The 72,089-nt window shown below is 38.3% G+C and overlaps 1 protein-coding gene and 1 long non-coding RNA gene across 2 annotated transcripts in view; one reads left to right on the forward strand and one right to left on the reverse strand.

Annotated features, from left to right (window-relative positions):
• Positions 1-485: 485 nt before the first annotated feature.
• Positions 486-50,849, reverse strand: LOC117822947. The gene is made up of 3 exons (XR_004633284.1): positions 50,645-50,849; positions 27,604-27,689; positions 486-567 (listed from the first exon to the last, which is right to left on the reverse strand). It is a non-coding gene; the product is annotated as an uncharacterized LOC117822947 (long non-coding RNA).
• A 6,286-nt stretch (positions 50,850-57,135) lies between these two features.
• The window catches only part of si:dkey-122a22.2, a 36,688-nt gene continuing 21,734 nt past the window's right edge, over positions 57,136-72,089 (forward strand). The window contains exons 1-7 of the mRNA XM_034698381.1: positions 57,136-57,278; positions 58,827-58,989; positions 59,152-59,223; positions 59,319-59,395; positions 59,944-60,044; positions 62,409-62,525; positions 64,235-64,309. Of these exons, the coding sequence (XP_034554272.1) occupies positions 57,219-57,278; positions 58,827-58,989; positions 59,152-59,223; positions 59,319-59,395; positions 59,944-60,044; positions 62,409-62,525; positions 64,235-64,309 (665 nt within the window). The 5' untranslated portion in view covers positions 57,136-57,218. The remainder of the gene's footprint in view (positions 57,279-58,826; positions 58,990-59,151; positions 59,224-59,318; positions 59,396-59,943; positions 60,045-62,408; positions 62,526-64,234; positions 64,310-72,089) is intronic.

The following is a 72,089-nucleotide window of genomic DNA, read 5'->3' on the forward strand; positions in this document are numbered from 1 at the left end:
ATTTTGGTGCTCTGTGTCACGCATGACAACCTCTGTGGTGGGTGTAGGAAACATTATACTTTGGCTCACTGCAGGTGCTGTTATAAGGAAGCACCAAGCTTACTTTGGGGATTGATGGATGCGTGCTGCCGGACGTTGCAGGGAAATAGTACTCTACAAACGGACTAAATGAAGAGATGGGAAGTATATATACAATTGTGCTCATAAGTTTACATACCCTGGCAGAATTTGTGATCTTTTTTGGCCATTTTTCAGAGCATATGAATGATAACAGAAAAACTATTTTTCACTCATGGTTAGTGGTTGGGTGAAGCCATTTATTTTCATACTGACAACAGAAACTACCCAAATGACCCTGATCAAAAGTTTACATACCCTGGTGATTTTGGCCTGATAACATGCACACAAGTTGACACAAACAGGGTTGAATGGCTATTAAAGGTAACCATCCTCACCTGTGATCTGTTTGCTTGTAATCAGTGTGTGTGTATAAAGGGTCAGTGAGTTTCTGGGCCCCTGACAGACCCCTGCATTTCTCATCCAGTGCTGCACTGATGTTTCTGGATTCTGAGTCGTGGGGAAAGAAAAATAATTGTTAAAGGTAATAGAACTGTATAAAACAGGAATGGGATATAAAAAGATATCAAAGGAATTGAGAATGCCAATCAGCACTGTTCAGACTGCAATTAAGAAGTGGAAAATGAGGGGTTCTGTTGAAACCAAACCACGTTCAGGTAGACCAACAAAAATTTCAGCCAGAACTGCCAGGAAAATTGTTCAGGATGCAAAGAAAAAAACACAAAGAACTTCAGCTGAAATACAGGACTCTCTGAAAAAAGTGGTGTAGCTGTTTCAAGATGCACAGTAAGGAGGCACTTGAAGAAAAATGGGTTGCATGGTCTAGTTGCCAGAAGAAAGCCATTACTACGCAAATGCCACAAAGCATGCTGCTTGTAATATACCAAACAGCACAGAGACAATCCTCAAAACTTCTGGTACAAAGTCATTTGGAGTGATGAGAAAAAAAACACATTTGGCATTGTTTTTTGACGTAAGAATAACAATGTTTTTTTATTGATTATTCAATAATTGACCATTAACATTTCCAAAAATCGATCACGGAAAACACTTAAAATGTACATCCCTAGTGTAAATATTGAAACATTGGTTGATTAATTGATATAATAAGGCTGTGCCTTTGAGAGACACATCAGGGTGGAAAGCTTCTCAGCAGCTATTGGATTGGATATATACATATACATATACATACACATACACATATATACACATTTGCTTATTGCTTTATATAATAATACTGCATAATATAAATGTGTGATTATGAATATTTAAATTATTTCATTATATGTCTTTACCTTTATATTTTTGTTTTTCATTACACACATATACCTATGTCTTGCAGCCTGTTTATATGCCTACATACACACACATCTAGATATATGCATACATACAGCTACATACATGTTTGAAGGGAGAATTCGGCAAAACAATAAATCAGAAAAGTAGATGTTAGTTGTGTGTGTGTGTGTGTGTGTGTGTGTGTGTGTGTGTGTGTGTGTGTGTGTGTGTGTGTGTGTGTGTGTGTGTGTGTGTGTGTGCGCGTGTGTGTTTGTGTGTCCGTGAACCAACTGGCCACTGAAGACGGCTTAACAGATTTATGAATCATAAATGAAAATGTGAACTGAAAGATTATTCTTGGGTGATGCATTTGTTGGGGGAGGGGGAGGCTAAAATGCTGTGTACATATGTATGTTTCTATTTAAAGTTCATATAATTCAGCCTCATGCGTATAAAGCAGCAGTCCCTTAGTGTGACGGTGTGGGTGCTTCATGGAGGCTGGCCTTAAGCATGCTGTCGCGTTACATCATAGCTGTACATGGATTTATTTATGTAAAGCATATTGAGTTGCTTTGATGTATGATGTGTGATATAAATAAACTTGCCTTGTCTAAAGACAACCAACACATGCAGTGCACTTTTAGATTTGTTTTTTGCAGGGATTGAAAAATGCCATGTTTTAAAAAGTATTATGAAAATACTTTGAAAATACTACTATAATATAGCATAACCCGATGTGTTTTTCTATTTCATGAATTAATTAAATATGAATCTAAAATTATTCCTGGCTAAGCCAACTGTTTATATTAGACTGTAAGGAGCATGGCATAACACTTTTCTTCAACTCAAATATTAACCATGCATTTTTTCTATTTTAATAATTACAGGTGGCTGCATATAAAACCAGCAGTCCCTTGTGGTAACATTTTACTGAGCCAAGACCAGGGAAGGCAACGTTCAATATTTGCAGCTAATTAGTAAGCATGAGTGCTGACACTGGAAATAAACTCACCACAAACATGGAGTCACCTGAAGTGTCACCACTTCCTTCAATATGAAGAAAACAGAAGCTGCAGCTTGAGCTGATTCAGTTCAGCCTACTAGAAAACAAATGTTTGATGCTCAAAGCAAATGATAAAACTCCTAGGTCAAAAGTAATTGACACTTTAACTCGAGAAATGATTGCCATAGATGACCAGCCCTTAACAGTTGTTTCTGATGAGGGCTTTCAGCAGCTGTTGGCTGTTTCAGAACCAAGGCATATAAAAGCCTTAAAAGTGAAAAGTTCTACCACACAGACATACTAGACAGAGTGCAAAATCAAAGAACTGATTGTGCAAAGAAAGCTAGCCTCCATGTGTCCTTCACCACAGACTGATGATCTGGAGAAACTGAATCTTTAATGAGTCTAACATGTCATTTTAAAGACAATGACAGGGAAAGGAAACTGGTAGTCTTAAATGTCAAGGGCATGTCTGGCTCCCATACTGGAGATTACATCAGAAAGCTGTTTCTTAACATGATGGGCCATAGGGATATAAACCAAGAAATAGAGCTGACAATGGTGCAAACATGGTTACAGGCAAATGACTGGGAGAGATACCAGACCTCAGCTGCAATGCACACACAAAGCAGCTTGTAGTAAACGGGGGCATCAGCAGTCAGAGAGCAGCTGGGGATATTGTCAGCAAGTTGAAGACATGTGCAAAACACTTCAACCACTCTGTGTTGGCAAAAGAGCACCTGAGGGCGATTTGGGAAGAACTTTGCCTCGCCAAGCATGGGATCATTCAAGCTGTTTCTACCTGCTAGAGCTGTAATCTCTTCATGTTGCAGAGGGTGCTGGAGCAGCATACCCTGAACCCTAAAAATGTACATGACCAACTGTGGAATGACAGGATCTCAACCCAAATTTGATTAAGACACTACGCTATACTGAAGAGGTGACTCTGGAAATGAGCAAGGCTGAGACCACTCTCTCCTGCATCATCCCAAGCATTGAAGTGCTGAGCATGCTGCTTCAGACAGAGGGTGCCATAACCAAAGGGAATCTGAACAGTCTAAGAGACAGTGTTGCACAGCTTGGAGAAAAGATTTTCCAAGATCTAAGACATCAGTGTTTGGTGGTGGCAACACTGCTGGGTCCTCGATACAAGGGCCATGTCTTTGCAGCAGGGGACACATTGAACACAATAAATCAATGGATAAAAGAGGAATGAGCCCTTGCCTCTGAGTTTGAACAACAAGCCAAGCAGAGACCAAGGATTGGATCCTAAACAAACATCTCTCACCAGCTGAACTGTTAACTCCAGGTTTGGCAACTGAAAGACAGACCAGCTTACCACTGGAAATAGTGCTGTGCCATAATTCGATAACGATAATTATCGTGATATAATTTTTCTCCATATGCATATAAAAAATGTTTGATCAAAATTTGATATAAATAAACCTGTAAGTACACACCCAGCCACTTAAAACGGAGGGTGCGCTAATGAGCCTGAAACGCTAGTTGCCACCCAACATTAGACAGAAGAAGAAGACAGCATTGAACAGCCAATCATGTTGCAGGGTGAGAGGTAGGCGGGGCTTAAAGACATCCGGAGCAGAATGTAAACACAGCTGAAACGAGCGACACTGAAGAAAACTGAAAACCTACCAGCTCAAAGCAGAGTCGTTAGTCTGACACTGTGTTGACTCTGCGTTAACTATTAACTTAATACACTTCATTAAATATCCTCTCAGGATGTGGGTAAAGGAAGAACACAGAGACAACTTCTGCTGTGCGTTTCTAACACGTTTAACGACCGTGATGCATTCACTGCACTGTGGGAAACAACATCACTCTGCCCGCAACCCATAGTAATCTTAAAGTGGAGTGCACAACTCAAAACAATGCTCTACCTAACTGACAAAAAGAATACAATTTGATATATATTTGTCGTAAATTTGAATCAAATTATGGAAATAACCTCAATCTGAGAAAAATAAGAATCTACAAACTAAAACTTCACAAAAATCTCATTTTGTACAAAAGACCTGCTTCCTGTTAGCACCGTCAGAAATGATGGATTCAAGAAGCTCATCAGAAACTAAATCTACAAGCTACCATCCGTCTGGTTTCTTCAACTTTCACCCAAGAGCAAAAATCTGACTTTATATTTAAATGAAAAACTGATTTGATATTTATCGTAATAATTTTTATTAATTCAAGCTCAGGAATTTGGTTTTTCATTTTGTTGTTTTATTAAACTGTTATATTTTCTCAAATGCAAAGACCACAGTAATGTGGTATTATGTATATGCTGGCCTTCGTCTACCATAACGATTGATAAACAGTATTACAAATGGTCAGTAAGCCAGCATCAATGCAGATTAACTGTTTGATGGACTACCAACCCAATTCCACTCCACATTCAGATCCTCTGAACAGACATAGACATATGAGAAGTATCAGTGAAAAGTGAACAGGGACATTTTCCAAATTGTTAAATTTTTTATAAAATCTGTGACATTAAAGCTAGGGTTGGTAGTCTCGGAAAACCAGCATGAATTTGAATGTAGCTTTTCCTCATGACTCCGTCTAACCCCTCCCCTCCTCCCTCGGAGCTCCTCCTGATTGCCATCAGGACATAAAGATCATTTAACCAGTATGACAAAAAGTGTATCTAAATCTGATTACCAACCCCAGCTTTAACTTACCAACTAAATTACCTGAAACAAATAAAAGGAAAGGCCCCAACTTTCGAAAAACTTCAACAACTTCAGGCAACATGAGCAGAAATATAGAGCTACACCGGTTACTGCATTGGAATCACTGTGTGCAGTCATATAAATATGGGGTTTGTGAGATCCACACTCCCAGAAAGGCCTGTACCATGCAGACATTGAATACTTAGTTAAACTGATTCAGACAGAATTGATAATGACTCCCTTATACTTAAGTTCTAATGATTCAGACAGAGTTGGTGGATTCTAAGATATGGACCTGTACAAAGAAAGAACCTTTAAGTTCTAATTCTTGGAATACATTGAGGGACATCCTGGAGATTGTGACAGATAGTAAGTGAAAAACATCACCCATTCACTTAAACTTTATCAAGTATTCAATGTCTATATGCAATACTCTTGTGGTTTTCCTAGTCCAACGTCAGCAACCATCAACACCACCAGAAAACAATCGCGACCAACAGTTCTGAAATTTGTCTTTGAATAGCTGTTGAGAACAGTGTTAAAGTGCATTACTGCCACCCACATTAAAGTGCAAATAAAATACCCTTTTACTGCAAGCACTCTGCATATAGGAAATGTGTTGTTGATAAAAACGCAGCATGACTCTTTGCCAGAGGCTTATTTTCATGCATAAATCTGCAACTCACTGAAAATGACTGAGATGTTAGCTGTTTGTGGATCCCAACCTACCAGTTATAACCAAGGCTTCACAACAGCATTAATGACGACTGCTAAAAAAATAAAAAAAGGTATGTTTTACATCACTCCCAAGTCATTGAAAAAAGGGTGACATCACCAGTAAATAGCTACTAATAAAATGTTATCCAATTAAAACACAGAACAGAAGTGTGTTTTGTGATTAAATCAGGTTTTGTTTCTACCAACCTTATGAAGCCACTTGTTTCCCACCAAATGAATATATCTGCTTCTGTTCTTTCTATCTTACCAGAGAAAAAATTATTGATTTTCTTCATGGTAAAAACAGAGCAGACAGAGCAGACACCAATCCTTGAATTTTTGCTGTTATGTTTTGGTTGTTTTCCTTTTATTATTAAATAAAATATTTACTGCTCCCACATTTTTGTGTTACTATTCAATAATTTGTTTTATAATTGTTTTTTATTATGACAGGGCTATTTTGTTATGATATCAAAAAATATGGACAACTGTATCTGACTGAAGAGAACATCCAGTATAAACATGCAAATAAATCCTCTGTTGACCAATAGGAATGCAGAGAGCTTAATCTTCGTCCTCACCCTCCTCTCTCGATCACTCTCTGCACTGCATTTAGAAAAGCCTATGATGAGACTGCAGCAGGCTTTATCAGAGAGGCCAAGGCGAGCAGAGGGGAATGGGCTGGCCAGAGGAGGGAGGAGGAATCATTACATAAATAGTTTTATGTTGTATCAAAATTCATTATTAGACCAGACATTAATCCAGTTAGATTTATATTTAGAAACAGCTTACATCATGATGGCAAACGAGGTTAATACTTCACATAGTACAAGAACAAAAACAAGTGTTTATGTAAGGACAAGCAGCCAAGAATGTACAAGTCATATGTTCAGTCTCTTCTTAGTGGCTTCTATTGGTGACCAAAGGCAGTGCATCAACATAAACAAGGTTATGCCAATTTGCACCTCTGAATCACAGTATCCTTCTCAAGTCAAATAATGATATTATGCCCCACAAAAATGCAGTCAATATGTTATGCAAGACAAAATGCTGAAATTATCATACAACTTTTTTAGACTCCTCGGTTACCTATGGAGCTATTATTGCTGCAAAAGTATTTGTTGAAGTGTATTATGATCCACAAATGTGTACAAAGATTCACATATGCGTACGCAGATTCACAAATGCAAACAAACATCTACAAATACATAAACATATTCACAAATGTGTACATGAATCCTGTACACAGATCTGTAAATGTAAAAGTTACAAATGCATAGTAGTGATGAATCTCACTCTCAAGTGTTTTTTAGCAACGACCTAAAAATACACACAAGTCCTCGCTTACAACTGAGGCATTCCTCTCATAGGCTGTCTGTCTACATGTGACTTTTGTGACAGTTCTGCTGTGTGTGATCCACAACTGTGTAAAAACACACTTCATAAAACCCATTTACAAATACTTTTGCAACAATAACAGCTCCATAAAGACCACATGCAAAACTTGTTTCATAAAAATTTGAAATTCATCCCCTTCCACACCTCCTCACCTCACCCAAACAACACACAAACACACACACAAAACCACACACACACACACGAACAAACATGTTACCGACAACGTGGCCTCATACATCATGAACAGACAATACTGTTTGTGTCCTTGAGAATGGTATTGGCATTTATAGTATTCATATATTGCAAACATTGAAAAAACCTTTTCAGAGATTGTTTTCTGCGCATGTGTTGCTTATTCTGTCAAGAAGTATCATACCTAGATTCCCTCTCTCTCTCACTTCATCGCTGACTATGTTGTGTTCACACGCTTCTTACAGACATGCACACCCTTGCAGTTGAAAACTCACAGGTACATAAAGATGAATCCTCAGTAGCTGCAAAAAACACTGAATAATTTACAGCGTATTAATTAAACACAGACACATTAAATTGGCCTTTTTTCATTCTTTATTTTGTTCAAGGATGTTTTATTAATATCTTAACATAAATAAAATATAGTAGTAGTACAAAAGACTATATTAAGAGAGTGATCCCTATCCCCTCTGCCCTACTCAACAAGGGTAAAAGATGGTATAGTAGAGGGGAGAGAACTTTGCTCCATAAAGATCTTCAAAATCATGTGTTACCCAAATTCCTACATATTTAAAATTGGGAGTTTTTATTGAAGAGAAAATGAACTAAAAATTAAAAATGGTACTTGTAAAAAATCTGTCTATACATTGCTGCTCCTAAATTATGGAATGAACTTCCCCTCCATATTGGACAAGCCTCCTCACTGTCTATTTTTAAAACTCCTTTTAAAACCCATTTTTATTCCCTTGCTTTCAACCCCGCATGAGACTCTGCTCCTGTTTTAGTGTTCTATGGTTTGTTTTTTGTTTCTATTGTTTTATTGTTTTTATTGTTTTATTATCCTGTGTTTTAATTGTTTTATGCCTGTGTCGTTTGTTTATTTATGTACAGCACTCTGTTTCGGCTGTGGTCATTTTTAAAGTGCTTTACAAATAAAGTTGAGAGTTGAGAGTAGAGTTCATGTGGTTCTAAATACTGTATGTGGGTGAAACATCCCATTACAAAGTTTATTTCTAAACGCCATGAATGAGGACTTCTCATTAATTAGTTTCTGTAGTAGGTTCTGTACCATGTGGTCTTACTGTGTTTTGCTTTCATGTTTTTTCATAATAATTAATTTATGATGTATCTTATTTTTGTAAGTACATCTTTATGTCTTGTTAATGTGTATTCTATTACTTAATTAATACATAACAATGTTTAGAGGCTATATTTTTTTTCTTTTTTCAAAGCAGGCCTTCAGTACACCAAACATACAATTAAGGATGTCAATTTTAAGTATTTTCCGTGGTCGATTTTGGAAATGTTAATGATCAATTATCGATTAATCAATAAAAAGACATTGTTATTCTTATGTCAAAAACAATGCCAAATATGTTTTTTCCATCTAAATTATATTTTTTATATAATGTGAAGGCTCAGACTACTAACAGAAAGTACTTCAGACTCACAGTGTCCAGTTTTCTGTCTACTCCTTCTTAGAAAAATGAGCATGTTTACGCGGTCAGGTGTCAGCCGGGAGCCCAACCCGGGAGCTGCCACAGTACTTGCCCCAGTAATGTGTGTCCTGTGTGTCTATATGTGTCTGGTGTGTATATACAGTATGTGTCCGGTGTGTATATATGTAGGATGATGTGCACCATTGTTGTGTGGCTGGGGGGGTATTTATTGTTTATTATGCATGTATGTTTTATGTATTCTTGTACAGACCTTGACAACAAATTTCCTTACTAAAGGAGAAATAAAGATCTATCTATGTTTTATGTATTCTTGTACAGACCTTGACAACAAATTTCCTTACTAAAGGAGAAATAAAGATCTATCTATCTATCTATCTATCTATCTATCTATCTATCTATCTATCTATCTATCTATCTATCTATCTATCTATCATGCTTCAAACTTAAAACACCTCCCTGATAGATGAATGTAATATGAGACCACATGATGTTTGTTCCAAGTGACAGAAAATTGAAAACAAAAATGCGTGTTTCGAGTCATTTCTTAACAATCAATTAAGCGATAATCGATTCATTGTTTACATCCCTACACAATATATTTAGTTCCCTATCTGCACAGCCACAGTCACAGAGTACTATTTATGGATTCAACATCACCAATGTTCCTTGTTGCACACTCAAACTGGGACAATAATTGGCCTGAAGCCACATGGCCATATGCCCAACCCATCTTTGTACAAGCCCTCTTGACTGACATGTATGTGAATGCATATGATTGGATGTTTTTGATTCTCTGTTTTAAACTTACCCTGTTTAAATGTTGTCTGCCGTAGGTTTTATTATCACCTGAAACGTGTTGGTCTGAGAAGAAAGTTGTTCTTATAATACAAGTGTTACGAGAGGAGATGAAATAAAAGCTATGAGTTTAGCTACATTATTGGCTGGCATCATTTCCCTTTCTTTGTAAATTAACTCTACAGCCAGATGTTATGGTTAAGTCTTCTATAAGGCTTCTAGGTCAAGTGTATTAGGTAGACTTATTTATGGATTGGAGAGAAATTACAGCATGTCATCAGCATATACTGACGCTTTATGCTCTAAACCGTTTCTCTAGGGACCCAAATTGTGGCACTCCAAAGAACTTCAATAGGTCCTGATAGTAATATAATTTTGCAATGATGACGCAAGGTTTACCCTCAACTTGTTTTGACAAAAGTCCTAAAATGATATTGATAAATTAGAATGTCTCTGTCTATGTTCAAAATCTCCTTCAATAGCTTAGAAATTGCAGCAGGGGAGCTTGACTTTGGAGTTTCTGGCACACTCTTAGAATGTATGTTAGAGCCCCTCATTCTCTCCTCCAAGTCTGGAAATCTTTCCTGCAGACTGCTTACCTCCTTCTCAAGATTTTCAACTCTGGTTTGCAATAAGGTCACACCGCCTGAACATCATGTTAGTCCATGACCCCTTTCCCTTTAAGAAAACCGTTTTAAAATCTGCACAAAAAGTAGCCGTGTTATCACCTCACTCTTTACAGCTTGTAGTTTAAGTTTAACCACTTCAAACTCTTCAGTGAGTACAGTTTACAATTACTATCTGAACGGTGAGGCAATATTGTTTTCAATGAGCTGAGGATATCGGCTTTCAGGTCCGTCATCTCAGTTTGACTTTCTGCCTGGAGACAGTAATAGCTACCCCTGGTAGGTCAAGTTGCCAGGCTCATGGATTTCCCCCAGGGTTTGTGTTTTTTGTAGATTAACGGCCATTGGCAGAGAGATGAAGAGTTAATAAGTGCAGAATGAAAACAGCAAACCTTAACTCTTAGGATGCCTAACAAAACAGTTTTTCAGCACTGTATGTCACCCGACCTCCCTATTTTATGCTCCATATTCTGCAATACTAAATTATTTTTCATCATAAATGTAAAACAGCACAGCTGAAGTAGTAAAACATATCAATTGTAACAAGAGTGTCACAGTGTCACTGTTATAGCATCCATAATAAATACAAACAACACGTTGAGACACAGCTGGCCTAAATTCATTTTCAACCCGACTCCCCTAAAAGGACGTACTGTTATTCCACTACAACCTAATAAAAAATAATTGCAAATATAATCAAAACTCTGGTGTCATCAGTGTCTACACATGTCTCTGTTCAGATTTATCATTGTTATCGGGACCTGTCAACCCACGTCTTTCCACATACAGTATCTTACTTTTATATTCTATCAGTCTGTGACACTAGCTCTGTTGCCCCACTGCAAAAGAAGAATTTACGCTCCATGGTATTTCTTAAAAGCTGCAAAACAATAAAGGCATACATCAATACACTAAGTGGTAAAAATATATTTCAAGATTGTGTTAAATTAAATGGGATGGCCCTTTGTAATATAGACCAGCTAACTAATCATTATTGATGAAGAAAATATGAATTCTGTAAAGTTTTCTCTCAAGTTTTAGCCAGACTAAGGAGAGTCATATAATCCTGTGGCCCTTAGTAACGATGACATCCTAAACTCCTTCAGTGATTAATCAGAAATAAGGGACCAAATTTGTCAACTCCCCTTGTTAAAGTAGGACTTAAAGGTGACATATCACGCTTTTTTCCTCAATATATATTGGTCTAAAAGGTCCCCAAAACATGTCTTTAAAGTTTATGCTCAAAAAAACACTTTGAAATCAGATTTTGGTCTGCCTGAAAAGCCCTCTTCTTCAGTCCTCCTCAAAACACTCCGTTTTCCCTCTGACAACGCCCCCTCAGGAAGTGGGTGTGGCCTCAGCTCTCCAGCACGTTGATCTAATGTTTACATATTGGCTGAATATACACGGCTGCTCAGAGATCACGTTACTTCAACCCTCTGAATCTGATCCAGAATCTGATCCTGACGGAGAGGCGCCTGTAGCAGGACCTTTCTGAAGGATTGGTCACAGATTCTGTGTTTCTTGATGTTTTATTTATCAGTATGTCGACGTGTGTCTTGGTACACAGCTACGAACATGTAGCTATGTGGCTATGCTAACTAGCACTAGCACTTATCCGTGATAAATAAAAATCATCCACTAGATCTTCAAATCTGCAGACGTGGGGAGTAAAACCAACCTTTGTGTTTATTAAGACAGCCTACACCTAGCATGCCTCCCTCCTAAGCTCCTTGTTAGCACACATTTGTGCAGGGAATGAAAAACGGAGGAGGGGATTCAGTATTATTTTATACAGTCTATGGGCTGAACAAGCTCCGAGCTCTGACTCCGTGACAGACTGGATATTGTTGTTACGGAACAAAAACACTGAAGTCTGAAACGGCTGGTTTCACACAGATTTACAGAAAGGTGGAGATATCAAAACAGAGGCAGAATGGATTTTTTTCATTCTCGGGGGGTTTGTAGACATGCCAGGGACACATATTTCAGGTAGAGAACCATTAAAAAGTCCATTTTGCATGATATGTCACCTTTAAATGTTTATTGATGCTATCATGCCCTGCAATGAGCACATATACAATAGTCACATTACAAATAAAACACAAGATGCAGTTATTTTTTCTTGCCTAATGCAAGCCCATGACTGATCCAAAAGAAAAGTCTGCCTGTTATTATTAGTGCAGCATCAACCTGATGCTGACATGCAGAGTTTGTGTCACCTGCATGTAAACACAGGAGCAGGCAATCATTTGAATATGTGTTTTCCCATCATTAGATGCATACCTTCAGGGCACTTATTTTCATATATCATCATCATCATCATCATCATCATCATCATCATCATCATCATATACTCTATATTAAATGATGATTAATTCAAATTTCTACAAGTACCAGTTGCTGCTGATTATGTGTCACATTCCCTATTGTGTGAAGTTCTGAAGATGGTGATGACAGGCCCTTTATCACCTTCAATGAAAGTTGAAAGTCAAATGCTTCCTGCTCTGCTCCACTCCACATGTGGTATTCAAGAACCACGAACCACAACTGCCTTGTGGTTATATGCAATTATATGCAGCCCATGGCATTATATCATACTTCTATTAGGATTGGTCTCCCGGTTTACATACCTGTAGGTCAGTTTTAATAGAGAAAAACACTCAAACCAGCATTACTGCAAACCCCAGGATACAAAAACTGACAGGACAATCATGATCAACAAGCACCAGCTTCCTCTCTACGCTGCTGGATTTTCAGTGCAACCAAACAATGTCTCTCACTGCTCTAAACCTTCAGCTTAAGGGACTGTGATCACAGACCATATGATTTTGGGGTGGGGGCATTTTTGCAATGACCATGCAAGGACAGAGCATGAGCAACAAACAGAAAGATCAGCTTTATGTCTGCTCGTCTCCTCATAAACATGAAGCACCTGTATTCTGTATAAAAATAGACATGAACCAGGTAGCATGTAGATATCCACCATGTCTCCACATGCTGTGAATAACAACAGGAGATTTGACTTGCAAGTAGTTTATCAGCTACACAGCAATGACAGAGAAGTTTCAGAATATACATCTGTATGTGATCGCTTTAGAGGCATTTGGAGACGCATGATCTGTCCAGGTTTGAACAGCTGTGCTTAGAGCTGTCCACGTGTGATTGGATTAACCAGGACACTTTGCTTATACTAGGTATTCAACCCACAACCGCCTCTTGCTGAGTATGCATTGAGGAGCAGTACAGATGCTATCGTTTCAAATCCCCTCTTGCCTCTTGGATGTCACTCATGCAAGGAATGTTTTGTGAAGAAGAATGGAGCAACAATAGCAGAGAGGCGAAGGGTAAATATTGCCATTGTATAGGTGAGTTTATTTTTCAAATTTCTCAAAATTAGCATATCTGTTATATTCTTTCGCAGGGACGCTTTTAAAATCATAAAGCAGGCATCACCAAATGGTAGACCATAGTCTGGAATGAGATACTGTCTTATTGGCGGTATTATCATGTCGCCTTCACTTGAAAGCATTTTTTCTCAATGGACCTCTTTGGAATTCTAATTGACATCCCTTGATATAAAGTTTATATTGTCCATTTTTTTCATTTTCTACATCTAGCAACACCCGAAGATTATTGTGTTAGAGACATAATCTGAACAACTAGATCAGCATTAAGTTTTATGCACTTCACCGTTAAGAGAAGCGTGGCGCGCATTTACGAACAACACACCGCTGTATCTTGGTAATGCAGAGTTGAAAGCTCTAGTAGCACTGACAGGATCAGTCACAATCTAATGTTAAAAAAGGAAGTGTGGGGTATGGATTTAGCCAAATGGTTAACTTCCACGCCAATATATCAGGCGGCCCTGGTTCGCTTCCAGCCTGCGGCCCCTTTACCACAAGTCATTCCCCCACTCCCTGTCCTGGTTTCCTGTTCTATCCACCATCATATCCTCTCTGAATAAAGGTTTAAAAGCCCCCCAAAAATAAAAAATCATTAAAACAATGTTTTCTATACCATCCAAAAAGCTCACACAAAGTCAGTCCAGGTTCATAAAGTGAATAGTGTTGAGTGAAACAGCATCCCTCCTTGTAATAAGTAGCTGCCGTAGATGTCTTGCTGCTTTGGACGTGCCAGACTCCAGCAGTAAGAGCTACAACTACTACTACTACTTCTACTACTTCTACTACTATCCGTCTCATTGCTATCATCTCTCTCTCTTATTCTCTGCAGAAAATTGGCCTACTTATATGAGCATGTGTCTGTGTTTCCTGTGCCATCATGAATTAACCTGCTGCTACTGATGCTTGTGATAATTAACTGTTCACTAATCCTAAACTCATCTGGAAACAAAGAAAGGCAGAAAAGTCATTACATTTTTTATTTTCAAGGTTTTATTTCAAATTAAGCTACTATTTTTGTGGCTATTTTTTAGTATAATGGGTAAAATTTACTATCTTTAGATAACTCTAAAAAAAAAAAAAAAAAACATTCTGGAAGACATCTCACGACCCCCCATTTTTGTTTTGCGACGCCCATGGGGGAACCCAACCCACACTTAGGGAACCCCTGACAAAGAGTGTACTTAAGAAAAGTGTACTTTACTATTAATTTATATAGAAAAATATCCATGTCACACTTCATGACAATCTTAAGTTCTGAAAACAAATGAATGAATACATTTAAAATCCACAACAAAGGTTAAAAGACCAAACACATTTTGAAAAAATAATTAAATACAACACAACTCAAAATTTTCTATTCCTAATTTGTGTAGTTCATAAAAAAAGGGAACTTAAATGTTAAACATCACACTTGATAAAAAAAACAAAAACATATCAGCCTGAAAAGTGCCTCAATTTGAATGACAGGAGGTGGAGATATAAGGGGTTCCCACTTTTTGGTGAACTTAGCCAGCATTATTATAAGGATTCAGCTAAAGGAGAAACTACAACACCGATGCTCAAGCTGTCCTTTTGTCTTAGCCTTGTATGTTTCCCACACCATCATATTATCCATGTCTAATCCCTTTGTCCACAATTCCTCATTAGCATAATTCTGCTGTAAAACATGGCTTACCGTCTGTGCAATCATAAAATGTCTACAAAGCATTTAGTGGTGCAACTTGACCTTATTTCTTTGCTCCATTATGACACTATCTTTCTTCTCTCGTTTTTTTTTTTAACTGTTGGTGCTATTTTTAGGCTACATCACAACATCTACCTTCCTCAGTTTATGATGAGTCACGGGCTAATACCTGAGGCAACAGCGCTCGGAAAAGGGGGAAGATGTGCTTTGAATTCAGCAGAAGTCAACAGGAGATGGCAGGAAAGGGCTGTTTATTTTAGAGTGCCTTTGTATCACTGTGAAAGTTTGTCAGAAATCATTTACAGATGCTTCAGTTGAAGTGAAAAGAAAGTATTTCACTCAAAAACCCCAAGTAATGCTCTGGCATATTTGTAAAATGTTGGTTTTGTTCCATGTTTCATCTTTTAAAAGAACAAAGGTAAAGGCCGATTTGGGGTTTTACAGCGGGTTATGTGCTGGACTAATTCTAGGAATTGGACAACAATCAAGTACCAAGCAAAGAGTCACTGTTTTCTCTTTCTTCCAGTCTTTGAGATTAACTAAGCTAAATGAGTGTTTGCTGGCAATGGCTTTATATTCAGCGTACGCACATGAAAATGTTATTGGTCTTTCAGTCTTAAGTCTTTGCAATGCAGTAATCAAGCATAAATATCAAACTCTGAAAATTGAGGAATTGTATTTCACTTTGTTGAAAGTAAAATTGTAAATGTAGCCAGATGTAAAACCCTTCATTCAAATACATATAAGGTCTATTTTGTTTTTGTTCATTGTTTTTGATTGCCCTGCACCAAAGTGATGTGTTCCACCTCCCCTTGTTCTAAAACTGACTTTTAACAGATTTTTGTCTAACTTACTTCTTTGAAGTAAATCTTGTTAACCAGGATTAGGGAACTCCTATGTCCTTTCTTGGGATAACAGATTTTTTTTTTAAAACTTTTCTTTTGTTGTGCCAAACCAAAGGAATTTGGTCCAATCAGCTTTCCAGGCCACTTGAGATTAACTTCTTTAGGGCTGAAGGGGGTTCAGACTAAAAAGGCTTCTCAGTGAAGTAAGTGGAGCATGTAGTTACCTCTGTGTAGGAGGCTGATGAGCACGAGAGTGTCATTCAAGCTGCTACCTTAGCTTTCCCGTGAACACATCATAAATTAAGTAGAACTGGCACCTTTCTTACTTTGTTGTACTACACACTCTTACCATGAGAATGTGTCATTGGTGTAGTTTCTCTCCAGCTCCTGAACTGCATATACATTTTACTGCTGCTCAGGATAGCAGTAGCTCAGTCAAGTTGGAATGGTGAATCTCTTCAAGGGATGTTCCTTTACAGGCTAAGTGACACTATTGCGGATTAGTTGACTGTTAAAGATCTGGTTGGAAATGTTATACTCTTTGAGAGCCATACCAGAGTATTTGGGTACCTGATGAGGAAAAGACACAACTGGCCCAGACCTGCCTTTTCCAAGCTGAGCTCCACTGTAGATACCCGGGAGCCTATATCTACTGCAGCCAAGAAAATAAAACTACCAACTACAGAAGTCCTTGTAAACTGAGATTATTCTTTCGTGCATCAAGAAACACCTACAGCTTGATGCCAACCTCTGGTTAGACCAATAATCCATTTATCTTTGACCTCTCTTGTACTCATATTTACAGATCAGAACTATTCAGATGTCAGTTTTGTTTCTTAGGCTGGCATAGCATTGTACTATTCATAATATAGAAGTGTACATAGTGCATAGTGCATAGTGTATATATCTTTAGCATTTGCTTTATTTTATTCTACTTAATTGTAACTTAATTATTATAATTATAATTATAATTATAATTATAATAATTATTATTATTATTATTATTATTATTATTACTGATTGGATCTTATCCTGTCTTGGTGTTAGGTCTTTGTTAATAATTTAACATAGAGTGGTTTAGACCTGCTATGTTTGTAAAAGCGCCTTGAGATAACATTTGTTGTGATTTGGCGATATACAAATAAAAATTGATTTCAATTGGGTCCTGGGATGTTGTTAGCACTGCTCCTGATGTCAAAATGTATGTTCAGTCTCTGCAAACAGTACATTCTAAAAATAAAAAAACTTCCTGCTTTCTATTGTCTGTGACTCACACAACATTATGCCATAGGTGAACTGCAAGTAGAGCCACTGAATGTAAGGACTTTGTGGAACATCCGCTCTGCAGGCAGCTTGTATATATACACAGTGTTAACCAGCAATACCTCACTTTAAAGCCACCTTATGTAACTCTTAAATCAAGCTTACAGACAACATAATCTTTCACAACTGTGTAGAAACAGGGGTTCCATTCAGCTATAGAAACTTGCTCACTTTACAGAATCCCTCAAATCATGTTTTTAAAGGCATTTCTTCCCTTAATGTCAAGTACAGTTTGTGAATAAACAAACAAATAAAATAAAGCCTACTGTTAGGGTAATGTCATACTTAGTGAGACACTTATAGTCTAACAATTAACTTAATATGCTTTACTTAATATACCTTTGTCATGTGGGTGAAGCAAGAGCACGTAGGCAACCTTTACTGTGCACTTGGAACACATGAAATGCCTACCTTGACAATAGTTCAAGAATAAATGAACATCCTCAACATGTGACACATCTCTTCACTGTCAAATAAAATTGTCACTTCACCACCTAAATCATCTGTGACATTAGAGGTAAAGGGCCATGCTGCTATACTCAAAGACAACTTCATGCCAAAATGTTGACTGGCTTGTCTTTTGGTTGAACTGCCTTTTGTAGATTCATTTTTCAGAATCTGTTCTTGGAAGTTTTATAATAGTCAAACCTACACAAAAAAAAACAAATATGGTGGAAGACTCAATGTCCCTGTAACAGAACATTTTTAACTGGCAGCATTTTTTCTTGTTGTCATTTTTTCCATTTACCCCACAGTACATTCAAATGCCAAACAAACTTCCATCTTTATCAAGATGTCATGCTCTGCCTTTATTTCTTAACATGCTAATTGTGGTTTCCCCTTTTTTTTAAATGGAGCTGTTTATGTGTTTGTTTATTCCACCTTATTAAGCAAAGTTTACCCTCTGAATGACATTGAGAACCGCTGCTGGTGTTTCAATGTGAGTAATTAAATAAAGCATTAATACGAGTCCTCCTCTGTTTTCACCTCCTGTCAGCAATCCCCTGAGGCACCAGCTGCTGCACCTATTTTAGCTAACACAATCCATTCAGCAGTAGGGCTGGGTGAAAACAGGTAGAGAGAAACAGAAAGATTTAAAAAGCCTTTCTACTTTAAAAAAAGAATTCTGGAATGGAACTGCCTCTGGCCACCTTCCTGGTAAACTTTTACCCCAAAATGCTAAGTTTTCCTATAGCCTAGTTTTTTATGGTACATTGTTTTGTTAACGTTGTGCATTTAAATAGCTTAATATGTCCTTGCCAAGTCATTTTGATGGTCATCATTTTCTTAAATATTGTTCCACATTGTTTATTTATGAACATTTTCCCAAGTGTGCAAATTTGTTATAGTTCTTGCTCATCATGTTTCTGCAAATTTGTTGGAGAACCCTTTTGCAGACTGGACACATATAAAAGGATATGGATTAGAAAAAAATAACTGATATCTTTAAGGCCTTCTGACTGATGTAAGGATGGGGAAAAAGCCAAGCACCCAACTGTTACGAACCTTTCTGCTGGAGGGAGTGTTGCAGCTAGGCCTGATACCCCCAGCAGTGATGAAAGCTTGCCTTTTAAGTTGGAAACGGAGCCTAGAACATAATCCTGTAAATTATAGTTCTGAATAAAGCTGCATCAAAGTTTTATTAGCTGTTGCAAATGGCCTGCAGGCTAACTTTAACCAATTTTACTATGTGACATTCTGCCTCTGTATATCGATGTGATGAATAAAGGATCCCAATGGAATGATCAAGGCTCTGGGTATGAATTTGTGCTTTTCTCAAACACTATCATTTTGTAGACACTGAGTAGAGTTTCTATTAAAACGACAACTTTAAAATATAAAGAGGATAATAATTGCTTCATAAAGTTTAACATTCACTTATATTCAGTTCACACAAAAGATCAACATAAAACCCTAGCTTGTGTTTATAGTAATATAAGTTTAGTGTATTCCAAAGTAATTTCTTCCCCCAAACTGTGTTTGCTTTTATCATACAGCTCTTTAGCCTAAAAGGTCAAAGCAGACAGTTGTAAGAAGGATATAACTGCAGGACAACCCTTTTAAAAAACAAACATTCTAATGATTGTTTTTTTTCTTACAGATTTACACCTCCAGCAAGAGGTCGACATCTGTGGGTTGCACCACACAGTTAATCAGAAGGAGATACAAGTAGGGATGCATGGTAGAAATCGGTCCAGTACATCATCAGTCAATAATTACTATTATCATTTATTTTTATTACAACTTTACATTTTTTTCCCATAGAAACAACCGATAGAAACTGCTTACATTTATGTATTAAAAAGGCCTTCATACTCCAAAACAATAAGGAGCAGTATGCAATCCAGCATTAATAATATGGGTCACCTTTTTAGTATCAGCCATTAGAAGTTTGTAATTATTGGTCGTGGCTTTGACGTATAGAATCGACAGCATCACTTCATAATATCCACCCAATGTGAATTTTGAAGCCAACAGATTGCCTGATGTTAGAGCTAAGGCAAGCAGTGTTTGTTACATTTTCTCATGTTGCTACTACACTTGGGAGCCCACATTGGTCAACACAGCTGTCAATCATAATGTCACATCCTCTCTTTTTAAATTTAAATAACTTATTAAAATTCTAAAGCCTATAGCTTCGACTACAGAAGACGGCGGATCATCCAAAGCTAAGAACGCCATTATTTCCTCGCAGTGGCTTTGATATTTTCATTGCTCATGAATAATAGCAATGGGGTGCTGGCTGGCTGTGTGCTCTCGCTAACATTTGCTATTGCTGTACTTACAAATATTGCAAATTGCAAGCTTTCTGTCCTCTTCTTTCACTGTGTGAATCTATCACACTGATGATATGCTGCAGGATTGGATCTCTGCTGCTGTGACACCAGGTGTCTGACTGTGGGTGTGTGATGTCTATCGTTGCACCTCTACTTCAAACCACACAACAATACAAAAGTGGAGCTCACCATTTAGCTATAAGCAGCGTAGAAATACAAGCAATACATTTTATACATAGTTAAAAATAAAGCCAAATGACAACGTAGATATAAGTAAAAAAGGCAGAGCCTTTATCTTTGATTAGCTAAGGTGCACAGCTGTACAATGGGACAGCAGCAGGGGTGCAGGGTTCTGAAATTAGTGAGGTCCAGAAGTTTTTCTCTTACTGTATAATTTTCAAGGCTTCTATTTCATTTTCTATTCTAAAATACTAAAATTGAAATTCAAGATGTTCTCCGTTTTCGTGTTCAAAATGGAATCAGTGAAAGTTCAAAATGAGTTTGATTACCATTTTCTTTTCGTTAAATAAAAAAATGAAATAATTGGGAGACAAAAATTAAAATTGGCCCTGAACGATGTGTTCAGTGTAGAGTGAAAAGAACAGAGGCAAGGGAAGGATGTCCACCCTACAAGCACTCTTGCCGGGCTGACCTCAGCAGCATAAAGGCCTCTCTGAGCCGGAGGTCTGGATCAATGATTTCCTGAGCCCTCTGTCGATGCTGGTTGATGCACATCAAAGAGACAGAAACCACTTCCTCTTCAGCAATGGGGAATGTCAGCCTTATAACATGCCTTAACCAATAATCATTCCTCATGAGTCATACATCAATCTGACCCCCCAAGCTCAACCCAATCAGAGGCAGCATAGGTCAGACCATGACTTTAAGTCGTTTCAAAGTAAAAGCCATTTAACGCTTTATACATTGATTGGTATAACTCTATGCTGTCTTCTTTTGTAAAATGACCAGGGTCCAGGCTTGGTGACCTCATAGCTGTACCGAAGCACTGTAGGCTGTCTTGTGCTGAATTGTTTTGAGCTCAGGAAGGACAGCTGCATCCTGGCCTAGGAGACCTGACCAGCTTGCAACATTACAAAGTTAAAGTTAGCAATTTACTGTTGAAAATACTGTGGGTGAATGTACAGCTGCTTGACTGATTTTCATTTGAAAAATAACAGAAAAAAGTTGTGTTTCTACTGGATTTACTAACATCCTCACAAGAACAACTTTGGGCCAATAACACGCCTGAGCTATGTTTGGCATGTTCTGTTACATGAAAAGTAGCCAACAAAATAATCCATTAATATTATTAACAAAGAAAGTCCTGGAATTGGACACCGGTTCAGAGGTCTTTATAATTACTACTACTATGTGTAACAGTTGAATAAAGCCAGAAATGATGAAATCGGGTTAACTACGCTCTAATGACATTGTTTGGGTCAGTGTTGCTAGAGATTTAAGACTTTAAGTTTAAAAGGAAAGGATGTTGCATCAATGATGTCTGAAAAAAAGAGATTTTCAGTTGCTTAGCTGTTTTATTTATCAAGTATTGGAGTAGCGTCCATATAACCTAATTATTTCCACAACACAGTTGAAGAACAGCTAGTTTTCTCTCAATCTGAAATGAACTGCTGGGGACCAGCAGATGAAGCAAGCTGATAACAGGAATGCATATTTGTAGTGAACTACATATGTATGCATGACAATGACATTACTGTCTTGTCCTTCAGCTGATTCTTACAGTATGGGAGGTAGAGCCTTCAGTTATCAGGCCCCTCTACTTTGGAATCATCTACCAATCAGGGTCCAGGAGGCAGACACCCTCTCCACTTTCAAGAGTAGACTTCAAACTTTCCTTATTGATAAAGCTTATAGTTAGAGCTGGCTCAGGCTTGGACCAGCTCTTAGTTATGCTGCTATAGGCCTAGACTGCCGGGGGAACTGGCACACTGACACAGTGGGATCCTATCTCACCCCCAACCCCCTCATCACTTACTTTAACTCTGCCTGTTAGGGCTGGGTATCACCAGGTCCCTCGCAATACGATACTATCACGAGATTTTGTCCACGATAACGATACTATCACGATACAGCGATTCTGCGATAATCGATATATTGCAAGAATATCATCTACGATACGTCACGATATCTGTGTCACTGAAGAAATTCAGAATTTATTAACTGCACTGAATCCATTTCACAGGAATTACAAACCATTGTCAATCAATTTCACATGAACGACAGCCAAGTAAAACAAAGTATCTACTGCACATATGGTCTAACAGAGGCCCTCAATAGGCGCCCCCGGCCGCATCCGGCTCGCCGGACGCCTATTTGTGGCCCCCGAACTGTTATTCCTTCACTATATGTTTTGGTCTGGTCAGCACGTGTATACAGCGACTTGTCTCCATGCCAACGATACGCAGACAGCATGTCTGTCACTTAGAGTTCACTGCTGCTAGTGCAATTTTTAACTTTAACTAGTTTTCTCTGCTGTTTATTAATCCTCCGCCTTGCACCATTGCCTTTTTCTTCTTTTTCTTTCCTTTCAAAGAGTACTCTACCGCAGCACACACTCTTATTCATGCTAAGCGTCATCATGTGGAGGCTTGAAGTAGTGACTCTGTAAATCAAAATTGTAGCAGGCTTTTGTGAGAGAATCTGTTTAGAACAGTTACTAACCATAGACCTTTCTGGAGTCCCTGAGCTCCTTCCTTCTCTCTGACTCTCTCTTCTTCTCCTCTATCCCTCTTTCGAATCCTAACTTGGTCTCAGCAGATGGCTGTCTAACATGAGTCTGGTCCTGCTCGAGGTTCCTGCCTGTGAAAGGAAGTTTTTCCTTGTCCCTGTAACTAGCGAAACACTGCGAGGTGCTCTGCTCATGGTGGATTAAGATGAGATAAGAGTCCTGTCAGTAAGAGGGAACTGGTCTTTGTTAATAATTTAACATAGAGTGGTCTACACCTGCTCTGTTTGTAAAATCGTCTTGAGGTAATGTTTGCTGTGATTTGGCACTATTCAAATAAAGACTGATTGGTTATAACTTCCTGTAGCTGGCACATATGCAGACACACAAATTCACCAAAGAAGAGGACATATATGCAGGTGATTCCTGAATACACAATATCAATAACCCCCATTAAGTTGACTATCACTAGATCAGTTTTGTAAAACCAGTCAGGAACTTGTTAACAGCTAGCTACAGAACAGGAGGTTAGGCAGGCTAACAATAGAAAAGCAAATAGTAGACTACTTTAAAAACACAGCTGAGCTGTGTTATTTTATCTATGGCAACACCCACAGCAACTCTACATCTTAATTACAGATATTCTTTAAATGGCATGTAAAATCAATAGAGTAGTTGAGCCAGTCAAATAAACCACCATCAATAACAGAAGCTGGACTCAAAAATGCCCCATGATAGATCAAATATGACTTGTTCAGTAAGATTTGACAATGCAGGTTTACATATTGACTTCTAAATTTGACTCATGGTCCTAGTTGATTTAGCACATTTAAGGAGCTTAAAAACATACTGTATGTTATAGTGCACAAACACTGATAAAGCTTTATCCACACTAACTCTGCTCAGAACCAAAAAGAGAAAAACAACAACTCTTTTCAGTGACATTTGTCCCTCCTTCATTATCGACAGAGAGACCCCTCATCACTTTCTAGCAGAGTCTAGCAGTTCTCAAGCTTGATTGCTTATGCTGACTGTATGTCCAGGACTTGCTGGAGTCTGCCTGATCGAAGAGCTGCTTGTGCCTGCACAACTAAACCAAGCGCCTGGTCCAGAGTAACTTTGACACTCCTAGCCGTAAAACTGAACACATCACTTGTTTTGCTTGCACGCTCATCAAAACCAAGGCTGCAACAGCACCAACAGACATACCAAGGCCTGCAAGCATGTATGTAATTTATCACATTCAGTTTTTGTATGTTGAAACTCACCTTCCTTTACTTGCACTTCACTGTGTGTACGACTTCCTCTCCAGATAAGACTCTGAAGTGTAACCTGGTGCACTGGCATGGGATGCTAAAGCACCATGAAAAAGCATCTGTAGTGACCTTGGAATTCACCATGGTGGTGTTATATGAAACGATGTGCTTGTTTAAAGGTAGAGCATGGAAACGTCTTACATCCTCTGCTTCTTCTGTTGCTTACAAAATAATTCAGCTGCTTCAAAAATAAATCTGGAACCTTGTGTGGATGTTGATTTATGCTTTAGAAATCATGTTTTATTTCTCCGATATGTATTTTTGTTCTCATACATTTTGCTCTCTCTTTTTTACTCCCTCTCAATATCATCTAACCATACTTGCTTTAGCTTGTTGACTATTTGTGATTGAAAATGTAATTCTATATCATGTTTTGTCTTTGAATGTGGAGTCACAGCCACAGTGTTGCAACACTCTTCAAGGTTGCTCCAAGGAGAGTATGTGTGTGGCATGTGGATAGCAGCCTGTTCATTATGATTTGATCTGCAGGCCTTTGCAGGGGGTTAACACATCCTGGCAATGGACTCTACTCCCCAGACACCATTCTCTTCCCTCCACATACATAAATAATCAAGTGCAAGGCCCCTTGATGTCAATCAACAGGCTCAGAACAGTCAGACAGATATCCACTTACTCTTTATGGAGGTCAGGATAAGGGGGGAGGGGGGGGTCAATGTTAAATTGGATATTTTTAAAGTCTGTTATTATGACTGTGCTTTTACTGGATAAAAATATTCTAATTATAAAGATATGACCTATTGTATATGTACTGAGCACATACATATACAGGACTGAAGGGGGTACCATGATGTGATGGTTAAAGAGTATGCTAAGGACATACATTACATATCATCATATCATGGACAGGGCCCGGGGTAAGAAAGATAAACCTCTTTTATTTCTCATTATTTGGATTATTTGTGAAGAGTCATCGAGAGAGAAGGGAATCAGCTATGAGAGGAAAGTACCTTTCATTAGTGTGTCACTATGCAACTGTGTCTCCTGGATATTATTTTTGTATTTTATTTAACTGCTTTGCTACCTTATTCTCTGATCTTGATGTAAGTTTTAGGCAACAAAAACACAAATAGTAAGACTGGTTTTGGCAAGACTTGTATAAAAATTCCAATGGTTCAAGACACTGCTGTGATTTGTTTTTATCAAGCATAACACACAATTAAGTGTGGTACAAAACTGTTTATCTATCTATCTATCTATCTATCTATCTATCTATCTATCTATCTATCTATCTATCTATCTATCTATCTATCTATCTATCTATCTATCTATCTAATTTTTTTATTCAAATGTGAATTGATAATAATGCCAATCTTCAGATCAAGCATCAGTTTTGCCACTTAGTCCATCCATCTTGTTTTGGGGAATGTTATCAGAGCACCCACTGAAAGCCATTCTTTGTCTGTTTCTGAGACCTTGACACCAGCTCTTCAAGATTTTTGCCTGAGCTGTTGCCGTCATGACAGTTATTCCCTGTTCTTGTCACAACAGTTTTCACAAACGGCAAGCTCCGAGTGGATGATCCAACTTGAGTCTTTGTGACAGTTATCTAGAGACACCCACACAATGCTGACTGATTTCAACTGGGAACCTAGATTCAAATCAAACCCTGATAGTTTATACAGTCTGCGACTGTATCAGTCATAGCATGCAACATATCAGCAACAATATCCAAATCATGTGCTTTTTTTCCTTTACCATAGTCACTTATTTTGGCTGCCAACAAAGAGTGGAAAATATCTGATGTTGAGCTTGCAGGACAGCTCGTACTAATCAAAATCAGGTTATAGCTCCCAATCTGCCTCAGTGTGTTTGAAAAGAGGTGTCAGGTTTGTCACAGAAATGGTCAGCTGATGAGTTATTGACCCGCTGAGGCTGAATCTGTGAAATCTCTCCAACTGAGGTCAATTATGAGTACAATACATGAAGAAAGCTTCCCCATGCTATAGTCAATCCCTCCAGTTCTCAGTGTCAACGGAAGTCAGGACTTGAGAGGTGAATGTCAGTCTTAATCTGCTTGTGATGTTCTTGCACTGTGGATCTTGTTGCCATTAATATGACGCACTGTTACATAAGGGATTGGCTAGAGCGAACAACTTAGCGATTGTGTGCTTGGAAGTACAGCACAGATGAGTATTTCAGAAGAAAAGGTCAGGTATAAACATGAGACATTGTAGAGAAAGATTGCAGTACTCTGAAACAAAAGAAACACAGCTGTGCACAGGAAGTCTTTGTTCTTACAGAAGTAGATGTAGAAAAAAAGATAGAAGTAATGACGAGGGAATGCTGGCAATGTGATTTAGGTGCAGGAATACAGAAATATTTAGTATTAAGTATGACTGCTAAAATTGAGCATTAAGCCATGTGTCCATTAGTAGCTATAGCCATGTGTAAAATGTCAAGCATATTCACAATTTGCATTAATAGGGAAAGAGTAGCCTATACGTTGTGTTCATTTGATTTCATATTTTGAGCAATGGGCTCTAAAATTTAATTTATAGTTAAAAATCTAAAGATGAAGGCAAAAGCAGTCCCAGGAAAAAGCACCCTCACCAGTTTATTATCCACATACAAAGCATGGCAATATATACAATTTTATTTCACCAGTAAATAAGAAAATCTTATCTTTTTTGTATTTAATTGAGCTTGAAAGGCCAACTTCATGGTAAAACTGGCTGTATGACTCATCAGGTTTTTAGACGATGTTTCTGCATATTTTAACCTTATTGATTTAAAATAGACTGTCGTATAACTAATGAAATACAATACCTAAGACAAATTACCCTGTGTTACTGAAACAAGAGCCAATTCCCATCTGTGAACTCTGCCACAAGCACTAACCACCCTATAACCAACAGAAACAACAACCCCAACATGTTTGCTTTGAACATACCTTCCACATACTGGCTAAGCAAGAGGCCATTTCTACCTTGCAGTTAACGTTCACAAAAGTAGAAGTAATTAATGAAGAATGTACATAAAGCCAAAAAAGAAGTTAACTGGATATCCTAAATTCCGCAGAGGCTGTACTTCAAGTTAAAGGATTTTCTGGGGTATGGATTGCTGTGGCTGCAAATACCAATTCAAAGATACTCAACCCAACAAATAATGAAGGGTAATATAAGTTCTGTTGTGACCTGAAATCAAAAGTCACCTTTCCTCACATCAATCGGTTTTCACGTCTCAAGTCATTTGTGGAACATGGCTGGCCATAAATGTCAGCCTATAACAACACAAGACATTCTGAACTGCCTTAAGATTTCTGCTGTTAACTATGCAGATACAAGTAGATCAAAAGTGACATTGTACTGACCTTTTGGTGCTAAACATCCTGACAGCGTCTTCGTTCTCCTGCTCGCAGGCTTTGGAAGCTCGGGGTATGATGTTGACTTTTCAAACCTGTAGGAAGCACATTCACACAGATGCACACACACACACACACACACACACACATGCAAAAGGAAAGGGACAGGGGCAGGGCACAGAAGGAGAGAACAGTCAGATTTTCATCATCATAGCCAAGTCACCCTCAATTTGTCTAGATGCCTTGGTCATACTGTCTTCAGCAACTCTTGTCAGCTTGTCACCAAATGAACGATGCAAATTAAGCATGCATTGCAGGAACAATGTGCAAAGCACAATTCAGTTAACATGAAAAACACAGTGGATGGAGTCAAATATCAGCTTTAATAATTATTTGCTTTACTGCAATTAAATGACTGTATATCATACTGAGCAAAAATAAACAAGAAAAATGCCTGGAAAAAGAAACCAATAAAATCAGGCCTTTTACCCATTTGGGTAGAAAACATGTCACACACATCATTGACTTAAAACAGTCCCTGAATAGTTCAAACCCCAAATGAAGTCTGAATATGACTGTGTTCTACCAACCACACAACGACATGGAGTTGGCCTCTGCTCCTTTATGCAAAGGTTATCAGAGACTGCGGAGTGGAAGCTGGGGGTAAAATACGATAAAGTTCAATAATTAATGCCAGGGTCTATGCATGCCCCACCTTGCACTCCCCCCTGTCTGTAATGAGATGAGTAGATGCCTCAAGGGAAGGAGGTAGGCAAAAGAGGTAGAATGAGGTGATTAAAGCACCTGACTCAGCCTTATCTGCCTCCTTTCTCCCTCTTTCAGTTAGACACACAAGCGGTGATATTGATAGGTTTTCAATGTAGTGAATCCCCGGGACCCATGGGTAATGATTTGAGCTGGTCCCAGGGAAATTTAATGGGTCCTTGATAAAGTATTAGTTTCTTGAGAAGATTTGTGGTGAAATATTTACATATAGAATGAAGTATGTTCAAATTGACCTCAAAACAAAATAATAATATGATTTTCTTATACAATAATTATGGATGTCCTGATCCCGATCTCAACTATCAGATCGGATCTGAACTGGGCATCTTTTTATTCACCAGTGATCAGCACTTGAGCTGATTATCTCACCTGATCAATCACCTCAGCTGCCACAATTTACTAACAACGACTGCGCAAGTGTATCCGAGTGTTCTGAGTTTGCTGTTTCAACTTAACAAGAAAATAATAATGATGTGGACAACAACTGCTTTACAGCACTTTACAGTAACTATCCAGGGACACATGGTTCAAAAAGGCAAAAACATGTACCAGACACAGGACAGTGTTACATTAGCATTAGCAACTCCGTGGCAATATTCTCAACTGTAAAGTAAAAACAGTCCAACAGCCACTTGCAATATATGTAGTACGATCATTTTGTGAGGTGGTTGCAGTTCAACACTAACAATTTGATGTGAAATTTAAAGCCAAAGATTCAACAGAAGTCAAAAAGTAAAGGATGAATTGCTGCACCAACAGAGCAACACACAAGACTTTAAAAGGAAGGATAAATATCCTTCAGAGATCATAAAGGCCAAAAAGTTTACAGGGAAGGTGGTTGAGTTCATCGTTGGGACAACCTACGAGTGTGTTTAATCTTTCCTTCCTACTGACAGGACGCAGAGGATAGATGAAAAAGTTTGCGTAAATGTGAATAGTGGTATTGAACTAGAAATGTTTAGTTAATTATTCGAGTCAATTAGAAAATGTTCTAATTTCTTAATCATTCAAAGGCTGTAGAGAAGCTAATTTTGTGGCTTCTCTGATTCACATTAGATAACACCACAGGCAAGCTGCTGTAAAATTGCAGTATTACTTGTACAGACAGACAGGGAGAACAACATGTTTAAATACACTTCAAAGTTAAGACAAATGTTTTTTACATTGCATTACTTTCAGGCTATGGAGTGCCATGGTTAAAGCAATTAGATGGATTAAGGATTAGATGGTCTCACAGTTAGGAGTTAAGAGACACAATACAGACAATGATTAGTCAACTAACAGGATGTTGACTGTGCTTAAAAGGTTGTCAATGGCCACCTATTTTTGACTGAAATCTCCTCCCCTTATGCTACCTGTGCTCACGGTTTCTTTACTTACCTGGGCTACTTGAATCAACAACATTCTCCAAGCAAGCAACCTACAGAAATAAAAAATCTGACTTGATTTTATTAGTTCTAGAAAGATCCAAATAAGGTTTAAAACGTAAGTATAAAACGGGGCTAAAAGCTGTTTGGAGATGTCCTAATGGAGCATACATACAATGTTGGCTGCAACCTATTCTCACCTGAATGCCCTCACTCATTGCAAGATGAGAAATCTGTAGCCATTAGCCTCCATTAATGCTTCTTTCTGAATTATGTATTTGAAGCAGTTCATTGAGCAATAAAACCAGTTTGAATAGACAGACTGGGTATTGTTCCCTTCAAATTTAATTATTCAATTACAAGTGTTTGTACAGCTTTGTATTTAGACGAAAGCTGCAGCTGTTCAAAATGTAGCTAAAATCTTTATGATGGCACACAGCCTGTACATGAAAGTCAATACAAGAGGCTGCTAAAAACTGTGTACCACGGTCATACAGGAGTTTTAAGTCTGCTGCCGTTTGATTTAGATCGATTATGACGCCCCTTGTGGACAAAGTGATACCTCTTATTTCTTGTCCTGTAGATGCAAAAGTAGTGTCTTCAGACAAAAACCTCATCCTGTATTCTTTTAACAGTCAGATTTATCATGCAACGTGATTATTTGCCATGAAAAAAGTAAAACAAAGACTGTCTCTAAAGCGAGATGTCAATTTCATCGTCTGACCAAGCGACAACCTCCAGTCTCAAAATATGAAGCCCATGAGGAAGTGTTATAAACTGCAATTCATCGAGAAGCCACTTAAGGCTGGCTGCAGAAACACAGGAAACCACATACACACCCATTCAAAGAAGACGATCTTTACAGCATTAATATACATGTTTACAGCCTGGTTCAAAAAACGGCTTCAGTTTATGTAGCTAATTTCTCTATCGGCACACACTGTAGGGGGTGAATTTTTTTCTAACATGACGGTTCAGAAGATATTAAGATTACGAGTTTTTGCCCAAATAAGGACATGACTGACTTGACTCCTGGATGGGAACACATAGCTGTTGGCTAGGAGGCTCAAACTCCGCCTCTTTATGTCACACTATGCCTGCTTGAGTTCCGCATTTACAATATGGCTGCCACCGCCAATTGGCTTCTAAACAGCGCTCAGGAACAGATGGGTGACGTCATGGATACTACGTCCATTATTTATAGTCTATGGGTCTGACACCTAGCCCCTCTGAGCACTTTCAGGCATTAAAATGACTAGAGAGAAGGTATCAGTGTTGTTGTTGATAGTCTTGTTTGCTCTTGAAGGTCATAAAGAGGCATCAGTACTGGGTTCAGTCTGTTTCTCAGCTGGTTAAAATCTCCTCATAGTGCCTTTAAGTACTGCAGAAAGGTGACCAGCTCCCTCAGGTATCCTGTGTATGGTGACATCTCCCACACATAAGCACATACCCACACATACAGAGCAGGAATAAGTCCATCAAAATCACATTGCGACTCCCTGTGTGTCAAACCAGTGGCATTCCCATACCTTGGGCTCAGTACAGCAGCAGCCAATACCTAACAACATAACAACAGATTATAATAAATGAGACTGACATTTAAGGCACAGTTACAGCGTTTTACTGGCCTTTCTAGACAACGTTTTAAGTCTTAAAATCCAGGCCGAGTCTAGACCATTTCTGTTCCAAAAAGAAGACATTGAAAGCAGAAAAGGCCTTTTCTGAGTTAGCCAAGTTTTCCTTTTGAACCACACCTGTGGTCATTTGGCTGATTTGGTACAACATTTTATTCCTGTTTTATGCCCAAATGGAAAAGTGTTAAAAGTCCACAAGATTTGTTATTAAGCACTGTTCTGTAAAATGACTAATTATCCATCTCTTGTTAAAAAATGCAGAGCTAGCATGACCTTCACAATGTCTGCCCTTGCACTGGTCAAATCAACCTACGGGAATGCCTCTGGGGTTGTTATGCATCACTTCCGATACTGTAGTACTGTAGCAGTGCACAAAGCATGTGCAGCAGTTTGCAAAGTCCACAAACATTGCAAGTGCAGGTTTTGATCTGCATCAAGCAGAAACATAAGAGCAGCATGAGGCAGAAAAACAAACCACACTTAATTTTTTTTCTGGATAAGAACTTGCATTCAGTACGTTAAAAATTGCAACCATGTGGTAGTGGTATGTGTACATCCCTCTTTTATGTGTATGTCTCTACATATTCTTGTATGTGTGCAGATTACACGTATGCATACTTGACCGGTTTTCCTTCTTTTGTCCTTCTATATAATCGCCCTTCTGTATAATGTGCTATAGTTACCTCAAAGATATGCTGTGTTTATTTCTTTGTGTAACTCGTTGAACAGCCAAGCTTAGTGTGTTGTGTTCTTGTTGTCTCCTTTCTTGTTTTTTTTTGTTTTTGTTTTTGTTTCGTTTTTGTTTTTGTTTTTTTTACTTAAAACTACTCTTATTTTTAATGTTGTAGTGCTTGAGACTGGTCTTGGTCTCCAGACCGCTTATTTAGGGTCTCTCTCATGTCTCGGAATCTAAAGCATTTTTAGTTGGTGTTGTCTCGGTCTCGGACTGGGCAAACTCCGTATTTTATATCAAGACAGGTCGAGACCCCCACTGATGCACTCTGTGTCCCTGTCATTACTGCGATAAGAGAGGACCCCCCCTTTCTCAATGCATTCGTTTTGTCCTCACCTGTTACTGCCGCGACTCCCGCGGTGCTACGGTGAGTGACACGCCCCCAGCACTCAGGCGTTAATGAATGGAGACAGACGACAGGAGGAGAGACTGTGTGCCCGTGCCCAGAGATGACTGCTGAGTCGTTCCATTAAGCAATAAATACACATTCAATAACATACAAATACCTGCTACAGGATTACCACAGTCACACCGATAACCCATCAGATAAAAACACTACAAATATTAGAAAATAGAAAATGCACACAACTAATGAGAAAAAAACGTCTTGACAAAATAATCCTGCTCATCTACGACCTCCTAGCTCTCCTGAGATCACAGGCAACAGAAAACACAGTTTTAACTCTAATCTAAAGTGAAAGTTAAACTAACGATGACAAAAACAAAACTTAAGGAGTCAAAAGGCTCTCACAGAGCCAAAAGAAAGGCATCAAAGACAAAATCAAACCTTGTTTGTTGCTGTTGATTGTACTTAAAGCAAACTTAAATAAAATAAACAGAAGTCTTTTATTTTGTTTACTCTCATCATGATTTTACATTGATATTAATCGATCCCTAAATGTCTTGGTCTTGTCTTGGTCTCAGTTAATGTGGTCTTGACTACAACACTACTTAATTTAGTTCCAAAGAACCTGTCGAACATCTGTATGTTTCAAAACTCAATAAAAAACGTTTATTGAAAAAACGAAAAAAAAAACGTTGCAACCATTTAATGAAGTAAACAACACTCAAAGTGCTCCTAACTAAAGTTTAATAACATTATTGTGTCTGAATAGATATGCCCATCTTCTGGACAACAGTGCCTTCAGATGGGGCCGGGCCTCACGGGTCCTTGATGCGAAAGCGCCACTTCTCAGTGGTATTCTAAATGTGCGGTGGTGTATCTCTATTTTTGTACAGTCACCAGGATATGAGCCTGGGCCAAAACATTGCACCACTGAAGCCATGTGGTTACCTTCTGGCATAAATATCACTTACCCACTTCTAAGGAAAGAGCAACATGAAAAGACAGGTAACACTCAACTGCTGCTGAAGATAAGGATCTGCTCAACAGCAATAGTGTCACTATGACCATTTTAGTTCAAACTTGTTTATAATGTTGCATATGTTACCTGTCCTCATATGTGATACTTAAATGAGAGGTCAACACACTGGCAACATTCAGCAGGACAAGATATCTGATATAAGAAAAACTCCCTTTTCAAACTGAAAAGCACAAGGTCTCACAAAGAAGAGAGACAAGTGCCTAAAATCTATTCCATTATGGAATTTAGGTAAAAACATCATTTAATTCCTGTGTCTGCAGTGGCATTTCAAAAGGGGTTCAGTTTGCTGCAATGATATGACTCATCTTCCCTACCGTTCTCCACTCATTTCCCCTGGTTGTCTCATTGGCAGCAGCTCACCATTTCTAAATCTCTCCTTTCCTGCCTGTTCATTTCCTATGCTGTCTGGCAGCACATAGCCTGATTGCCTTATGGTTCCTCAACTAATAGGGGTCATATTAGCCTAGCAGGAAACAAACTGTCATTACAGAAATGCAAAGTCAGTGACTTGGCAACAAATATATAACCCCCTGTCATCAATGACTCGTGTTTACGTTGGGCTAATGCTTCAGACACATTGTTGTTACCTGATCAGGGTCACCATATCTGCACTTCCCGGAGGATCTCTGAATTATGCTTCAAGTCATTTATGTCACTGATAATTATTCTTATTACCCGGCTGTCTTACTTATCTTCCGGTTGTGTAAGATGCTTGATTCTGATTGGTCCCAACCCCTTGACGATGGTTATTAACTTTCATGAACATGAGCAACACTAGAGGCAAACTGATCATGTCAAATCAATCTGCAGAAAAGAGTTCAGACACATTTAGTAGCTGGGTAATAAGCTGGATAATGTATGGTTAGCAGGTTGGGGTCTTGTCTCACTCCGTCTGGATTCTTTTCCCCATAACAACCTGCTAACCATACATTATCCCTTACATTTTCCCTGCACATGAAAGATCTAACTATGAAAGTTGACAGCCTAGTATAGCCGAGTATAACTTGGACTCATACCACTGTTTTCAACATCATGTGCTGCTGGTTGCTGCCAATGTCATTCTTAGTTTCTTAATGTTGTGAAACACTGATCATTCACAAATCCCATTCACATGTGGCAGATCACCTGTTGTGATAACAGAATATTGAGTGAAACATTTAAAAACATGTTATGATGTTTGTATATCTTGGTGTATTTAAACCAAACTGTCGTGTTTTTTTTCATGAAGCAACACACTATTTCCACCAACGTCTACAAAGAGATGAGATTATACTTGAATAAAGCGCAATCAGATCTTTTACTTATGAAAAACTGTGCCCTTTTCCTTACCAGAGTAGACACAAACTTCCATTAAATCTGTTTGCTCTTATCAAGCCGCAACCTCCGGTCTAAAAATATGAGTCCAGGGCGGTAGTGTTAAAAAACTGCAGTTCATGGAGGATCCGCTTGAGGCTGGCTCTGGAAGTACCGGAAACCACATACACACCAATTCAAAGAAGCAGATCTTTACAGCAGAAATAAACCTCATTACAGCCTGGTTCAAAAAACAAGTGTAGTCTGGATAGCTCATTTCTCAATCGTCTCTCACTGTGAGGGGGTGAATTTTTTTCTAACGTGGCAATTTTGAAGATATTGAGATTACAAGTCTTCCAATGAGAGGCACAGCGGACTTGATTGACAGGCGGGAACACTGTAGCTGTTGGCGAGGAGGCTCAAACTCCGCCTCCTTACGTCACAATCGCGTGACAGCAGCAATATGCAGTCCCTCCAGGAAGTTGCGATTTCGCGATCGCAACTATCAACACAAATTCAACCAATTAGCGCGATTTTTTCGCGGCCCTGCAATTTTTTACAATCACCGCAACTTTCCCGCAAATTTGACCAATTACCTTAATCTCAGCCCCTGTACGTCATCGGTTTTGTCATCAATTTGACTTCCTTGGAACACAAATGTAAGTCCTCCCTTGATCGTCACTTTTCAACAACAAAACACGCACAGAGAACGGGTGAAAAGAGGGGACTGCAGGCAGGACAAGTGACCATGACAACGTTATTATTTATAGATTGAGGGGCTCAGTGTTAGCTTGGTCTCTACCTGCAGCAGGTGTGCTGTATGAACCAGCTCTCCTCACCTCCATGCATCTGTCTCATCTTCATTGATGATTTTTACCCCCGGTGTGCGTTAGTGACAAAGACACAACCGGGGGACGTCTGTTTACTATTTGATGTTTGACGTTGTTGCCGTGGTTACCGTAAAAAGCTCTGCATCTACAGCTTGATTTAATCCAGTTTGGTGAAACATCAGACACATTCAGTAAGTTTGGATCAACTCCTTGTCATCAAAGATGCAGATTCACTTCAGAGTGCCGTGAACTGGCTGTGCATCAGTCGCTGCGAGGTGCATTCAGGGACCGTCGTAAATGTGCAATACAGTCCTTTCATGAAATTTTCTTTGAATCAAGAGAATCAAAATACAGTCAGTGGCCACATCAAGAATGTTTTCTAAAGACAACTGTAATTTAGCGTATTTACTTGCCCCTGAGATGTTATTGGGGGGAAAAAAGCAAAAAAAAACAATCGTAACTTTCACCGCAATTTTTTCAAAAAGCTGTCGCAAATTCAGGCTTTTTGGGCCGCAACAATCACAAACAAATCCTGCGAAATCCTGGAGGGACTGAATATGGCTGCCTCCGACCATTAGCCTCAAAACAGCGCTTCAGAAACAGATGGGAGACGTCTCGGATACTACGTCCATATTTTATACAGTCTATGGCTTGTATCAAATTTGTGGAAAAGCACTTTCAGAAAAAAAATTGACATTTTGGGGAATACCTTTTTTCACTTTATTGCATTTATATTTGAAGAGCAGGACAGTGTGTTACATTGGAAATTATTTCACAACCCTATTGGAACTGTTTTCTGTAATTCTCAGATTAAACTTTCAGTCTTCTTGCAGGTTTTGTCAATCATCCCTGGCGATGCTACTCCTCTAATCAAATGTCTGCATTCCAACTGCAGCTTGGGTGTGTGACTGAGATACAGTGGAAAAAATGAAAGATAGTAGCTGAAGAAGAATTTTTTTTTTCAGGCCATGCTCTAAAAAGTCTAAAAAAAGAAACATTCGGCAGAAAATAATAGCTTCTAATCAAGAATGTATTTACTTTGCATGATACTTTCTACTAGCAGAGGCAGCATGTGTGCCAAAGTGGCAACTTATATTCCACAACAAGACAAGGCCTTCCCCCCAGCCTAGTGTGAAACTGATGATTAATACTGGTTTAATTGAAATATTTGGAGTTTCCATAAGAGCTGGCAGTTGGACCAATATTTGAACATTTAGCCAATTATTTTCTGGTGGTTTAGACACTTCTGACTTTTTTTGTCTTGGGAAAAAATCTTATGTGCAATGAAAACAACAGGAGGTGGAGGATTGGACAACAGAGTGCTGTGCAGCAGTGGAGACCGAGAGTCATGGGCTTTTTCCTTACAAAGAATATGGCCATTAAATAAGGCAGGCAGTTTTGCCTTTTGTTATTAGAAATCTGTGTGGGTAGTTGTGCTCTGCTCCCTGCTCCAGTGCTTGTGCAAGGAGAACCAGGCCAAGAGAGACCGATCGAGTTCCTGAGTAGAAAACTTTGAAACCAAGAGTTTAACCAAGAAGTATTCTCAACTCAACTAAGTTTTATTTATAAAGCACCTTTCATACATTCAAGCATGCAGCCCAAAGTGCTTCACAAAAGAAGAGAGGCAGAAAACAACGACAATAGATACAACAATACAAGACTAAAACAAGGTAGAGGAATGTGATATGAAATACTTCAAAATAAAAACAGTTAAAGTTAAATAAATCAATTAAATAAATAAAATCAAATAAATAACACAGAGATAAAATCAAATAAAAACAAAAAAGAAGATAGAATAAAAATAAAATTAGTAGAAATGATGCTAAAACAATGGTCATCATGGTAATAATGAGGTCCAGGGCTAAAAGGAAATTACTCCAATTTAAAAGCCAGATTAATATAATATCAATACCACATTCTGTTATTGATAAGGAGGTCTTGCTATGAGAGGGCCAATGAATCCCTACGCTTCTACTAGATCCAGTTGTAAACTGACCACAGCACTTTGAGGTGAATACATTCAATGAAACATCAGAAAGCCCGAATACTGTGTTGTGTCCAGCCCTCCAGTCATACCAGTTTACCACTAATCATTCGTTCTGGTAAGAAAAATCTAATTGCGGCTCACACATTTCAGGAAACCTTGATAAGACTTCTATGATATATGTCATGGAGCCTAATGTCTCCCACATTGTAATTCATTCTGGATAAATGTTGAGGTCAAGAGGAAGGTGTACATTTATCTCGCTTAAATTAATGTTTATGATATCAATGTCACACTTTAAATAAGGGCAGACAAACAATTATTTTTTATCACAATAAATTGCATGATTGTCCATAGGTAACTCGGGATTAATTGCATATTAATCACATATTTTGTAATCTGTTGTAAATGTAACTGAAGAGGATGACTTGGATACTTGCTTTATGCAAAAGAAAGGTTATTATTATTGCAGCAATCCAAAACCGTTAGAAACACTGTCAAGAAAATTATCCAGAATAACCTTAAAGATATTGCATGCTGAAAAATGTTTTAAATAAAAGCAAACATGGCAAACTCAAGCCTGATGAGCAACAACTTATGGACATATTGACCAAATTATAACATTACTACATAATGCTAAAATAATGATGTGTCCATATTTTGTCAGTCTGGTTTACTTAACATCCCATGCATTTTTAATCAGCTCAACACTCAATGATGGACCATCACAACAGACACATTGTGCAACGTGTTAACTGTCAAGTTAATGAGTTATTAACTTTGACAGTCCTACTTTACATGTTCAAAGTTTGTTCTTTAAAGGGTTCAGTTTTCCTCCTTATCCTTATCTTCTTATATGACTTAAACTTATTTTCATGGTTAACAGAAAAGTTAATGTTTACTTAATCTACTTCTTTAGTAAAAAGTATGTTTAGGTTGGACCTCTTAGGAGGTGAATTTTACAGATTACTGTTCAATCATTGAGCCTCGTTAAGGAATAGGTCAGGAGAGATTCAGTCCACCTGAGTCTAAGTGGCACTGATTGTAAAGCTCCTGCCTGATTGCCAGAAATCAGGTAGCTTAGTATAAAAGGTGTTGGGAACCAGCAGTCTTGTTGAGTATATTTTGTCACAGTGAAAGCTGTGAAGAGAGCCACTTTTCTCTGTTTGGTGTGTTTTTTCCATATTAGGCCACTGGCCAGCCCCCGCCCCCAAACATTGTCTCAGCTGAAAAATCCAAATCCTGGGGGTTCATCTTTTCCCACTCACACTACTTGCTATCCACAACAGGAATACAAAACAATCCATTACTTGGTGCAACAAAGCAATTCGTCCCCCAAAAGCTATGGAATGGAAGTGTGCAGGGAGAAGGTGTAGAGGAAGTTTTGGAAAGGCCCTTAATGCTTGCAAAGAGACACACATTGCTCTCGACTCTCGAAACAGCATGCTACATACTACCTACGAATGTAGTATGCAGTACGTACTGCATACTGTGTCTGAAGGAAGTATGTACTATGACTGTTCTGTTGGATCTGTGTTGCAGCATGCTGGGCCAGGAGTCACTGGATTTCAAGTTTTGGAAAGCGGAAGTAAACAATGGCCAAGCTGATAGCAAAAATGTTTCATTAGCATCCACTTATAATTTAAAAAGTTAAGAAGTAGTTTATATGGAATTTAACAATTTTCATAGCACCTAAAAACTGCCCCCCATCATATACAGAAAAAATAACATGCACTGTGCATTGTGGGATTCTATGAGCGACTCCATCTGCTGCATTTAAATTCAGTGGGAATATTGCAAATTATCTAAAATGTTACACCTTAAATGTGATCTTGTTGCCTTATGTTCTTTACACTTATTGATCAAACAACTAACTTTTATCTTTTTTAATGACAAATTCAAGAAGATATCATGTTAATGTGACTTCAAGAAAGAGGTCATTGTAATGGATGCCTTTAAGTCAAACTGAGAGGATAAGTCGTTAAGGACAAAGCTTCAGCAAATCTCTGTCGGTTTCAATCTGGCTCAAATGATTTAAGGCCAAAACAGTACAAGAAAGAAAGATGTATGTGTGTTTTGCATACTCTTCCCATTTTATTTTGTCAGTTTTGTGCTATTTTATAAAGGATCATGTTATTCCCTGCATTGTTCTTTATTTTTTCCCCCCACACACACCTGTGTCTTATTTGTAATTAGTCTAACCTATAATATATACACACCTGTGTTTCCAACTACCACAGACCGCAATTGCCATCCTAGTTTGGTTATGCTCTCCAGACTTGTTTTCCTTGTGTTGGCTTGCACATTTTTTTAACACTCTCTTTTTGTTTTTCTGAACTTTCCACTACGTTGGGAGTCCCACTTCTGTCCCACTCACCTCTTAGTCACCCAAAAGACCATAACCTGTGACAATCTCCTGATTGAGAGTGCTTCAGGAATAACTGTTCAAAACGTACAGAAAGACTATGTCTCAACTAAAATAACATAAGAAGCAGACTCTCCCTGGGAAAACAACAACACCCTAAAGTTTATAAAAGAACAGGACATTGCTATTAAAATAACCACAAAATGTAAACTATCCCATGATGGACATAAATGCACAATGCTGAGAGACTATAGGTACTATGAGAGCTGAGTAAAGCAAAGGTGGACTTCTTCCTTACATTTACTTACTTTAAAAACATATGGAGCCAGATAAAAACATTATCAGGTCAACACCACACAAAGCCCATTTAACTGAAGATCAATGACAAAATCTCACAGAGTCTAGCTGACAGGGCACAGGCCCTCAATCAGTGTTTTGTAAATTCAGTAGCAACTATACCTAAAGGTTTCACAATCCAACAGATCGATGTACGTACCATCTAAACAAATGAGCCAGCACTAGTTCTAAGACCATGGCTCCACCAGAGGTTGCAAACACAGTCATAGCTCTCATATCTTCAAAGTTCAAGGACATTTAATGGACACATGTATATCCAAAGAGATCAATTCTTCAACAGTTCACCCTCTAACACCTCTTATCAATACCTAATTTGCTCAAAGATGGTTTCCACTTTGTTATATTGTCTTCAGTAGTTCAAATATTGGTTGCTAAAGAATTTGGCAATCACTTCAACAAAAGTCCCCCTCCACTATACCCAATGCAATTTTGGCTCAGAGCTTGTCACTCATTAGCAACAGCTACTTGCTATTTTCAAGAAAAATTTCAGGCATCAATGAATGAATGCATGATTGTGGAGTCTGTGATCCTTGATCACAAAGCGTTTGACACTAGCAGTCATAACATCCTACTGCCTAAACAACTCAACTTCAGTTCTTCCACAGAGTCTATCAGCATCATCCAATTATACCTCTTATCCCACTCACAACTTGCAGAAAATGGTAATTATGAATCCCATTCTGCACATGTTCTGGAGGGCTCTGTCATAGACCTTAAACCTAACTGCAGGCGAAGTTGGACTCAAACAAACAAAGAAAATGTTGATGGTCATATTCTGGCTGAATTAAAACTGCCTATCACAAAACAGTTAGAAGTGGTGTCAGAATTAAAAAACCTAGGAGTTCAGACACACTCATACTGGCATCAAAAACAACAAAAAAGCTGTAATAAAGATAATTTCAATTTAGCAAATTTCAGGTTTAAAAGAAACTTTACATCAACTGATGAAGCTATATATTCTTACAATCAATGATTCTTGATAGGTTGGTCTAATACACACACTGCATCCCTAAAACCACTAAAAATATTGGAACACATTGTTGCCAGATAGAGTTGATAGTTTCCAGCCCAAACGCTGTTGAAAAACTGCCAGAGTGCACAAAAAAAAATCTCAAAATATATATTCAATATTAAGTTCTGTAATGCTATTTTAACTGCCATAAAATACACTATGAAGGTGTACTGATATCCAAAGCAAACATAAAATAACATTTATAATGACAAACAGCAGCTTCCAGCCATCGCAGCATACCAATTCCCGGTCCACCTTCTGGACTTAAGCCTGATTTATACTTCTGCGTTGAATCAACGGCGTACCCTACGCCGGGGGTCTGCGTAGCTCCCGTACCTATGCCGAGGCCTACGCATGTAGCTGACCTGCACCTCTTCCATGATGTAACTACCCGGAGAGCCGATGCGGACTGCAAGCCCTGTGATTGGTCGGCTCGGCGGCATTGTCTTTCCTGCATTTACAGCACTTCCGGGATCCCGGACATCGGCCGCACATCGGCCGTGTATTTCATCTCCTCCTCTCTATTCTTCATGTAATCATGTCTGTATGATAAACAGCAACATGTATCAGCTGTAGATTAACATAACACGCTCTGAATCTCTGTGGAAAAGTAAACAGAGATTGTAGCGGGACCGGAAGCAGGCAACCGACTATCAGAGAAACCACACTGCCCTCAAGTGTTTCAGAGGAGAATTGCTGTACGAACACACCGACGTACAAGTATGTGGGCACAAGTATGTGGGCACAAGTATGTGGGGCTCATGTCTGTGTCAGCCCCTGCTGCGTAGGGGAGACGCAGAAGTATAAATCAGCCTTAAATGTTACCCTCCATTCGCTGCGCATCTCTATTCCTTAACAAGCGGGAGGTCTGATAGAGCAGAACAAAATAACAGCAGAGATCTTTTGTTTTTCATGTCAATGCAGCAACAATATTTTGTGTCTATATAGCTTTTTTGTATTTTCCCCACTTCAGCATCTTGGTCTGATTGCTAAGTAACTTTCTGCACCACTGAATGATCAACACAAGTCTTTCACGCTAAGTCCAGCACTAGGAGATGACGTTGACATTGCACAGAAGTTTCTGTTTGTTGTCTACAACGCTGATGTATGTTGCAGTTGGGTGTGTGTTATAATAATAGTAACTAGTATCTCCTCCCACTTGAATGATGTGCTTAGTAACTAGATGTGGCATTATGTCATTGAATATTGTTTTCCTCATACACATCTTTAACATACTGAAATGTATACTACATTAAAAACCTGACCCACTCATGGAAAACCAGCCCAAATTATGTCCACCAGCCCAAGCCCCTTTTAACCTGCACAACCCAACCAAAAACCACCCAATCTGGCAACACTGTTTGAACAAGCTCTCAAACTTTAGACAGGAAACCACTCACTTTCCATCATTTTGATATCCTGAAGAAGTAATGTTTGTTTGGGTGGGAAAATATCATTACAAACAAACATGTCTGTCTAGTTCGTAAGAGTCAGTATGGCTTTGCTACCATCATCAAAACTACCACAAACATAACCACTAGCAGTGTAGACAGGAAGACTGCACAATCCCCCTTTGGAGAACCACATTTAGCCAGAGTTTCTCTACCTGCAAAGCATCATATCAGTGGAATTCAGTGCCAAAATGAAGTAAAGAGAGTCACCATCCAATTATTATTTAATTATGTTAAGAACTGAGAACCAACAATGTCAATATTGATGGATTACTTACTCACCATAACTATCTATATCATGTAATTAAACCCACAAACCAATATTCTCTGCCCTCTTTTTTTAAATTGCATTTGAATTGTTTGTTTTTTTCATTTAAACATATTATTTGTAATTCTCAGATTCCAAACAACATCTGGCAAAGGGACTGCTGGTGAAAATTAGCCTTTTTGTCTACCTCCTGTAAATAACATTTGTCTTACCATTGGTTATTGTACAACGTCCCTTTTCAATTAAAGAAAAAGTAAATAAAACAAAATAAGCCTTTGCCCTCATTGGTTGTTCTACTTCTGTGTGATAGTGTTCCTAAGGTTTCTGCATGCATTCAGGCTGCACATGTTGATGACAATGGTGGGTAAAAAAAAAAGGGAAAACTTTGGCTTTCCCGGAGAGTAGCCAACAGCAAGGTACAGGAGCTAGAACACTGTCAGTTTGAGTTAAGGCAACACAGTCAAGTCAGGGACTGCTCTGTGCTGAGTCACTTCAGTGTATGATCAGGGCTGACAGCGAAAATGTCCATGAAGTGTCAGTAACAAATGTCCCCATCCCACAGCTTTGATGGAATTAGCTTTCCAGCTGTCTAAAAATGTAACTTAAAGCAATGTTCGCTCATATTAAGTGATGAGGCTAAATCAGATTTTAGTTTGCTGACAGCCTTACTTTCCTTCTATAATGTTATGTGGCATGGGTTTTGTTATGTCTGCCATCTGGATGACAGATTTTTTTGTGGAGTCGCAATTTTTTTTCCAACGAAAGCCGCAGTGCCTGACTATAAAACATCAAAAGAATGTTTCATAGGCTATCAAACATTATCTTATGTTATATGGGGATGACTAATCAAAACTCTTTCTTGTTTAATCCAGTTTTTTTGGGACATACATGACAGGATTGGTATTAGAGAAAACTGCTTGTAATAATGACAGTCAAATCTCATATTAGTTCTAGGAGCTGTAGGCTTACTCAGTGCAGCTTGCGTGGAAGTAAATAACAGTAATGTTTTTGAAAAAAATATCTTGACTTCTGCCCTGATGATCTGATAAAATGTGCTGCTAGTAGCTTTGACGGGTGTATGATCAATAAAATCCAGTTAGAACATTGCCAAAATGGCAAGACTAATTACTTAATTTGAAGCTTCACAACATGAAATCATTTCTAAGTCTTGTAATAGAAGTAGCATTGGATAATTAATAAATAAAAACATCTGCCTGAGCAGGGTGCAAAGAGGAATATCATCTTAAAAAAGTGCAGATTAATCACTCTCATTTTGAAGCCTTTGCCACACTTTATCCTAGCACTACAATCAGTCATTTGGGTCAAATGGCAACGCCACGATGGGACAAACAGACAGAAGAATAAGGCTGCTTGTTGCTGTGTTCAAGGGAGGAGGAGACATGAGGGGGTCACTGGGCCGGGTTTCTGTGGCTTAGCATGGCAAATCCTTTGTAATCCTCCAGCCAGTCCCATGGCGTTGTTTACTGTGGGTAGGTAAAGCTATTGTTATTGACAAAACGAGCACTGCTGCTATGTGAGCTACATCCAACAACTACCCCAGTTTTTCAGAGGACTGCTGTGATTCTGTATCTTGGTAAATCTCAATGGAAATTATGGGATAACAAAAGAATGAAAAGTAATGAAAACCACCGAATGAGGGGTGAAAATAAATATTCCTCAGGGTGATCATACCAAAATAGGGACAGGCTGGTGGGTTTTAAACAGTCTACAGTTTGGTTTAGTAATTAGTAATGTATTTAAATGCATTATTAAAACAAAAGTTCAAGGAAAAACTGGTATTTTTCTTAATCCAGAAAAACACTACCTGTGTACTTGTCATTTCAAGACATTACTTTAGCATGTTCAGTAGGGAGGCGGACTCCTTCATGCATCCCTGGAAAATTATGTCTCCTGCCTGTATGGATCCATAAACAGCAAAAATGGCTGAATAAATTTTCAGCTGGGTTCCTGGAATTGCATAACCACACAGGGCAACAACACACTGACACTGCTGTTGTCACTATCAAATTGCTTTCTTGTTGATTTAACCCCTCTCTCCTTTTGTGTCTGTTTATTCTTGTTTTGCAACATCACATTTGTCTATTATTCCAAAATTGTGACTTAACCAACAAGAGCGGTCAAAAGTAAAACTAGGAGCAAGGTAAATCCTTTCATGTAGAAGTTGATTTGCTCCCGACTGCATTAAAATGCACAAGTGGCTGCTTGCCAATGCTGAACTACATTTATTAACTACATTCTTTGTGGTTAAAAGTGTGTTTTGTAATGATAATTCAATTGTTTGGTCGACAGAAAAATAAATGAATGACTCAAACTTTTTAGTGGTATTTTTCTTTAAAGCTGCTGTGAGGAACTTTTGTTTTGTATCAATTCTGGCCTTGTGGACAAAGCGATACCTCTTATCTCTTGTCCTAAAAATGCAAAAAGTAGTGTTTTCAAAAAAACCTCATGCTGTTGTCTTTTAACAATCAACTTCATCAGGCAATGTGATTACTTTCCATGAAAACAGTCAAATAAAGGCTGTTTCTGAAGAGAGATGTCCATCATCTGGTCTGACACCTACCCCTCAGGGTGGTTTCAGGCATTTAAAATGACAACAGAAAAAGTGTCAGTGTAGCTGCTGATGATCTTGTTTGCTATTGAAGGTCATAAAGAGGCATCGGTATCATTCTCAGTCTGTTTCTCAGCCAGTTCAAAATTCCTCACAGGGCCTTTAAGTAAATATTCCAAAAAATCACTAATGATACAGTTCCTATGTGAGGATTTGCTACTGTTGTCTATGTTATTCCACATATCAGAAATTGCTTTCATGGACATTTAAATCAGGTCACAGGTGACTTCATGCCCTCAACGTACGCATACTGAATATTAGGGATGTTGACGTAGAGTTGACGGAACTATTAAACCGCTGAATTAATAGTTTGTCTAGTATTTTTTTAGCTCAAGGAAAGTTCAAGGCTACTGCCATATCAAATAATGGTAAATAGTAAAATGGACTTTAGCTTTTCTAGATTGTCTGACTACTCAAAGCGCTTTTACACACTAATTGGATCAATCACTTAAATGCACCATTATTTAAACAGTGACAATCACAATAAATGTGATATAATAGCAAGTGTAGTCTGGATAGCTCATTTCTCGATGAACACACTGTACGGGGGTTGAATTTTTTCATACACAAGTTTTCCATTATGAGAGGCACAGCTGACTTTATTGACAGGCGGGAACACTGTAGCTGTTTGCGAGGAGGCTCAAAGCCCGCCTCTTTACCTCACACTAGTTCGACAGCAGTTAGGTTGAGTTCAGCATTTCCAATATGGCTGCCGCCGAGCATTGGTTTCAAAACAGTGCTTCAGAAACAGATGGGTGACGTCACAGATACTACGTCCATTAATTATACAGTCTATGGTGTCAACTAGCGCAAATGGCGTTTTTGTACTGCAGCGTGGTTTGGCAGTATTTCTATCCAGAAATTAGAGGTGAGGTTGTTTGTAAGGCTGATGAATGGTTTAACTAGCATGTAACCATGCGACCAAAGCAATGCAAGCAGCACAGGCATAATACACATGTTAACCTGCAAGGAGGACTGACAGCTTGTTGTGTTAGCAGTGCTAACATTAGCCACACTTGGCAAACAAATACAACATTGTTTAACCCCAGACACAGAGATCACATGTTAAGCCATGTTAAATAAATTGTGCTCAATTTTGACTGTGTGTGTGTGTGTGTGTGAGTGTTTTTTTAACTCAAGACCAAGCGGCAACCACTGGTCCCAAAATATGAAGCCCATGTGGAAGTGTTAGGAACTGCAATTCATCAGCCCGTTTACAGCCTGGTTCAAAAACAGCTTGGCTCTACGTAGCTAATTTCTCTATCAGCACACACTGTACGGGACGGTTCAGAAGATATTAAGATTACGAGTTTTTGCCCAAATAATGACATGACTGACTTGACTGACAGGCGGGAACACATAGCTGTTGGCTCAAACGCCTCTTTACGTCAGACTATGCCTGGTTGAGTTCCGCATTTCAAATATGGCTGCCGCCGCCGATTGGCTTCAAAACAGCTCTCAGGAACAGATGGGTGACGTTACTGATGCTACGTCCATTATTTATACAGTCTATGCTCAAGACCAGTGGGCTAGTTGGATATTCCACTATTGCAGTAGAACATCTCTGCTGCATATCCCTGATATTATCCATGCAGCCTTGTTTTACAAAAGAGAGCAAGTTTAATAAACAGTATCTTCCCATGTTTTTCAACATATTTCAGAATTAGATTAGTTGTCATACTCCATCTTTTGAGTTTGTAAAATGACAAATCAGGAGAATGAGTAAAAAAAGGTTACTATATGATTTCAAAAATAATTGGTTAACAAAGTCAAAACCATGTTCCATGATCACAGGGATGGTGATTTTGGTTGCAGACAAAAGCCTCTTTATTATATAAGATTACTGTTCTCATGTGGAACCACTCTGCTTCATTCAGCCCCAAACGCTCTTTTATTTTCTTGTAGCAACAACTTGTATGGGTTTAAGTATGTGTAGAACACGGGCTAGCACCAGCCTATCACTTAAAGCAGATTTAGGGCTCTGTCTGGACCAGTTATGGGGGCTCCTCTGTTCCATTTGATTTAAGGGCTCTACTAATCACTTCAGAACCTCATTACAACAAATACATAAACAGCTCTTCACTGGGTGGTACATGGCAACATTATAGAAGAACAGAAAACAATGACTTAGAGGGCATGCTACTCCACAAGCAGCCAATTGTAACTAGAACTGCAGTACTTCAAAACCCCAGAATCTTCCTCACTTCTTAAATCCCCCTGGGGCCACTTAGGGTTACACAGAACATGTCATTTGTCTTTATATCATTAAAGATCAAATAGTAAAAGCTCAACATAATATTGTCATTAGATACACTGTATTGTGTGGTGTTAAGATGCAAAATCGTCAGAAGTTTAACTCTCAAACCGGTGTGACACTAAGAATCTTTTCACTTTCCCTGGCACACAAACTGAATGACTTGTCTGTGGTTGTTTTCATTGGAGTAGCAGTTATGTTCTTACCTATACCTAACAACTGTGCATGTGTATGACTGCATTAAAGAGGTTTTAGTGATAGAAGAGATAGTTGCAGCTATTAAAACACCCCTTGATGAGCCTTTCAATTAACTTCTGAGTGTCTGAATTTTGTCCTGGCTTTCTTGACTAACATCACACATCAGCCTTTACATTTCTGGCTTGGCAACAAAGAATCAATACCACGAAAGCATGGTTTGACACAATAGACTGTATAAAATATGGACGTAGTATCCGTGACGTCACCCTTCTTTTTCTGAAGCGTGTTTTGAAGCCAATCCTCGGCAGGAGCCATATTGGAAATGCTGAACTCAACCAAACTTTTGTCGAGCGAGTGTGAGGTAAAGAGGCGGGCCTTTAGCCTCCCCCGTCCTCGCCAACAGCTTCAGTGTTCCTGCCTGTCAATCAAGTTAGCTGTGCATCTCATAATGGAAAACTCATAATCTTAATACCTTTGTTCTGCTGTGAAGATCTGCTTTTTTGAATTTGTGGGTATGTGGTTTCCCATACTTCCGAAGCCAGCCTCAAGTGGACACTTGAGAAACTGCAGTTTTTAGCACATCTGCACTGGCTTCAATTCTCTCAGCCGGAGGTTGCTGCTTGTTTGATACACTTAAATCACATTTTATTTGTCTTTTAATTAAATCTAAATATCATGAACAAATGAATGTCTACAAAGTAAATGTAATTCAGTTTAATTAATCTGAATCTCACTGGAGTTATCAACTGGTAACAGCAACAACTCACTGTGCAGAAATAGATAAATCAAATCTAATGGGCCATGTTCATTTGATCACTGGTCATTAATGAAATTCATCTTTCAAAGTGTGTGTTTGTGTGTGTCTGTGTTACTGTCATTCTTAAGTTGTGACAGATATGATGGTCCCTGTTAACCTTGATGAGATATGTTCTCCACAAATTTTTGTTTAATAATTTCTATGTAATTATGACCACAGAAAATAGCAGAGCATTGAGGTAAGAGCGCTTAGGTATTTAAAAATACTTGTGTCAAATCTAAAACAATCAGCCTGTTAAGCTCTTATAAGTAAGCTCTTTATTTCGACGTACAACTTTGGCAATCATGTAATTGAAGCGTCATTATTTGGTCAAAAAGGCCTAAAATACCTTACCTCCAGCTTTTCAAATGTAAAAAGAATTCTGCTCTTGTTACTACATATAGCAATTTTAATATGTAAACAAAGAAAATGGTAAAGTGACTTGCAATTTTTAATTGCTTACCGCCATTTACAGACAGGAGTCATGCAGATAAGTCTTGGAGAAAAAATACTTGCTGTTAATTCTTAAAAAGGATGTTTTTTTCTGTCCAGTTCAGATCAAGTTAAACAACACAAGCTTTAATCACAACAACACAAGAGCAATTGGACCACGTTTTCATCAACATTTGATGCTTGCCTGCTCCTCCCCTCCCCATGTTTTGTATTTAAAATTGACCTTGAACATTTCACCGTCCTTGAACAAACTACAGTGTGCATCAACAAAACACAGTGTGTCCCCAGGCAGTGATATAGTCACTGAACATGCTGATACTGCTTGAATCTGATACGTTTTAATAGGATGTATAATAAGACATTGAGGAGCCTTTCTACCCTAGAGGAAGCTTATAGTCTACCTTTTGTGGCAGTACCCCCAATGCATCATGCAGTTGTGTAATAGGGTAAGCTCTATGCTACTCTGCAGGGGGGAGTTTTGGGTCGACTCCAATGACTCACTTCATTAAGTCCACAATCCCCTGAGCTTTCTTATAGCTGAGGATTGAACTTTCCACTCCCCCACATTAGCACTTGCCTTAGATAGCCTACCATTTAAGGTAAAGGCTGGATGTAGATGGTAAACAATGTCAGACTACTATGACAAACTTAGAAAAAACATTACTTAATAAAGCAATTTATGATTAAGAAAACAGCCTTATATTAGTTGTATCTATATCTACATTAAATTAGTTTCTTTTATACTTTGATGTATGTGTTGACAAGTCTATTACATTCAATGTTGGCTTTTTTCCTCATGAGGTGCCATGGCATGTTCCTAGGTCATATTAACGCAGGAAGTCCCATCCTGTTTATCGAGCTATACATTTAAGCTCAAATGTGCTCCTTGAGTGTTTAGATAGACAGCAAAGTATCTGATGCGCATTATACATCTAACACTTAAAAACAAATGCACAGATCTACCTCCATTACTAGAACTGAGCGTTTGAAACAGGGCAGCGCGCCATGGCCAGTTTATGATAAACTACAGCGACCCTTCACCTGAATTGCACCTGCACTGTCTGGTTTAGCATCTCAAGAATCAGCATCCTAAAATAGATGTTTTTAACCATCCGTGCTCCGGAGCAACCCCAGCTGCACTGAAACACAACACTTTACACACATTAAACCTTTATAAGGCAACGACTTATCCGGCTACATCAATAAGCCGGGTTAATCACAAATAACAAACACGTCGCTGCGCATCGGCACTTACCTCCACAGGCGCAAAAGTAAAGAAGACGATTCGGTTACTCTCAAATAGCCTATCCAAACAAATGTTTCTTCATCAGGCGTGCACCATCACGGGGACGTACACAAAACCAGACATGCGGAGTCATTTGACCTTCTCCCAATAGAAACTAGCTACCATCGCTGAGAGGCAGAGAGGGGAGGAGCGGACCATACCAAGCAAGCTTCTCTGCAAGTGTATGGGGGGGAGATGGAAGAAGGGAGAGATGTTATCCCTGAACTATAAATATTGTGGCGTACTCAGGCTGTTTGAGTGGCAGGGTCGAAAGAAACAGGGCAGCTCCTTTCAAACCCTTGTACTCACAGTTCAGGGTGAATTTAAATGTATTGATGCAGCAGAAAGAAGAGAGGGGTCTGGGGGTCCTCCCCTTAAAAAAGTGAGCATCTTAACACTTAATTCCTGCATTGTAGTGAACATTTTTGTGACTAATTGTGGTGGAAGTTGAATTATGAAAAAGGAAAACAACACTATTGATATATTGCTATATTAGTGATTATATTACATAATTAAAAAAGGCAGTTTTAAAAGACTCTTAAAGGAACACCTTAATAATAACCCTAATATTAATGAATTTTAATGAATTTTAGTGAACGTCCTGTTTTTTTATTTCATGTTTGCAACATTTCTAGTGTTTCTATTTTATGTTTGTAGCATTTTCAGTTTTCAGCTTCTCTATCTTATTTTTGTAGCATTTTCAGTTTTTCTATCTTTGTTTGTAGCATTTTCAGTTTTCAGTTATTCTATCTTATGTTTGTAGCATTTTCAGTTTTCAGCTTCTCTATCTTATGTTTGTAGCATTTTCAGTTTTCAGCTTCTCTATCTTATGTTTGTAGCATTTTCAGTTTTCAGCTTCTCTATCTTATTTTTGTAGCATTTTCAGTTTTCAGCTTCTCTATCTTATGTTTGTAGCATTTTCAGTTTTCAGTTATTCTATCTTTGTTTGTAGCATTTTCAGTTTTTCTATCTTTGTTTGTAGCATTTTCAGTTTTTCTATCTTTGTTTGTAGCATTTTCAGTTTTTCTATCTTTGTTTGTAGCATTTTCAGTTTTCAGTTATTCTATCTTATGTTTGCAGCATTTTCAGTTTTCAGTTTTTCTATCTTATGTTTGTAGCATTTTCAGTTGTAGTATCTTACATTTTTAGTATATTCAGTTGTTGTATTCTCTGTTTGTAGCATTTTTCTGTTCTTATGTTTCATGTTTGTTGCATTTTCAGTTTTGTATTTCATGTATATTTTGTATGTTATGTTTGTCATATGTGGACCCCAGGAAGAGTTGCTGCTGCGTTAGTGGCAGCTAATGTGGATCTGAATAAAGGAAAGGAATAAAGGGCATCTAGAGGTCTGTTTTTATTATTTTTTCTATGTTTTATACATTTGAGGGGCATCTAGAGGGCACTTTTTCATGTTTTATACATATGAGGTGCATCCAGAGGACACTATTTTATGCGGTTTCAAATGAAAGTGCACCAGAGAATGCCACCTGTAATGTTTTATCTAATCCAAGAGGGCACTTATGCGCAATTTCCTTCGGACATGAGGACACGGGGGTGGTATTCATGCAGTAAATGATGACATTGAATGTGGACAAAGCACTTAGAAATAGAGAACTAGCAAGATGTAGTAATTAATTGAGCAAGTTGAATCAGTTTCAATGTTTCTACTGTATCACAATCTGGTCAAAGGTTGTAAACTCCGTACTGCTTTATCCAATATTAATACAGCCTTCCTTTGAATTTCTTGCTGAAAAACAAATCAGGTATGCAATATTTTTACTAATTAAGTGTATTATGAGAACAAAACATACATTGTACAATCAACTGAATGTTTATAGTCAAATTTATTTCCAGTACAGTTAAATGTGGGGCACTTTAAAGAGACTCTCAATACCTTGTTGCAATGCCATACAACTGTAAATGATACAACATTTTAACGATGTCATTTGAATAGCAAACAGGGGTCCCTAAAGTTTAAAGTATATTTACTCCCACACATGGACTTCTTATCTGTGGCATGAGTAACCACCTGAACTGCAAAATGTCTAAATGGCCAACTGGCACATTAACAAATTTGGAAAAACTTAAGTGTCAATCTGAATAAAGACTAAAGGCATCCTTATGGCTATTAATAAGAAAAACAACTGGGAAAAAGGTGTTCTTAGAGAAGTTTCTGTATATGTCTGCTTGTACAAAAACTGATTCAGATTTAACCTGAAAACACATTCTGTGTATCTTCTCAATATTCATCGGGCCGCACTGCCTCCATTTAATCCAAAACAGCCTCTATGAATCAATACTCTTAGACTTCTGTAAAGTTGTTATTTCTAACGTTCAAAGGATCATGCAATATAGACATGAAACTGGTTCAAAATATGGGACTCTTAAGTACACTAAAAAACAATGTTTTTAAAATGTTGAAATTCACTATTGCACTTGGTTGTAAGATGTAAACTGTATGTATATGTTGCCGCTCTGCATGGCAGTGATGATGATGACCTACAGTCAGTCTTATATCATTGTTGTTGGGTAGATGAGATCCAAGGCCAAATGCAAACCATTGCCGCTCACACAAGCACATTTACAACACTTAGCCTACTGGGTTGGAAACAGCATTTTTCAAGTATAAATGAAGACTTCCTACTGTATTGATTGATGGTGCAATTCAGCAGCAAGGGGCTAAAATCAATGAGCACCTCACAGAGTCCCAAGTCTGAGGGCGGAATACTGATGCCTGTAATGCATACCCTCCAGAACAACCCAAAGCTTCATCATAAATAACCGAAGGAGACAGTGCATTTACTGAGAAATAGCTTGCTTTGACAAAATAAGAACCTTCGTGTACCTTTTCAAATTGATTTGCAGATAGAACTGTAACCCACATAAGGTACTCCTGTTTTTTTTTATAGAAAAGAGAATTTCTCACAAACAAACCTTAAAAAGAGTTTCACAAATTGAGAGCCACTAAGTACAAATTTCTCATCTGAGTGACTTTGATTGAAAATGCCTTGAAGATCTTGCCTGTAATCTTACAGAAAGCTTCATCAAATAATATAAGTTTGGCATACTTGGTTGATTACAGGTATACAATCCACCATGGTAGGAAAGGTTGAAAGACAAAATGTAATAATGTTGGTCGGTCGTGGGCCAATAAAAATTATATTTGGTGGCAGACTCAGGTTGTTTTAGGTGCAGAGACAAAAAAGCATCATCATCTTCAAATTGTTAATTAATTAAAAAAAAACATTTGTCAAAAATGATTGAACTTATTTGTTATTTTCCCTTTTTATAGTTACAAGAAGCCCTGTGATAGGTTGGCGACCTGTCCAGGGTGTACCCTGCCTTCCGCCCGAAGCCAGCTGGGATAGGCTCCAGCCCCCCGTGACCCCTAACGGGATAAGCGGTCAAGATAATGGATGGATGGATGGATAGTTACAAGAGACCTGATAGATGTATTTGATAGATTCATGTGGTTTTGCCGATTGAGTAATTGGAAATGTATCTTTGCTATGTATAAATCAGATTATTCAAAGTCAGAACATGTGCTCTCATAACATTGTACATGATTAGAACTTTTCTCCTCCAATCGAGACAGATCACATTATCATAATTGAATCTGTAATGTATTTTATTTTTCTTTCTTTTTTTTTGTGGTCAAAAGGAGGCAAACCGCAGAGAACCCCTGTTTTTCATTAAACTCTCTTCAGACTGCAGCCCATGGATTGAATGTTGTTTAATGACACTCACAAGGTGTAGGGTGAAACTACAGTTGTCTGATTAGACCATCTTTCTCTCTATCCTAATTATGTGGAGCTTGAACAGAGGCAAGAGGCTGTGAAGGCCCTGTGCCATTAGGTTTAATCAACCCTCGATACCCCCCCAACCAAAACAATACTGCAGTCTGCCTAACAGTGAGTCAGTACCTGGCATTCATCATTATGGTCCAGCCTGTCTCTTTAATTACTACAATGAATTCCCCATATGGCTAAAGCCACCAGCTACCTGCTATCTAAACAGGGTTTATTGTTGAGGCTTTTCTTTGTCTAGACACTATTCAATAGATAAATAGTCAGCCTGGCCTCACTTTGTTCTCTGTCTAGTGAAATGTAATTATAGGGAAAGTTTATTTTTGCATCTCTTAATCCACTTGACACAGGGTTTGGATAGACTTTGAATGCCTGAAATTTGAAGCTTTTTCTTAGTTTACCAACATCACAAAATGCTTAAGATCAATTTTATAATGAGTTCTTTCAGGCAAAAAGGATGAAATAGTGAAAGAAACCTTGATTTTTGTCACAAAAAAATATTTTAGGCACTGGTCAATTTTAGCTTAACCAGCTAATGAAAATAGGCAAACATTTTGAGCAAATATAGGATGCTAAAATATATTCTCTCACAGAAATGTAGGATGCAAAACAAACTCAATAAAAATCATGTTCTCTCCCAGCTGGTCAATTTTCTATAAAAACTGAAAACTTAAAAAAAAAGATGCCACAAAGTCATGATTTGAATCAAAAAAAGAAGAACCCATTTCATTTGTGAAATCACTGTGTTGTTCTCTGTTTGTATTAGCATATTGTATTTGAACATTTTGGGGTAACCCAAGATTGAATGTGCTAATTGACTCAAAAAATGTAGATGTTATACAAAATAGAACTATTAGGTGTTTTCTGGGTGTTCATAGATTTGCTCCAATCCCAGCAATTCAGGGAGATACAGGCTGGGTACCAGAGTCTGTACAGCCAAATTGTGAAATGATCCGATTGTGGAATCAGCTAATAAGAATGTCAGTTGACAGAATAAATAAGAAGGTATTTGTTTGGAACAAAATACACAACTCTCCATGGACAAAATAGCTTTACTCGATTTTTAAGGAGGTGGACATGTTGTATATCTACAGGAATGATCTATGATGTCAACTCTGTGAAAGATAAGCTCATGTTGAAATATGAAGTAAAATGGTTTGAAAATGTTCTGTCCAAACCAAAACTAAGGACATGTGCAGATCAAGCATAATTTCATCCCCTAATTATATGTCACGTCTCGTTTATCTAGAAGTCAAAGATCTTTGGTTGCATAGTTAAGATCCGGTATTCCTTCTCTGGCCATTGAGGTTCGTCGATTCAATAATACCTCAGAAGAAAAACAGACTCTTTGAGATGTGTGATTTCAATGAAGTGGAAACAGAGTCCCATTTGCTTTAGTACTGTACAAATTATTATGACCTCAGAGAGATATTGGTTCAAGAAATTGCCTGTAAAAAGCCTGAAATATTGGGGTGGAGATGTGTGCAAAAACCAGAAGTTGTTTAATTCTGAAGTGTTTAAACTTGATAATTTTGTATCAAAAGCCTAGAAAAGAAGACAAGATAGTCTTTTTAAGTAGTGTGCATTTTTACTTTTATTATTTTCTTTCATTCTGTTATAATTTTCTCCCTCAGTTTCCTTACAAGGAATGATCGTGCTGTGCGCTCTGACCCTGGACTGTACAAATTTATGGTGTATTGTAAGCCCAGGTGGGCTGGGCATATGATTGCATGCATGACACAATAATAAAATAAAAACTTCTAACTTACATATCTTTATATATATATAATTATGTTATCATCATACATCATGGATGTCCCATGGGTTGTTCATACAAGAGTGGAAGACATCTAGTATGTAAGTTTTTTGATCATGTTATTTTTTCTTCTGTTTTCCAGACCATTGACCGCCGGTTTGTATAAGACCGTATTTCAATTTTGGAAGAGGTTGAAACCAATGCTCATCAAAAAGTTGTTATGAGACTATATAATGTTGATCCAACTGCCTTTAATGGAGAGTGCAATGCATAGTGATGTAAAACCATATAGTGTAAAACAGCATGTGTTTGAGTGATACAGCGACCCCTGATGGCCGCCTGTTTTACTATAACCCTTTAAACAGAACAACAGACAGACAGCTACGTCTCATTGTTCATACAAGCTTTAGAGAAAAAAAAATCAAGAATGTCCAAATGCATATATTGAAACCCATATGCAAACAATATTGTTGTCCCTACTACATCACTATTTAAGCTACATCCATGTATAAGCCAGCATGGTTATATAAGTTTTTCTATTCTGTCCTGTCCCACAATCCTTTGCACAAGAGAGAGAGAGAGAGCAGCTAAATAAATAATTAATAATGAAAATAGATAATCTATACAAAATACATTATTAATCAATAGCATTGATCAATCGCATAGATAGATATCAGAATACGAATTAAATGGAATCCGTGTTGAATATGACGGCTTTAAAATAAAGTTTAACTCTGCAATCAAATTAAAAGAAAGACGATTACATTCTTTCATGCATAAATAATTGTCAAGGAAAGATAGATGAAAAACAGAACTGTACAAACCACCAGAACACTTTAAGACGGGTACAAGCAAAACCATAACACACATCGCTTCGCTAAGTTTGGGCTTTCTCGGCTTCTGTACCCCAACCAGGAAGTAGCTCAAATTCATTGAATGATGTTAGATACACGCGTGTAGATGAACTGCACTGCTTATCAAAATGCGCTCCAGAACCGAAGCTCAAGCACCGATGAATGGACCTGTCAGGTCTGATAGAAAGGTACCGCCCCGGTAATGATAGCTAGCAGTTGAAAGCTGCTGAACTGTTCACGTGATAGCCTTTCTTCACTTGTCTGTGTTAACAAAAGATGAAAACGAGCAGGCGTCAGCTGTCTAAATAAGGAAACAACATGCCCATCATTTCTTGTCAATCAAACGCTGTCATCCTAGAAGCCTGTGTCTGTCTCTTTTGTTTGCTCTTATGCCAGTCTTAGAAAATTAACAGTGCAATATCAGACAGAGCCCCTTCATTTTAAAAAGAGAAGATGAACTGTATCCTGTTTTGGAAACAATCATTTGAGGGACTCTCCGTGGCTCACAGCTTCCTGGGTTCTCACATGGTTAAACAATGGTTCAATCTATTCTATCTATGACAAAAAATGTCAGTCCCTTGCTCAGGAGAGTCAAATAAAAAAAGGTTAACAATAATGTCCTAAAATGGAATGTGTATTGTTGATAACTCATAACATTTTTCATTTTTTTAAATTAGCACTGAAAGTGTACAGAAGTGTATTGCATTCACATGAGAAAAAAATAAGCTCTGTTTTTCTGAATTAAAGCTACAGTTGGTAGGATTGGGGTAAAAAAGCTATACTTATTTTGTGCTGTGTTTGGAAAAAAAATTCACAACACTTATCAACAGCCATCAATAAATGAGTTATTTTGAGATTATGGCAATATTTCTGTATTTTCCTATGCCTTTGTATCCAGCAATCTATGAATTCCAATCGCTCCCGCCAGCTCTGACCAATCAGAGCCACTCTCTTGATTGGTCCTCCTACATCGTCCTGATTGAGCGTGCACTACAATCTGTTTGTGGGCAGGGCTTACAGAAACAGAGAGGGGGGGAGAGGGGTGTAGTGAGAGGTAAATCTGGTGTGGAGGGGTCGTGTTTACATTCAAAATCTTTCCCTGAACTTATGTTTATCCAGGACTACCAACAGCAGCTTTAACCAGTTAGTTATCTCAGAATTACGAGAAAAGTGTTCTGTTTTTCTAAATTGAAACAAAAAAATTGCTTGTTTTTTCTGAATTAACAAGTTAATTATCTTGGAATTTCTGAATTAACAAGTTTAATTAACGAATTATGAGAAAAGATTTTGTAAAAAACAAAAAACTGCTCTGTTTTTCCTGAATTAACAACATACCTCTTTAGTAAAATCCCAAAAGCACGTCAAGGCCACACAAGCAAGTAAACATGAATTTTGCTCTGGGTTTAAGACATTGGGAGATACTAGTGTCTTCTGAGGATTCTACAGCTGTTTAGATATAAGTCCCATTCTGAGAAAACAGAGCAGATTTCTTTTCATTCAGAAAAACAAAAACACTTTTCTCATAATTCCAAGATAATTAATTTGTTAATTCAGAAAAAACGCAGATTTTTTTTTCTCAAGTGAATGCAATAGGCTTCAGTAGAAAGTGTTACATGATCAGAATAAATGAAGAATATGCATTTGTTTGTTAAAACTCAAGATGAGTATTTATGTTTAAAAAAGTGTTATACCAATGCTGGGATGTGTAATGGTATTTTCTTCTCTGCATTACCTAGGATCCAGATCAAAGACCTCGCAACCAAAGTGAAGCTAGAGGCAGATGGTGGAACAGCTCTTTGCTCCTGAACATTGGGAAGTGTCTAATTTTGATTATCATCATCCCTCCATTCCTCAACTATGCATCACTGCAGAGAGAAGGACAAATGCTCTTGCCTAAAGGTTAACAAATTTGTCACTGTCATTACAATTTTTATATTAACCTGCTAAACATGTTTTCTGTTCAACCTGTTAAATGTGTTAACAAGACGGATCTCAATTTCACAAATAAATTGTCTTCTCTGAAGCTAAATCTCTTTCCTGTTTTTTGTCTCTTATATTTAGATGGCCTGATTGTTGATATTGGTTTGGGTCAAAAGATGCATCTTCTGTGTAAAGGAAATGGAATACCAGTTGGTAAAAAAATCTGCAGAGATATGACACAATTCCTGATTTTTCTTGCTTTGTTAATTAACTGAGCCCATCACTAAAACATTATTCTTTTTCAATAGTCATACTGGATGCACCAACAGGAATGTCCTCAGACGTTTGGTTTCATGTCCAAGAAAGTGTGGCCACTGTAACAAAGGTAAGGGAATGACACGAATACTGCGGATTCTATTGAATGGATTAATCCTAAAATATTATATATTGTATTTTATTACAACATATAAGAACAATTCACCTTATCATGATTAAAATACAATACATACAGCTTGCTGAACTACTAATGCAGCCCTGTTGTTTGTTGTTAGGAGTATTCAGGGACAATTCTTGCAGTGGCCCTGCCAAATCATCTCTGGTCAACAAGGACTCAGTGTGGCAGAAAGTCAGGGCTGACAGTCTGCCGGATGTTGTTTGTCTGATACGTGACCCAGTTAAGGTCACTAGATTTTGCAGAAGGGCCCAGATACATCTGCCCAACTAAATTACATAAGCTACAACAAAAATGAATTGAAACTACACTTTATAGCCTTGTAAAGATAATTGTTTTGTCAATGCTACTTGAACCATCATGTATTTCTACAGTGCCTAATCAAGATAGAATAGAGCTGAATCCTAACTGAGTGTGTCTGGTAAATATGGTGTTATTCAACAACTCCTTTAATTCTGTGTTGTCCCTGTCATTATGCTCAGGTCTGTACCTATGACAGGACAGGATTGGGCTTTAGCAAGAGGCTGATGTACAATGAAACTTCAGGAACTGAGAAAATCTGGGGAACGTCAACAACTGGACGGTAAGTAGAAGACAAAATGTACATACTAAGGCATTTAGGATCTGCAGCAGTAGCTAACAGAGGCTGTGGAGGCCCTTAACTATTAAATAATTAAAGCAGTGCTATTATTCCTGTCTGTGACACACTGTAAGAGTATACGTACAGTGGTATTCATCACTCCTGGTTGTAGTACTGACAGCACTCCCATAGGAGTGGTGTTTTAATTATTTATTGCTATTACTATGACTTAAATTACTTATATGTCTCAAGGTGTTCTCTGTCTATGAGGGGGATTTTATGTGAGTGGGCTTCTCTTTCTTGTTTGATGTTGGCTCACCAAATCAGATTTCAGTAAACTTCAAGATGATTAACAAATTGTTTTGACATAGTTGATGTTGTACACAACTTGTGCATAAGCGTTTTAAGGAGGACATGAGGAAATGGAAATAAATGAATAAGTAAATCATAAGGTTTTCTGATGACCAATAAGGTCTGTATTACCAGAAGGTAATGGTCAAGAAGTCCAGTGACTTTTGTATAAAATATCCAACATCCAAGAACCAGGGTTAGGGTTAGGAACAAAGGTTTAGTGGTTAGGTTTTGGGACATAGTCCACTAACAAATACCAAGGGTTAGGGTTAGGCATAAAGTCTGATTGGTTAGGGTAAGAGTTCAGGCGAGGGAATAAATTGAGAGTATGCCCAAAGGTTAGGTTTAAGTGATGGCTATATGAGGCTTCATGTGTGTAAATACAATTTACTCAGTAGTGACACGGGCCTCTTGTAATTTCCGTGCCACTGTACCTTTAGGAGGTAAAAAAAAACCTATTGAGAACTGTACTATAAGTTAAAGAAGAATATACTGCATAGTCATATTCCTTTTCAAAGGTGGGTTCTGTGATTCCAAAACCCAAAGATTTACAGATGATGATAGAACACAATTTGGATTTCAGAATCCAGAGCAGGAAATGTTTAGAGCTAGATGCTCAAAACAGTCTCCTAAATGTTTGAAATAGTTGCTTATGGATTTTCTGTCAATAAAGTATTACAGCAGTTTCGTGTTGCTAAAATAAATGTCTTAGCATTACATGAGTGTTTTCTGAATGTGTCTTTTAAAAAAAGATAGGAACACTTTTTGAAGCTAACAACCAGTATGTCCAGTAGCATTGAGCTTTACATTATTCACTGTATACTGTGAATAAATGATCCACAGGGGATTAATACTTCCCTTAAAAAGCAGTTGTTTCGGTTTTCCAATGAAAGTTCCAGACACTGGACTGATGCTTGCATGGTCACCTCCAACATTCCTTTGCTTTACCAGTTCGACCAAGTTTGGAGGTTGGACTGGTGGCTGGAGAGGTGCCACTTCACTTCCTGGGCACTGCTGTGGTGCCCCTGAGCAGTGCGCTTGTTTGTGTGTGCCCCCCTCACTCCAACATTTCTCCATTAATGCACGTTCTGTTGCACTACCTGTGTGTATTCTTTGGCCAATGTGTGTGTGTGCAGCATGATCAGTGACAGAGTGAAAAGACATAATTTCCACTTTGGATAAATTGTTTCATCTTCTTCTTACCACAATGCCGACTGCAGCTTTGTAACATATTCTACATCTGCCAAAGGAATGAGAAAAGTGTGGTCTTGCTGATGGTCAGCATTTTAGTTTACCTTGGCATCTGGCCCAGAAAGCAGGCTGCTGCCCATTTGAGATGCAAGCAATCAATTTTCTAGAATTCAATATCTCAAGGAGTTGGTGACTCGCTGACCTTAACCCTTGGTGCCTTGTGAAACTCTCTATTTCACTGTGACACCCGAGGTTTGATTTATCTGCACAACAACCTAGGAGAGCAGATGGCTCTCAGAGAGGAACTGCTGCATCTTATGCTGTGATAGTTTTCTTGTATATGAGTTTGCAAGGGCTTGTTCATCCTGTATGTTGCAACAAAGAGGAGTCACTAGCCAAGTGTATGCTGTCATTTGGATCTCACCAGTGTTGTATTAATTGATGCTTTCTCTGGAAAAAGAACACTATAAATACCTGTGACCTTATCTGTACTTTTGCTCAGAGTTTGCTCAGAGTTTCCATTTCAGGATATGATTTTAGACACTTCTTTTTTAGCTCTTCAGAAATGTTTGCTGTCTAGTAATGGCTTTCCTGTGGGCTCTCAATTAACATGTTAAGGGGTACATAAGAGATTAATAGAAAGAATATGGGAGGATACTGTCTAGAAAAGTCTTGTAGCCAATTAAGAGAAAATGATGTCATGTAATGCTCATCACTCATTCTGGAAGTCTTAGTCTCTCCTTGCAGAATAAATGAATCACATTGTCCAGTCTGCAGAGCATTTTTGCTTAAATACAAAGACAGATTGGGGTTTTTGTCTTCCAGGATGGTAGATGATCTGCACCAACTTCTGCAGGCTGCTGGCATACCCAAGCCCCTCATCCTCGTAGGCTCCGAGCTCGGCGCACTCAATAGCAGATTCTACAGCCATATTCATGATACGTAAGTACTCTATAATGGGAATTCTTTAGTAGTTCTAATATGTGGCTTAAATAAAGGTTCTGGCGTTAAAAGAAAACAAAACAAGTTAGCACTGAAAACAACAACTTTTTACAGTATCACACAATAATGTCTGTGTTCATGTAGACAGTTGGTTTCCTATTAAAATTGGAAACGTATGAAAAAAAGTCACAAAGTCATGCTTTGAAATGACGTTATATTTTCAAATGCTTGATTTGTGCTGTTTTAAAACTGTCAAGTCTCTGAATGAAATGAAGATATTTTCAGTTTGTAAATCAGACCTGTTAGAATTTTTGCATACAGCTATCATTATTCTCCTTGAAATTATGAAATTGGATTTGAATTTGGCCTACATGTATATCACAATACTCTAACACACTGTACTTTGTTTAGAAGCATATATCTTTAAAAAGATGTAAAGTTTTATTTATTTATTTATTCATATATTTATTATTTAAAAGGACCATGCCTATTAATTAACACTTCTGTAAATATGCCAGAGTTAGCCAAAAGGCTAGTTTACATCCGTAGTCCCTTGCCAGATGCTAAAAGGCTCCCTGAAAAGATCAAGATTAAACAAAGATAAAATAGGGTAAAATAAGATCAGAAGAAGAAGGTAGAGGAGAAACCAAAACACAAACAAACAAACAAAAAAGAGAAGAAAAGAAAAGTCCAAATAGCACCATACGATTTTGAAAATGACTAAAAGCTACATAAGGACATGATATGACCGTCTTTGAGAAAGTGTCCATGGACAAAATACATGAAGCAAGACAATCAGGAAGCAGCAATAGGGAAATGTTAAAGAAGACACATGCAGACACAACAGGACAACTTTTAACAGTGCTTGGATTTAAATATAGACGTTATTTTTGGGGCATTTTTGCCTCTGTTACATGGAATAACTGAAAAGAGATAGGAAATGTGGGAATTAGAGAGTGGAGGAAGGCAATCAACAAAGGATCAAACCAGGAGTTGACCCAACAACCTCTGCATGAAGACTACAGCCTCTGTACATGGGGAGTGCGCCAAACCAGCGCCCATAGAAGTTTCTTCTGGTTTCAATACACTATATTTTATGATGGTCTGCAAGATAGAAAAACTGCTTTTGCCAAAGGCATCTGGCTGCTTGGTCTGGAGCAGTATATGACTGTCTTGTTAGGGGGATGTATAGTGTGCACATATATTTTGGACTGGGATTCTAGTGAGGGCTCTAATGAGATATCTAGTGGCAACAAATGCTGTCCATAGCATCTTTAAAGTTTCTATTCAATGCAGTGTTTCCCAATCTCCCAACTAACAAAATATGTCATGGTGTCCATCCAGTTGCCAATGGTATGCAGGCTATCTCTGGCGAACTTTAGTGATGTACTGTAAGTCACAAGTAGCCAGCACAAGGGTGAAATATTAGGAATATAATCATGCTCTGTGTTGCTGCCACAAGTGGATAGAATTAAGCAGGGCTGAGTGGATGACACCTTTCCAAATGGAAATATTGCCCCTGGATTTAGTGTGCGTGTGATCACCTGTCTATGGGGACAGAGGACAAGAATCTACAGAAAGACGGATAGGATGACGCCATCTATCTCGCACTCATTACAGCTAGGGCCAAAAGGGTAATATAGACTAGGGTAGTTAATGAGTCTTACTTCATATAAGTGTGTGTGTGTGTGTCCCCTCTTCGTCCTCAGGCAAGTGTCAGACCTGGTGCTGATAGATCCCATCCCAGAGGACCTTTTCGAGGAGGACCAGTGGACAGATTACTGGTGAGTTATCTGGGTTCAGGGGCATATGTAGGACAGATCTGTGATAAAAACTGAGCGAAAACAGGAAGGAACAATGACTTAAAAGAAAAGGTAGAGAAGCTGGGGACATGTTGAAGATACAGACACTTGGAGGGGATGTAAAATAGCAGAATGGAGAAGACTGAAAAAGGTGAGGACAAAAGGAGTAGTGAGGGAGGGAGATAAAAACATGAAGCAGGGAAGATGGAAAACAAGGCAAGTGTATCAAGCAAATTAAGACTAGGACTCTAGGATGATTCATGAATCAAACCCTGAACTTCTCCAGTTTCTCGTATATAGTGCAAATATTTGATTATCTTTGCAGGGTTGGTCTCATTAGCGTGATTAATTGTGGGCCAAGGAAACTCGTTAGCTGATTAAGCTCATTTTGCATTAAACAGATGAGAGGAGATAGAGCATTGTGGCAAAGGTAATGCAATAACATTGCTCCATTTCTCCTGTCCTGCCAATGTCAAGTGGTTGTCATTGTTAAAACATGTATCTTATTATAGTTTATTTATCATAGATCAAAAAAATTACAGGAAGTGAACAACCCACCATTATTGTTATTTCGGTAGCATCTCGCTATAACATCATAGTATAGTCCTCTACTTTTATGTAACTGTACTTTTGACAGTGATGTTGAGTACATCAAGTTGAGCCTAATTTTTGCACATTTTACAACAGCATGACTCCATAGTACAGGAGCCCATGTTCTAGGCTGGCCTACCTGCAGTGTCGACTTGTCACCTATTAAAAACATTTGGAGCATCATTAAATGAAAAATAACACAAAAGAGATCCCAAAATGTGAGCAGTTGAAATCTTATATCAGGCAAAAATTAGACAACTTTTCACTTTTAAAACTCCTGAAACTGGCCTCCTCGGTTTCCAAGCATTTGATATGTTGCTATTGCACTATTTCAATTAAATATAGGGTTCAAAAGTTTTGCAAACCAATCATTTTACACAGCGTCCCAACATTTTTGGAATTGGGGTTCTAAAAATTCTATCTGTTCTCTTTTTAGTAGTACTTCCATTATTTTAAGTGTGGCTGCTATGAGTGACAGTGGGCAAACACACTCTTTGTATAGCTATTCAGAATCTCTGACTTTATCACCTGTTCTGTTAGTATCTCTGGAAATTATTTTACTGTCATACATTGGACATATGACTTGCTGTACAGTGTGTTGTACTTACAGGCTGTTCAAGATTGCTTTGTGGCAGTTTTGTTTTTTGGGTTGGTGAAAATGTGTGTACTTCTTTGTTAGCATTGATAAACAAGTGTCAGTGTCTGAGCTCACCATTCTTGGCTTGTTTACTTGTTCAGTGTCCCCATAGATTTGAAAAATGTTTTGTGCTCAGTGCATGAAGTTGTTGTCTTTTCCCTCTAGAGAAGATTGTGAGCCCTTATGATAGGAGACTGGCCCTTTAAATGACATACTATGTGCTGTTTACCTGCTACTACTTTGCAACTTCATCTCCCAACAAACATGTGGGTAAGCCAGTTATGAGCCAGCCTGTCTCCACCAGAGACTGTATAAAATATGGACGTTGTATCCGTGACGTCACCCATCTGTTTCTGAAGCACTATTTTCAGGCCGATCGTCCGCGGCAGCCATATTGCTGCTGTCAAGTGATTGTGACGTAAAGAGGCGGGCTTTGAGCCTCCTAGCCAACAGCTACAGTGTTCCCGCCTGTCAATCAAGTCAGCTGGGCCTCTCATTGGTAGACTGGTAATCTTAATATCTTCAAAATTGCCGCGTTAGACAAAAATCCCCCCGTCTTTTGTACCAGGCTGTAAACATGTTTATTTCTGCTGTGAAGATCGTCTTCTTTGAATTGGTGTGTTTGTGGTTTCCGGTACTTCCGGAGCCAGCCTCAAGCGGATCCTCCATAAACTGCAGTTTTTAACACTTCTGCATTGGATTCATATTTTTAGACCGGAGGTTGACGTTTGGTCTCCACAAGCGTTTGTGGCAGTTTTTGTCCAATAAATTAACAACTCTGGTTAGCTACCACAACAAAAATAAACTCAATTTTTGGACGCATTTTGGTTGAACATACTGTGAAAAATTAAAAAACAGATCCTATTAAAGTGATGTCTCTATACGACCCAACGCAAACCAGAGTCATTGACTGGAAGAGTCCCAATTCAATATTAAGAATGGTCACAGCTGTCACTGAGACAGGTTCTAACACAGTGATTTACAATTATTAGAATTATTATGAGATTCCTAAACTATCCAGTCTTACCCTCTGCCAATAAAGGTGAAAAGCCCCCCACCCCCCCACCAAAGAAAAAACACACACTTGTAAAGGACAAGATTAGCAAAGAGCTACCCAAATTGACGCACAATTAAAATACCTTACAGTTGCTTAAACTAAACGATATCCCAGCTAATGAATCAGCCTTGAGGATAGGCTCATGTTGAGTGAACACTGACAACTAACTATTTCTTTACCCCATCTACTCTCTAGTTTCACTGTCTCATCCAAATATGGTCACAAGCAACTCTAAAAATCCAAAATGGCCATAATGCCTAACTTGCCTTAAATCAGCAGTCCATTAACCAGCGGATGACGTTGCTGTGGCTATGATCACTCTTTATACTGTCTGCTTTATTCCGTACTACAGCTTAGTATGTACAGAAATAAAAGTGAACTTTTAACAAAAGTATGATAGAGATTGATTTAAAAGTGCTGAGTCAGGGCTTTAATATTTGGATTTCATTTGATTTAAAATGGTTCACAGTAATCTTTATTATCTATTTTACTCCCAAAACAGGTTAATTTCAGACACTATCAATTTCTACATCCTGTATGATTTATTGCTACCTAATGTGACCGGTCTAATTATGCATTGTGTTGTATAATTATAATGCCGTGACACCGGGATTATGCACTTCTGTTTTATGCTGGCACAAAAGACACACAGACCTCCATGTCATGCACAGCCTGCCCCAGCTCCTCTCCCACAGGGAAAACAAACAAAGGGCGACGCGGGTAATAAAGTACATGGAATCACACTAAACTTATCATAAGCATACCTGGCACAAAAAGACACACAGACCTCCATGTCAGGCAAAGCCCGCCCCGGCTCCTACACAAATCAAATTACAGAATCACATCTCATGCACGTAAATTAGCATAACTTGCAGTGCACGTTAGCTAGCTCTCTAAACATTAAAAAATAAAAGTCTTTACATGACAAATGAAGGAACTCAGATTACCTACAGACAACAAAACACATGATAAAATATAGGGGAACAAAAGTGCACACAAAGCAATTAGATAGATAATAGGATGGATTATGATAATAACTTAGGCTAAACAATAGACATGCTCCTCTCCCACAGGGAAAACATACAAAGGGGAGAGGGGAGGGGGCAAAAAAAATATTTAGGAATAACCACAGAAGAAGAAATTCAAAGGAAGGAGGGGCTGCACATTAACACACACAATAATTACAAAGTCCTGAGGTCCTACAAGTAATTAAACGATCGACAGTTATTTATTGTGTAATTATATAAAGAAAGAAACTAAAATATGCAGAAACATATCTGACCCTGTTACACTAACATAATACTGTATTATCAAATATGCATTTCTAAACTCAGAAATTATTATATAATGATCAAATTCTGTCTGTACACATTTCAAGTGTTTTCCTCGAATGTTTTAATCACCATTTTTAACTTGACAGTATCGATCTCTTTGAATATCTCCTGCACATATTTTTTGTCCTTGTTGTGCAACACCGCTTCCTATATTAAAGTTTGATTATCTGATTTTGTTGACTTCAGTCCAACTATGAGCAAGAATGACCTGCTGTCACACTTTGTATGGATGTGTAAAATGATGTCCCCCCCATGTCACAGCTTAATCAAACAGCTGTAAGGCAAGAAAGATGTGGGTACATGACACATCCCAGATGGCAAATCTCATCTCCCTGTTGATGGGCTGCTGTCAGATGGAGCCTGGTTCAAGCTGCTTCCACTGATGAGCCTTTCTTTATACATTATGATAATTTCTGTTTGACACAACATACAGAGGGACAGACAGACATCCCGAAAGCAAGCTCATCCTCATTTACTTGATCAACAGGGTGAAAATTGCTGGTTAAAAAAATTGGTTGCTTAAAGCTAGGGTTGGTAGCCACGGAAAACTAGCATGAATTTGAATGTAGCATTTCCTCAGGACTCCGTCTAACCCCTCCCCCCCTCCCCTCGGAGCTCCTTTAAAACGACGCCACTGCTCACATGCACGAGTGCTGCTGATCCGCGACCGTATGATCGTGACTGATTGAAAACCGGTCCTCAACACATCGTTTGTGTTTTGCACTACGTCAACTCATGTCTCAGTCATCGGTAAGACAACACCAAAACATTCTCATAGTGAAAGTTAAAGGTGACATATCACGCTTTTTTCATCAATATATATTGGTCTAAGAGGTCCCCAAAACATGTATTTAAAGTTTATGCTCAAAAAAACACTTTGAAATGAGATTTTGGTCTGCCTGAAAAGCCCTCTTCTTCAGTCCTCCTCAGAACACTCTGTTTTCTCTCTGACCACGCCCCCTCAGGAAGTGGATGTGGCCTCGGCTCTCCAGCACGTTGATCTAATGTTTACATGTTGGCTGAATATACACGGCTGCTCAGAGATCACGTTAATTCAACCCTCTGAATCTGATCCAGAATCTGATCCTGACGGAGAGGCGCCTGTAGCAGGACCTTTCTGAAGGATTGGTCACAGATTTAGTGTTTCTTGTTGTTTTATTTGTCAGTATGTCGACGTGTGTCTTGGTACACAGCTACAGCTACAGCTATGAACATGTAGCTATGTGGCTATGCTAATTAGCGCTAGCACTTATCCATGATAAATAAAAATCATCCACTAGATCTTCAAATCTGCAGACGTGGGGAGTAAAACCGACCTCTGCCAGAAAGGCAGCAGGACCTTTCTGAAGGATTGGTCACAGATTCTGTGTTTCTTGTTGTTTTATTTGTCAGTATGTAGACTTGTGTCTTGGTACACAGCTACAGCTACGACATGTAGCTATGTAGCTATGCTAACTAGCGCTAGCACTTATCCATGATAAATAAAAATCATCCACTAGATCTTCAAATCTGCAGACGTGGGGAGTAAAACCGACCTTTGTGTTTATTAAGACAGCCTACAACTAGCATGCCTCCCTCCTAAGCTCCTTGTTAGCACACATTTGTGCAGGTAATGAAAAACGGGGGAGGGATTCAGTATTATTTTATACAGTCTATGGGCTGAACAAGCTCCGAGCTCTGACTCCGTGACAGACCGGATATTGTTGTAACGTAACAAAAACACGGAAGTCTGAAACGGCTCGTTTCACACACATTTAAAGAAAGGTGGAGAAATCAAAACAGGGGCAGAATGGATTTTTTTCATTCTCGGGGGGTTTGTAGACATGCCAGGGACACATATTTCAGGTAGAGAACCATTAAAAAGTCCATTTTGCATGATATGTCACCTTTAAAAACACAAACAAACATGAAATGTATGCTTTGCAGGAGGTGGGCAGAACGGCAGGACGGGATTTGATTGGTTTCATAATTTAGCTCCTGATGGCAGGGATTGGTTGGTGTTTTCCCAGGTTTACTCCGGCTGTAGATAGCAGCTTTTTTTCCACTCTTTTTAAAGAACACACATTATGTATTGATTACCATCGGGACATAAAGATCATTTTAACCAGTATAACACAAAGTGTGTCTAAATCTGACTTCAAACTCCAGCTTTAAAACTGAGCAATGGTGAAGATGCAAACTCACAGAGGCCCTATAAAAATAATTAAAATTCATACAGAAGGATAAAGGGAATTGTGATTGTCCTCTTGTTGGCTTCATGATACCATGTCCACTCTCTCCTTATTAGCAACTATTAAGAATTAAAATAAATACTACCTATAACCCTTTATGATGCCTCCTTAACAGAGTTGAACAAAACTGCTTTGGCATTATGTCTGTTTTATAGGTTATAACAGTTTATAGTGTAGTATCAAAAAATACCATTACCACATACTTATATTCTGTTGCAGGGGATTTTTCTTTTTTACATTTAATCAAGCAAAGTAGTTCAAAGAGTTGAAACGATATCTGTTCACATTGAGTATTCATTATTAATGTCACCAGGAAACACTAATGTGGGGCTCAGTTGAAAGATCACAAAAGTATGATAGAATGAAGTAACGTCCTTATGGGAATGATTATGTAACCAAGCGCATGGTTACATCCACCAATATTAGCTTATGTAAGGCAAGCTAGATAAGAAATGGATCTATTAAAATGGCCTAATTTGTATGTGACTCAAAGTGGAACAGCTCCAATTATCAGGGGTATGTGTCCTATTATCCTATGATTAATTGGCATTCATTTCGTTGAGTACATGATAGTGCAGCAAGAAGCCAATTACTCTTCTGAGAAGCAGCAGAGAAATTAAATGAACTGAAATGAAAATGTATATTTCCTTGATAATATATATATTAGGATATGAGCTCAAGGTAACTAGTTGTTTTAGATGAGCTCAAAACGAAATGTAAACTGATCGCTGATGTAGATGATTCATAGCTGACAGAACACAGTCTCATTTTGATCCTTATCTGGTATTTTACTTTGGCCTCATGGGATCGGATCCAACTCCTTTTTATTTATTGTCATTTGTATTTTTGTCAGTGACTGTGATGCACTGCTCACTTATACAATTATTTTTGTTACAATAGATATGAGATGAGATTTGAAAATAGCTGTCAATGTGTTTGTGAATGTTGTTACGAGTCATGTAACAGAAGCAGAAGAGAGCTTGTGCCTTTAGGTAAACAAGGCAGCTATTAGATTACAGAAACTAGTTAGCGTAGCAACTAAATGGGGCGATACCATCATCCTGTGTAAGTGAGTGGATTTAGCAAAAAGTTGCTACATCATACTGTTCTATTTTTAGAGCTGACATTTATAATGCAACATTCTGACCTTTACCACAGAGTCCACCTCAGTTTAATGTGGCTGATAGAATGTATAGTAGAATGTATGCAAATGTAAAATGTAGAATAACAATTGTAGAAGATTTGCAGTTTGACGTCAGGTTTATCAGGCAGCAGTGATGTCAGGGAACTAACATTCAACATTGCTACAACAACACTTGTGTTAATAGAAGTATTATGTATATAAAATGTAAATACCACTTAAAGCTGCTGTTGGTAGTCACAGAGTAAACATCTGTTCAGAGGGAGGGACTTTGAATGTCAACACTATCCCTCCCAACCAGATTTCCTCTTAGCCCCCAACACAGATCGGCGTGTTCAGTCATGATAGTGCCGGACTCATAACCAATCGGAGGACGTTGTAGCGAGTGCCCCTTAACCAATCAGGAAAGAGGATTAGAGATTAGCTATGATTGGTCTGTCATAACGGGAACGAGGGGAATAATAACATTGCTTTATACAAAGGCGTTGGAAAATGCAGAAATTTCGCAATAGTCTCAAATTACAGCACTTACCGATGAGTACCGACGGGCATTATGACCTTTTCTCCAAACCAGAACAAAGCAACGTTTTTTACACTATTCCTACCAACAACAGCTTTAAGATGCTGTATTGCTCCCACTGCTGTCCTGAGACATCGACCCGGGATGCTCCTGCTTCAAGTACTCAAGCATAGCAGTAGTACTGCTGTAATAAGGCTTTTCTAATTTGCAGAGCTTGCAGAGCACTGTGTTGTTTGGCCTCTACTTAAAGT

The sequence above is a fragment of the Notolabrus celidotus genome, chromosome 12, assembly GCF_009762535.1.
Source record: "Notolabrus celidotus isolate fNotCel1 chromosome 12, fNotCel1.pri, whole genome shotgun sequence".
In the NCBI taxonomy this organism is placed as follows: Eukaryota; Metazoa; Chordata; class Actinopteri; order Labriformes; family Labridae; genus Notolabrus; species Notolabrus celidotus.